Source organism: Miscanthus floridulus, chromosome 16 (genome assembly GCF_019320115.1).
Source record: "Miscanthus floridulus cultivar M001 chromosome 16, ASM1932011v1, whole genome shotgun sequence".
Taxonomy (NCBI): Eukaryota; Viridiplantae; Streptophyta; class Magnoliopsida; order Poales; family Poaceae; genus Miscanthus; species Miscanthus floridulus.
The window spans coordinates 13,646,341-13,718,429 of NC_089595.1; the positions used below are offsets into that span (position 1 = coordinate 13,646,341).

General features: G+C 45.1%; 3 protein-coding genes across 3 annotated transcripts; all 3 read left to right on the forward strand.

Moving 5' to 3' along the window:
• The first annotated feature begins 5,912 nt into the window (after positions 1-5,912).
• On the forward strand, positions 5,913-16,327 carry LOC136510008 (protein ACCELERATED CELL DEATH 6-like). Its single transcript, XM_066504582.1, has 3 exons — positions 5,913-6,570; positions 14,935-15,470; positions 15,552-16,327. Exons 1-3 carry the CDS (start codon positions 5,949-5,951, stop codon positions 16,281-16,283), a joined length of 1,890 nt encoding a protein of 629 aa, XP_066360679.1. The 5' UTR covers positions 5,913-5,948; the 3' UTR covers positions 16,284-16,327.
• Positions 16,328-20,206: 3,879 nt separating this feature from the next.
• LOC136510305 (uncharacterized) lies at positions 20,207-21,715 on the forward strand. Its single transcript, XM_066504806.1, has one exon. It carries the CDS (start codon positions 20,207-20,209, stop codon positions 21,713-21,715), a length of 1,509 nt encoding a protein of 502 aa, XP_066360903.1.
• A 20,914-nt stretch (positions 21,716-42,629) lies between these two features.
• LOC136514330 (protein ACCELERATED CELL DEATH 6-like) lies at positions 42,630-45,403 on the forward strand. The gene is made up of 3 exons (XM_066508315.1): positions 42,630-43,287; positions 43,820-44,355; positions 44,437-45,403. The coding sequence occupies exons 1-3, from the start codon at positions 42,666-42,668 to the stop codon at positions 45,178-45,180; spliced, it is 1,902 nt and encodes a 633-aa protein (XP_066364412.1). The 5' UTR covers positions 42,630-42,665; the 3' UTR covers positions 45,181-45,403.
• The last annotated feature ends 26,686 nt before the right edge of the window (positions 45,404-72,089 follow it).

Genomic DNA, 72,089 nt, shown 5'->3' on the forward strand with positions numbered 1-72,089 from the left:
CGAAAGGCATTGGAATGAACCGGCTATAGAGGGAAAAGATTTTATTTTTCATAAAAAAACTCTAGAGACACAAGCTATGGACATTGTGCATTGGGATAATTGTTTCTTTGCATGTGTTTCTTGAATTTTCTATATGTCCTGTAGGAATTTAAGCAAATTCTGTACATCATTCAGAGTGAGCAAGCAAAGCAAGCACGCTCAACTCAGTAGCGGATTTCGGCCTTGGGCTGCTGGCGCTACAGCCCAAGTCCTAAAGAAAAAACAAAACCAATGTATCCAAGTGCCTGCACTATCAGAATCAGGAATTGCCTTGGCGGCCTAAAACCGCCAAGGAATATAGGTTTACCGCCAAGGTAATTGTTCTTGGCGGCCGACCGCCAAGCCTAGAGAGCCAAGGAAAAACGATATCCTTGGCAGCTGACTGCCAAGAATTGTTTCCTTGGCTGTTTGGCTGCCAAGGTAATTAGGACGCTGATAAAACTTTTAATGCGCCAAGGAAAGGGTACATCCGCCAAGGAAATTTATTTGCTTGGCTGCCGTCGACTGCCAAGTAAACTCTTTTCGTTGGCTGCCTTCAACTGCCAAGTAAACTCTTTCCCTTGGCTGCCTTCGACAGCCAAGAAAAATTCTTTGCTTGGCTACCATCGACAGCCAAGAAAATTGCTTTACTTGGCGGCTTTGGACAGCCAAGAAAATACCTTTCCTTGACAGCTTACAACAGCCAAGTAAATTTCTTTCCTTGGCAGCAGCATCCGCTAATTTAAACTATTTGCTTGGCCGTCCAAAACAACCAAGTTAATACATTTCCTTGGCAGCCTTCATCAGCCAAGGAAAACAGAATACATTGGCCTAAGACAATTCTAATTTTCTTGACAGCTTACTCTGCCAAGTTAATACAAACAAACTCAATATTTTGGTAGCCACAAATCTGATAGCAACAACAATATAAATCATATGTCCAACATCCACTTGCTCAGTACCAGTACGTACTGTCCACTTTATATAGGGCAAACATGTCAGTAGCACATGCATCCCACCTACATATAATCTAGATGGCAGTATCTTATCTTGCCTACATGTCATCATCACACATTCACAAAAGACTTTGCAAAAGCTCAGCCACACATCATATGTTAGCTGTACCAAAATAGACCAAAAGAAGTCAGCATGACACGGCAGGTACTAGTAGTTGCTGGCATTAGTTGGTCCTATGCCAAATCAATTTGCTTCCTGCAGGTCACTGTCGACAATGCAACTGTCATCAACGATCGCCTTCGAAGGCTTCCTCATCAGCCTCCCTTTCTTGGTCAGGATCGCCATCACCATTTCCTTCAGAGTCGGAATCATCACCATCTTCACCATCACCATCTTCATCGTCTTCATGGAAGTTGTTTCCATCATCATCTCTTTCATCAATGTTCTCACCGTTGCGCCTGTCATCAACTGAGTGGGAGCAACCATGTGGGGGAAGCATCAGTCTGCAAAATCAGTAAAATCTCCATGATGATGTGCAAACCATGTGCACCTACATAGTTACTACCCAGCCAAGAAAGCAAAGGGGCAGCAACAGAAGGGTTACATAGTCCATAATATGAAGAACAGAAGGATTACTTTTTGTCAACTCAACATAGCAGTACTATGAGCTGTTAAGAAATATGAAGATGGACCTAGCAGAGCATAGTTTTACTTGATCTTTGAATACAGTACTTGATGCTTAAGGAGCCGACCAAATGAACTAAAGGGTATTTGCCAAGCAAAACTGAGGGGAATCAGACAAGTCAAACTAATCTTGGCTACCTTACCATGAACTTAAATCTAATGTTGCCATTACTAATCAGCAAGAAGCCACCTTTTCACTGCTGCAACTCAAATTGACATTCTGGCAGCAAACAATATTAATTCTCTAGATGAAATGTCCTCCAGACACAAAACATTAATTGTACAAGCATTCAGTAAAATTTGTAACCTGTTGACGACGCGCATCAATACTTTCTAGACGCCGCAACAGCTCTACAGGTGGTTCTCTTCCAAAATCAGAATACATTGTCTGTAATTAAAAAGGCACATGAGTATTACATTCAGATGCATGCATAGGAGCATTACCCAAATCAGAACGGGCTTGGACAGGACCTCCTAGTCTAGCCTCATAAGGAAGATGAACAATCAGATGTTGCATAGGATTGAAGAAACCTGGAGGAAATATCTTCTCCATTTTGCAAATAAGAACAACAACTTGCTGTTCCAGTGAGCATATGGTGACATGGTTCAGCTCTTTGGCGCACAACTGCCTATAGAAAAAGCTTAGCTCCGCCAAACACATCCATATATTTTCTGGAAGGAAACAACGGAATGCAACAGGAAGTAAGCGTTCCATGAAAATGTGATAATCATGGCTTTTTAGCCCAAAGATCTTCCTTGAAGTCAAGTTCACACCTCTTCTAATGTTAGCTGCATAGCCATCAGGAAACTTGAGTTCTTGAAACCACTTAAGGATTATTGGCTTGTCGTTCTTATTAATGCAAAATGGGGACCTGGGCTTATCCCATTTTCCATTTGGCTTTAACTTCAAATGTAGTGAGGGACGGTTGCAAATTTGAGCTAGATCTCTCCGAGCCTTAGCATTATCTTTAGTCTTCTCAGGTACATCAAAGCATGTATTCCATATAGCTTCACCCATGTTTTTCTCATTTTGCATCACATCAATGTTGTTCCGTAGCAACAATTTATGAAAGTATGGAAGTTGCCAAAAAGCAATTAAGATGTGTCCAATTGTGCAATATACCAAAGTTATCTGTATCAACCACCGATATGTTAATTTGGGCTAGGACTTCCTCCCCTGACAAATGTCTTGGAGGCTCATCATGCACCACTGTGTTCTTTCTAAATGCATTAGCTTGAGATCTGAATTCATGGTCTATAGGTAAGAAGCACCTATGGCAATCAAACCAGCATGCTTTGCGACCATTATGTCACATACCAACTAAAAAATTTGTCACATACCAACTAAAAAATTTGAAATAGCAGTAAGATTCTTTTCTGCCAAATTAAGGATTGAGTATGCATCTTAACAAACAAGTGCATTGTAGCCAATGTCTAAAACACTACTGCTATTCAATCAAAATGCATTAGTCAACTGATACTTACTGCTATTCAATCGGAAAGGTTTGCAATTCATGGGAGAGGGAAGCAGTGCCTTCTTCAATTGCCCTCAAATCTGATCAGCAAGGTCCCTAGTGTACAGTGTGGTGTCACTTGTTCCTCTCCTCAATCCAGTTAGTGTTGATGCACGACAGAGCGAACAGATGATTGGCTCCTCATACGCGGGGACCCTTGAAAAAATTGTGAGCGAGGAAATCAGATTTAAACATCTCTAGTTCACCCTTTTGCTTACCCAGCTACTCGAGGATTCAAACCTATTTTTGGAATAAAAAACTAATCCAGCCTTTATCAACAGAAATCAATCAAGAATCTATCTCATGTGGACTTCATTTTTTCTCACTGTAGGGAGCAAGATGAATAAACTGATTCAAGAAAAAGAAGTGTACGTACCAAACGGATTTGGAGGAGTCTGGTCGAGTTGGTGCCGGTAGGGAAGGGAGGGGGCGTCGGCGCCGGGAGTGTGGGCGGCGGGAGTGTGGCAGGGGGAGGGCGCCGCTAGGGTTTCTTCTTATCCAAGCGGGAGCTAGGGAAGGAGAAGTGTGGGCGGCGGTGCCAGGAGGGAGGGGAGGGGGCGACGGCGGGAGTGTGGGCGGCGGCGGCAGGGAGGGGAGGGGGCGGCAGCGCTGGGAGGGATGGGAGGGGGCGGCGGCAGGAGTGTGGGAGGGGGAGGGGCGGCAGGAGTGTGGGATGGGGAGGGCGCCGAGAGTGTGGGTTGGACCTTATCCAGACGGGTACGCGCATGGGACTGAATTTTTGGCGCCCTGGGTGGGAGTGCGACGCGGTATGCTCGCTCGTGGGGGCGTTGCAGTTTTGGGCGATGGAAAATTTGCTCGTGGCAGCGTTTCGGCGTTGACAAGGAAGAGAGTAGAACAAGAAGCTTGGACGATCAGGATCTCAACCTGCTTGTACGTGCCACCAAAGTGTTTAGAGTTAAACTAGAACAAATTCCATTCATACATGTTGTCATACACAGTCTGTTTATGTATAGTTTAAACAGTCTGTATCGGTAGGGATGCAGCACATGAGAAACATGTTACAAACGATAGGCAATATAAATGACGAAGAACAGCAGATCAAATGCCGGGGATTTACAACTTTTTTGACTTATCCCAAAACGGTGGTTTACAGGAGGTATATAAAAAGATGGAAACCCTAATAGGTGACGATCCGTCAGAAGTTAGCCTTTATATTGTATATAACTGAATTTGGATGACAACTCAACAAAACACGCACCCAAACAAATTAAACTATAAAACAGTATTTGCATGTGGCCTAGCAAGATTGAGTTTATGTATTAGAGAATAATTCATTATCTTCTCACTGGTGTGTTTGTTTCTTTAATTGTATGATTCAAATTCAACCCATTAGTGGTCCAAACAGGTGATATTGTGCATCCTTTATATGTGGTTGCTCCATCATGTAGTCATCTTTCGATGTCCGGATGCAATAGACTATCATTAGTGATTACGTCAGTCGTGTCGCAAATCTCACCATTGTTCCCTTCAGGAGTGTCGTGTGCCCCTCGATGAGGGCACAAACAGCTTCCTAGCACTAGGCGACTGCACGTACGGTGAGGTGCCATGCCAACTGCACATAAGTGGATGACCGTATGCGCAAAGATGTGTGCCGATGGGCAAGGAATCGGAGGGTGGAGAAGTGGAGGACATGCACACAATTTGAGGTCGTCGAGCAACAACAGAGGGTAGTGGATGTATATGTTACATTGAGTCATGGTGTATATACTTATGAGGCAATGACCTCGAAGCTATTAAGCAAGATCGCCACCTAAGAGTTTAAGACAAACTTGTCATACTAACATACAAATGCATGTATCATAAGAAATATCCCACCAATACAATGGGCAATCAGCTTGTTGGCTTAAAATACATATATGAAAATATTAAATTTACTTGGTGGCTCAATAGAAACCGCCAAGAAAATGAATTATTAATTTGGCGGCTCATTAAAGAATGGCCAAGGAAATACCTTGTTTACTTGGCAGCTGATGACAACAGCCAAGTAAATGCATGCTTTTCTTGGCGGTTCCTAAAAACAGCCAAGGAAACCCATCATTTTCTTGGCGGTTCGTGGAAACAGCCAAGAAAGGCATTTTTTTCTTGGCGGTTCGTCAAAACAGTCAAGTTAATCCATCCTTTGCTTGGCGGCTTGCATAAACAGCCAAGGAAACCCACGTTTTCCTTGGCGGTTTATAATAACAGCCAAGGAATTACATTCTCTTGGCGGTTTTCTGCCACTGCCAAGGAAACATTATATTCCTTGGCGGCTCAATTTTAGCCGCCAAGTAAAATCTTGGTGTAGTGCTGGGACAACAATGTAATACAACCAATTAGTACCATTGAAAGCACAACTCACAAGAGACAATTCACAATTTTTTCTATAGAGAAACAATGACAATATTACCTCTTACCAGAACAACCACAAAAAATCAGGCACCTGAAATATAGGAGAAGTTCTTAAACATTGTGAAAATGAAAGATTATCAAAAGATTACAGCTAGTTTGACTGAATCAACCCCCGCCTGCAACTGAGCACACTAGACAATTTTTAGCATAACTTTGTTATCCGCCCCGACCAATGTAAATCAGGTGCAGGTGGTTATTAAATGCTTCGTTCTAGTATACTACCAAAGTAAGAAGTTGCTAGGAAGATGGGCCCTCCTCTTTGTATACATATACAAATATAAACCACTGGACCTATCCTTCGCTGTGTACATGTACTTGGCTGTGCCTACTACCCAGTTTAGGCCGGCCGCAAACAACATAGCATCGATGCACAAGCCACACACAATGAACCCCCAATTGCTCAAAGCTGTCTCCAATGGCGACGCAGACCTCTTAGCACAAATCCTATCCACGACAACAATATCTGAGGAGAGCCGCTGCGCATGCCTAGGAGGCGTCACAGCGGAGGGCAGCTCTGCGCTCCATATCGCAGCCCGCCATGGGTACCTGAAGCTCGTCGAGATGATCTGTGATCAGGACATATCGCTCATCAAGGCAAGGAACAACCTGCTCGACACGCCTCTGATCTGCGCGTCAAGATCTGGGCATGTGGATGTGGTTGATTACCTCATCCAGCTTGCTTCCACGCAGCGAGATACTGAGTATGTATTGAGGGCATGGAACTCCAGTGGGGCGACGGCGGTCCATGAGGCTGTTAGGAACGGCCATGCATCGGTCTTGGGGAAACTCGTGTCGAGGGACGCAAGGCTTGCTGCGGCGGTTGATGGGCAAGGTGTCTCCCCACTCTACATGGCGGTTGTGTCCGGCCGGGCTGACATGGTTGACATCTTGATAAGTGAATCTCGTGGAGGTAGTGTGAAATTGCCGGCGAGCTATGCTGGACCAGATGGACAAACTGCACTGCATGCTGCGGTTTTTGCTAGAAATGGTACGAGAACATGAATTTTTTCCTACACATTCGCTACATGCCATTTCAGTTTTATATGTACTTTATTTTATATCTTTGATATTTTGTGCTAACATCATATACAAAAATAGATCGAGGTAGTACAAGATTGGCGTGCCCTTTCTCTCTGATCTCTGCTAGGATCGTGAAATACAGGGCGGCCAAAGAGGGGCTGTTCCGGTCCCCACGCTCCGGTTCCGGCGCTCCACGGCGGCCGGCGGCGCATCTCCGCCCCATCCGCTGGGCGTTTCGCGGCGCATCTCCGCCCCATCTGGGCGTTTCGCGGAGGAGCGGTTGGCGGCCCCTTCTTTTGCCCCGAACTTCCGCAGCCTGGCAGCCGGGAGCAGGGCGTCCGACTACTGTCGGCGGACCGGCTGACCTAGAGTTCGCCAGTGGACGCGCTGGCAGGCGCTGGTGTGAGAACAAGGCGAGGAAGGCGCATCTTGTTGCCGCGTGGGAAGCCAAGTCGTGAGCCTTAAGGCGGCATCAGCGGTGGCGGCGGTGATTCCAACGTGGAAGCTGGGTACTTTGGGCGGAGCTGAGGAAGACGGCGAGCTGAGGAGAACCTGCTGCTGATGAGAGCAGTACGAGCACTTCGACGGCACGGCGGAGGCGGGTCGCCATTGCTGAAGTCCGGCACCTGTTCGATAGATTGCGTCAGTACGGGGAATTGATTCCCAGGTACGTCTTGACATAAGTGTTCCATAGTAAAGTAGCGTATAGTAGTAGAAGCTTGGAAGAGAGGAGTAATGTGCTGATATATTGCTTAGAAGCTAAGTCTTCCAAGCATTATATGTTAATGGTGGAGCAATTGGGGTTCAGTAGAGGTTTGGTGGTGTCAGGGAACCTTAAACGGCGACACTCTGCACCATATCTTTCAACCTTAGAACAGCTCGTCGGAGTTGAAAAACCATGGAGGGGATCGAGATTCTGGGCACTTGAAGATGAGGACAATGGTGAGAGCGATGACGAGGTTACCAAAAAGGAGGGGGAAGATCCGGATGAAGAAGCTTATAATTCTGAAAGAGAATTCATCCGTGATGCAACACGAGTCGGGTTTTCGGTAGATGATTTGATAAGAGCTGAGTCTCTGTTAACGGAGAATTTCCATTCTCCAAAATTTGCTTCAGTTGATAGGGGGGCTGGGCATGTTAGCCATCCTCGGCCGCTGGCATCCAGAATTACGGAGGCGGTGGCTGATTTGCGCTTCCAGAAAATCGAGAAATCGTGGAAGGGGCCGCTACCTAAACCACGGTCCCCACAAAATCGGCAGATAGGAGACATCTTGGTCAAAGATCTTAGACAATCCAAATCTCCTAGGATATCATTATCTTTAGGAGATTTGTATACAGAGGGCGTTAATTCTGGCCTAGGAAAAAGGAACGGACGGGGGACAGGATCGGGTGAGAAACAGAGGCGGCTATTGGGCCGTCCAAAGGTGCGTGAGCTGGGTAACCAGGCGGCCAGCAAAGTATTCAAGGTTGGTTCTCACCCAGCATTTAAACCGACGAGGGGTTTATGTCTCCTGTTTAATGCCGGGGGGATGCCGAGGAGTTTGGCGGGGGGTGGGGCGAATTTAAGCGCTTCGTCTCGGGCTCAGAGTGTTTTTGCGAGTCTCGACCAAAAGCGTCCGCCGGGTGGACCAAAGGGCTGTGAGCGCAAAGCAGAGAGATTTGCGAGTTCGGAAAGGATGGTGGGCGACCGTGACGGCCGCGGGCGAGAGGAGAGGATGGGCGCGGGCGCGTATGGCCCTTATCGTCGCGAGCGGGGCGTAGCAGGTGTGGGAAGAACCTGGGGCGGGCGGGAGAGTTGGGCCTGGAGAGGTGGGGCTCAGCGGGGAGAATTCAGACAGGGGCGATCTGGAAGGTTTGGCGATTCTGGTAGGGGACGAGCTGGGCAGTTCCGTATGCCAGGTGGAGCTGGGAAAGGTGGACCTTGGGAGCCGATGTCAGGAAGATGGGTGTGGCAGGAAGATGGGCGACAGGCGCAGGAACAAGGACAAGGTGAAGAGACTGGTGAGTTTTCTGAGGCAAATGGGGGTGCTTCCGAGCTGGGAAAAGGTACTGATGTGGAAATGGCATTGGAAGCTGGAGAGGGCAGGGATGGAGGTGATGCTGGTAAGGGGAGTGGGCGCTGCTCTAGGTGCTCAAAAAAGGGGCACGCAGCGGTGGCGTGCAAGACGGAGGTGTATTGTGTGTTATGCGACTCACATGAACACATGAACCACAAGTGCCCTCTTCTTAAAGCGCAGAGGCCGGTGGCTTATGCGGCGGGTTATGCAGTGATGGGGCTGGGATTCTATCATATCCCGCATCCACCATTGCCAAGGACGAAGAAAGACTCAAAGATGGCCAGAGTCTCGGTGGTGGGTGGTTCTCTGTCCGCTGACCAGCTAGTGATGCAGCTAAGAAGGGTGGTGCCAGTTAAGTGGAATTGGGAGTTGAAGGAGCTTGGGGATGACGGATTTCTTACCCAATTTCCTTCCAAGGCTGAGCTGCTACGTTCAATAGCATATGGGGGGGCGGATGCAAAGGGGGAAGGAGTGCCTGATGGTATTAGAATACAGTTTGAAGAGTGGCAGGAAAAAGAAGAGGGTTTCCTGCTACCCAAGGTGTGGGTGAGGGTGAGATGCATCAGAAAACTGCTTCGTGAGTTTCCTATCTTATGGGCGGTGGGTTCACTGTTAGGTGCAACGCAGACAGTAGACATGGAGACCACGAGGAAGAATCAGTTTGGACGCATTTTAGTTGCAGTGCTGGATCCTAAGCTGATTCCGAGGATGTTAGATGTGGTGATTGGAGATCATTATTTTGACTTGGAGTTTGAAGTGGAGAAGCGGGGTTTTGATGAGAGAGGAGAGGAGGTTGAGGTTGAATGGGATGGAGGGGAAGGTGAGGGAGACGGTGAGGGGAAGAGCCAGGGTCCAAACACTGAAGATGGACTGAATGATGATCAGAAGAAGCAGGAAAATAATAAGCGCTCCAAAGGGAGCGATGGGGAGGATATTAGGAGGGATTCCCGGTCGGAGAATGGTGCCCCTGTTAATGGACATGTTCTCGGTAAGGAGGAATTTGAGGAATTCCTTAGTTGGAAGGCCAGCAAGATACTAGATGTAGTAGTAGATGAGATGTTGGAGGACCTAGCTGATAAAGTGGTCAATGAGCCGGATGAGTTCATGGAGGGGAATAATGATAATCTTGGGTTGGTTGAGGTTAATTCAGAGGAGATGGATGCTGGAGGGGTTCCAATGGAAGTGGAAGGTGATGCTGCAGTTCCAGAGATCACAGGGCTGGGTGAAGATGCAAAAGCTATTACTAATGAAGACAGGAAAAATAGTTGCTCGGTGATTGATGTGGTAGAACCTGCTGGTACGAAGCTGGTAGGAGCTGCATTAATCAAGGAGGTGGTCCATTCTCCGACAAGGGCGAGTCCGAGGCTTGCTGGTATGGTGGCTGAGCACACTCTAGTGCGGGCGGGACGCTTAATGCAGTCCAAAAATCTGGAAGGCAACAAAGGTAACCACCAGGCCGACCACTCTTATTCTATACCCCTTTCAATTGCGATAGACAATTTGAGGGCTTTAGGAGTAGGACCGGGAACTATAAACGGGGATTCGTTTGAGGGGAGTGTTCAGAACTTAGTCCAGGACGCTGTAGCTAGTGAACAGCCAGGTTTGATACTGGGAGAAGGGGAGGAGGATTGCTCGGACATTGAATCTGTCTACTCTGGAAGTTATGAGAAGAAAGCATTAGAGTTTTTATGTGGAGATGTAATGGAAGAAATCTTCGACGAAGATAGTTATCACCTAAGTAGTGATTCCAGGACGGTTCAACGAAAGCCTGGCGCTAAGTCGTCAAGGATTAAGGCTTCAAGGAAATTAAAGTTTAAGATCAATAAGATTAGTAAAAAATGAAAGGGATTTTTTGGAATAGCAGAGGTCTTCGCGACTTGGCTAAAACCAAATTTCTAAGTAATACGACAAGAGAGCAAGGGCTAGACTTCATTGCTCTCTTGGAAACTGGTAAAAAAGATTTTACACAGGCAAAGCTAGATAGGTATTGTGGAGGGAAAAATTTTGTGTGGCATTGGACTGAACCACATGGAAGGTCTGGTGGAATGCTACTAGGGGTAAATTTAGATGCCTGTGATATTGGAAGTATAGAGGAGGGGGAATTTTTTATAAAGTTCCACCTTAGGAACAGGAGTGATGACTTTCATTGGTGCTTAGTAGCAGTCTATGGAGCTGCTCAACCTGAATTTAAGGAACAATTCCTAACGGAATTGGTTCAGGCTTGCAGAAAAGTCTCTCTTCCTTTGTTGGTGGGGGGAGATTTCAACATAATAAGAAACCCAAGTGAGAAAAACAATGATAGATATGATGATCGATGGCCCTTCTTGTTTAATGCTATTATAGATAGTCTGAACCTAAGGGAAATAGAAATGTCTGGAAGGAAATTTACTTGGGCTAACTCCAAAAGAATACCAACTTATGAAAAGTTGGACAGGGTGTTGGCTAGCACGGAATGGGAGCAAAGATTTCCTCTAGTCACGGTAGATGCACTGAACAGGGAAATCTCTGATCACACTCCATTACTTCTTTGCACCGGTGACAGGGTATTTAGGAGAAACCAGCCTGAGTTCAAATTCGAACTTAGTTGGCTACTCAAAAAGGATTTTTTCGAAGCGGTTGCGAGAGTATGGAGGAGTGTTGATTATGGAGATACCCCAATGAAGAAATGGCAGAACAAGATTAGAAGGTTAAGACAGTTTTTGAGAGGTTGGGCGAAGAATGAGAATGGGAATTTAAATAAAGAGAAAGAGGAATTGTTCTGGCTGGCTAAGGAACTGGACTTAGTGGCTGAGTCCCAGGTTTTAAGCCAAAAAGAGCTGGACTTGAAACAAAAGGTGAATGAAAAAATCACACAGTTACTTCGGGAAGAGGAAGTAAAATGGTTCCAACGAGCAAAAACAAAAAATCTGCTACAAGGGGATAATAATACCAAATACTTTCATATGGTGGCTAATGGAAAAAGAAGGAAAACAAGAATCTTTGAACTAGAACAAGAAGGGGAACTAATCAAGGGGCAGGAAAACTTAAAAGTTTTTATAACAAATTATTATAAAAACCTGTTTGGATCATCACAGAGAAATAATTTCTCGCTGGATGAATCAAAAATAAATGATATACCCCAGATAACTGAGGAAGAAAATGAGCTGCTCACTGAAATGTTCACAGAGAAAGAAGTAAGAGAAGCTATTTTTCAAATGAAGCATAATAAGGCATCTGGTCCTGATGGGTTTCCGGCAGAATTTTACCAGATATTCTGGTCTCTCATAAAAGATGATCTAATGGCCATGTTTAGAGAGTTCCATGTTGGTAAATTACCTCTTTTTAACCTTAATTTCGGGACAATCACTCTTATACCAAAACAAAAAGAAGTCAAACAAGTTCATCAATACAGGCCGATTTGCATGCTCAATGTAAGCTTCAAGATCTTTACTAAGGTCTTGGCTAACAGGCTTATGGCGGTGACTGATAAAGTAGTGAGACAATCGCAAACTGCATTCATGACAGGAAGGAACATCTTAGAAGGAGTAGTAATACTTCATGAAACTATTCATGAGCTGCACAGGAAGAAAATGAGCGGGGTAGTCCTGAAATTGGATTTCGAAAAAGCCTATGATAAAGTTAATTGGGTATTTGTACAGCAGACTCTTAGGATGAAGGGTTTCTCGCCTATGTGGTGTAAATGGATTGAAGAGGTAGTGAGTCGAGGAAACGTGGGGGTTAAAGTGAATGAGGAAATAGGTCATAACTTTCAGACTAGAAAAGGACTTAGGCAGGGAGATCCCCTCTCACCTATTCTCTTTAATCTGGTTGCAGACATGTTGGCTATCCTAGTGTCGAGAGCAAAAAACTGCGGACAATTTAGGGGGTTGGTACCAAATCTAGTCGATGAGGGGCTTTCCATTTTACAGTACGCTGATGATACGGTGCTGTTTATGGAAGATGATTTGGACGAGGCCAAAAATTTAAAACTGGTGCTGGTAGCTTATGAAAAATTGTCGGGCTTAAAAATCAATTTCCATAAGAGTGAGTTGTTTTGTTTTGGAGCGGCTAAGAGCCATGCTTTGGAATATAAGAGAATCTTTGGCTGTGTAGAGGGAAGCTTTCCCTTTAGATATTTAGGAATACCAATGCATTATCGAAAGCTTTCAAATAAACATTGGTGCTCGATTGAAGAACGCTTTCAGAAAAAAACTAAGTAGCTGGAAAGGGAAGCTTCTTTCTTCAGGAGGCAGACTGGTGTTGATCAACTCGGTTTTGTCAAGCCTGCCGATGTTCATGATGTCATTCTTTGCCATCCCAAAAGGGGTAAGGAAAAGGTTGGATTATTACCGATCCAGGTTTTTCTGGCAATGTGATGAACACAAGAGGAAATACAGGCTGGCTAAATGGAGTATCCTGTGTAAACCGAGATGTATGGGGGGAATGGGGATTTTAGACTTGGAAACTCAGAATCATTGCTTACTTAGTAAGTGGTTATTCAGACTTTTTAATGAGGAGGGTCGGTGGCAAGATGTACTTAAAAGGAAGTATGTCAAGAACAAGTGTCTTTCACAGTTAGGAAAACGTCCAGGGGACTCTCCTTTTTGGTCTGGGCTGATGGGGGTAAAAGATTTGTTGTTACAATATGGTAAGTTCAAAGTTAACAATGGTCAACAAACAAGATTTTGGGAGGATGTGTGGATTGATCAAAAACCGCTAATGCAAAGATTTCCAGAATTATACAGAATTGTAAGTAAAAGAGGGGTATTAGTTGCTAGTGTCTTAAATTCAACACCGCTGAATGTCTCGTTTAGGCGGGGATTAGTAGGTGACAGACTAAATGAGTGGCTAAAGCTAGTCTCTTTAGTTCTTCTGGTGAGCCTAACTAATGATAAGGACAGCTTCATTTGGCAAATAAAAAAGAATGGAGTTTTCTCCACACGGTCACTATATAGGGAATTAATGAAAAGAGAGAGAATTTCAGAGAATAATGTGTTCTGGAAAGCAAAAATACCTTTGAAAATTAAAGTTTTCCTTTGGTACTTGAAGAAAGGGGTGATTTTAACAAAGGATAACTTGATTAAGAGAAGATGGAAAGGAGATACTAGGTGTAACTTCTGTGGGTTAGAAGAAAATATCCAACATCTTTTCTTTGATTGCCGAATAGCTAGATCGGTTTGGAATACATTGTTTATCACCTTTAACTTTCAACCTCCTAAGAGCATTACTCACATGTTTGGATCTTGGATAAGGAGATTTGCTCCTAGACTAAGAAACCAAGTAATAGTGGGGATTGCAGCAATGTGTTGGGTATTATGGTTGAATAGAAATGAGGCAGTATTCCAAAATCGAGTTACTAATTCTTGCTTGCAGGTACTGTTCAGGGGGACTTTTTGGATCAGGCAATGGTCCATGTTGTCTAAAGAGGAAGAGGGAAGAAAGCTGAAGGAGGGCTGCAGGCGTCTAGAAGGCTTGTCACTGCAATTTTTTGGATCCAGTGGGTGGAGGAATAAAAAAAGAATAGAACAGTAATTCTCGGGGAGATGTACTGGAAGGTTATATGGTCGGTAATCTTCAGAAGTTCTGAGTGGTAGCGACAAAAGAGTTTAGAGATCTAGCTTCTTTTGTTGTATACTGAGTGCTAGTGATTTGTCATTATGTGTGTTGCCGGTTTTGCTTCAGTTAGGAGTTGGGTTTAGCTGTTTACCAGTCTTGGTTGGGCTGCAACTCTGGACAATGTTTAGACTATGCAAGGGCTGTCTGGTTATCAGTAGTATGGAGTTGGGGTGTGTCTGCTTAGCAGTCTTTGGTCTTAGACCATGGTTTTGTATTGGTTCAATTTGGTTGTATCCATTCGACTGTGAATGTGGGAGACCGGAATACAATTGTTCCTTCATCTAAAAAAAAAAGTACAAGATTGGCGTGGTATTTTCTTATAGAAATAGAAAATGCATCTCTAGACTTGGTAGTGTTTGGTAATAAATAAGGGCATGTTTGGTAGACCTCTTTTTGTTCCTGATTCTTTGTGTGATTATGTGGCTACAAGTGGTTCTCTAGAATAAACTATACGTAAGAAGTGATTCTGCCTCTAGAATAAACTATACGTAAGAAGTGGATTCTGCGCGGCAGGTAAATCAGGAGAAGTTAGTTTTTTTTCCAGCTCCCAGCCCTATATTATTTGAGAGAATCAGCATAGAATCATTTGTCTATAGTATACTCTAAGAGCTCTACCAACAGGCCTCAAATGTTAAGTGTTCTCTTTTACTGTAGTGGTAATCTTTTCTTTTCTTTTTTAGCTGAAGAAATGTGCGAGTCCCTGCAACGCTGGGAGCCAACGCTTGCGCAAAAGGCTGACAGCTCTGGAAGAACTGCCCTTCACTATGCAGCGTCATCTGGGAAGACCGGAGTGGTCAAACTTTTACTGGTCAACAGCTTGCTTGCTTATATTCCAGATGATGATGGTCTGTATCCTGTGCACTATGCTGCTATAGCCGGCAACTCTGAAGTTATCCACGAGATCATGGAGATATGCCCGAGCTGCGATGAGTTGGTTGACAAGAAACAGAGAAGTATTTTGCATTGCGCCGTCGAATCTGGGAGAACTAAGGTGGTGCGGTACATCTGCAGGAACCCAATGTTTGCGAGCATAATGAATGCGGGCGATGATGAAGGAAACACACCACCACATCTGGCCGTAAAGCATGGGAACGTATTCAGCTTCGGCCTTCTTATGATGGATCTTAGGGTGAATCTTGGCATTATTAACCATAAGGGATTAACACCATTAGATGTTGCCAGGAATGGGTGTAACAATAAATATTCATTCTCAACGGTACGACCCTACATCATGCACTTTCAACTTTTCTTTTCTTTTTTCCTTTTTGGTCTCATAATATTATTTCCTTTTATGCAGCTCTTTGATGCTTACATCTGCTTTTCCTTATTCCTCTGTGAAGCTTATTCCAGTCCATTTGACTTGGAAGATGAGAAGGAATCCAGCAGATACTATGATATGTCCCATAGCATTTTATGCCTCTCAGTGCTTATTGCAGCCGGTTCATTCGCTGCTGCTTTCACTCCACCTGGCGACTACATTACAGATGGCGAGGGTGCGGGCATGCCACTGTTTGAGGGGGAGTCTTATTTCTTTAATTACGTTGCGGCAAATAGCATGTCATTTTATCTGTCCACAATTGCGACATGCCTGCTTATGCATGCTAGTCTAGCAACTACACCCGGAAGAGATCGCCACAATTACCTCGTAACCTCTGTTTCACTGGTCTCAGGAGCAATTGTTTTTATGTTTCTGACATTTACGAATGTCGTACGACTAGCATTGGACCCTCAAAATAGCTGGAGGGAATGCCTTCTCTTTTACTTCATCTCCGTGGTGGAACTACTGGTCTTTTACTTCATTTGTTTGCCGGTGTCAGTGTTAACAATCCATGCATGTTTCCGGACGAGCAAACATCCCTGGCATTGGACCCTCAAAGTACTAGCTATAGCTGCAGCTGGTATTCCTACTTCTGTGCTCTGTGGTTTTATCACTGAGGTGATATCTGTCGTTAAAAGAATCCAGCCTGGTAAACAAGAGTCCTGTAGCTGGCCTGGGTGTCATGATGCAATTTTCCTACACCCTACTTGAGGTTCTTGATAATCCCTGTATGTTCTGAAACTGGCAGTGTTGTATGACATTGCTTTTCTCAGCTAATGTTGTTCTGTGCATCAAGAGATTCTGTTCATGAGCTGTAATCCTATCTCGGTCGCCTTGCTCTTGTGCTGCCGGGCACTTGTAAAGGATTTAGTTTGATCTTTGTAACAGATTTCATTTTCCATGTACTACCAATGTTAATTGCTGGTTTAATGAATACAAGATTGTGTACTTTTTTATAGCAACAAGATTGAGGCAAACTTTAATTGATGATCTGTGCATACTGAATCTCAAGCAGTTTTTAACAGCGAAAGTTTTTTAAAAGGCATGATAAAAAATGACTTGGCATACCCAGCTTGGGGACGATGTTTATGTGTTGAGGGCCAATGTCTTTGACTCCATTTTCTGTGACTATTAGCCGGAAGGCTTTGTGTGGTAGTGTTACCATCTTGGCTGCTTATTTCTGTTTCCTTTTAGATGAACCTTGCAATTGCATTTTGCTCCATATTTCAGTTATAGATTTGGTGCGAAAAAGGCATAATTTAACTTATTATTAGTTCAACTAGGTTGAACGCAATTGTTCGAATTCTTCGCGTGCAGATGCTTTTGATGCACAAAAACATATCACTACCGAAAACAGGCCCGTTGCCAAGAGCCAGCGTCTTTGCTGAGAGCCAAATGTCGGGCTCTCGGCAAAGAAAGGTTTGCCGAGAGTCGGCCCTCGGCAACGGTAGGCCGTCGGCAAAACCATATTTGCCGAAGGCCAGGCCGTCGGCAAAGAATTCCTCTCGGCAACCGGGCCCTTTGCCGAGGGTCCGGCCGTCGGCAAAGAAAGGCCGTTGGCAAAAGTTTATCTTTGCCGAGGTCCGGCTCTCGGCAAAACATGGCCGTCGGTAAACCTGTGACGGCAGGCAAACGACCTTCACCTGCCGTCTGTTTTGCCGAGGGTCAGAATTTGGCCCTCGGCAAAGAATTACTTTGCCGAGTGTCGTTTCTGTGCCCTCGACAAAATATTTTTTTTGCTTTTTTTTCTTCCAAATTTTTTCCATGTGTTTACTGTTGTACCTTAAAGTACATATTAAAATTTGGAGCTTTTTTTTATTTTATTAGCTATATTTAATAAGTTTCTTTCATTTACTTGAATTCTTCCCGGTAATTCAAATTTGAACTGCAGGTGCATCGAATATTGGAATTGAGTGATTCAAAAAATCATATTCATGGTATTGCATGTGGTGTGAGATCATATCCAGTGACAGATGCCAAATTTGGCACATCGTTTTCACGGAACACGGCGAGGAACTTGCGTGTAAAGTATTTTTAAATTATATAAAATGGAAACGAAGTCCGAAATTCACGAAACTTGTCGAGGTGTCATTTCATCGCATGTATAGGCTGTGATAAAAAATTGAGTGGGTTTCGAGCAAGTTGCGACGTCCGATGCCTAAAACCATGCGGAGATGTCTGGGTTTAAGACATCGGACGTCGCAACTTGCTCGAAACCCACTCAATTTTTTATCACAGCCTATACATGCGATGAAATGACACCTCGACAAGTTTCGTGAATTTCGAACTTTGTTTCCATTTTATATAATTTAAAAATACTTTACACGCAAGTTCCTCGCCGTGTTCCGTGAAAACGATGCGCCAAATTTGGCATCTGTCACTGGATACGGTCTCACACCACATGCAATACCATGAATATGATTTTTGGAATCACTCAATTCCAATATTCGATGCAGCTGCAGTTCAAATTTGAATTACCGGGAAGAATTCAAGTAAATGAAATAAACTTATTAAATATAGCTAATAAAATAAAAAAAGCTCCAAATTTTAAATATGTCTTTTAAATATTATTGTTAGCCTCTAGAAAAAATTTGGGAAAAAAAACAATTTTTTTTTTGTATTTGCCGAGAGCCTCAAAGGGCTCTCGGCAAAGAGTTTAAAAAAAAAAATAAAAAAAAACTTTGCCGAGAGCCCGGATCTGGGCCCTCGGCAAAGGAGCAGTCCACATAGACCAGCCCTAACGGTCCACTCAGCCCTTCCTCTCGCCCGCGCGCCCCGCATCCCCTTCCTCTCACCGCCGCATCCCGCCGCCGCCGCCGGTCCCCCACGCCGCCGCAGCCTCTCCCCCGCCCCCACCCTATCCCCGCGTCGCCGGAGGCGACCCCCGCCCCGTCCCCGCACCGCCGGAGCAGCAGCCCAGCCCGCCGAGCGCCGTCGTCGTCGGGGCCGCGTCGTGCCCCGCCTCGCCCGGTGGTCGGGCACCGCCGCCTCCCCCCGGCCACGCCCGCCGGTGGCCCACCCCCACGGCCAGCGCGTCCCCGGCCGGCCCCGCGCCCCCCCGGCCGGCCCCGTGCGCCCCTGCCGGCCGTGCAGAGAGCATTTGGAGGAGGAAGGGAGAAGAGAGGAGAAGGAGAAGGGGAGAAGAAGAGGAGCAGGGGAGAAGGGAGGAGGAGGGGAGAAGAGGAGGAGAAGGAGAGGGAGAGGAGAAGGAGAGCAGGGGAGAAGAGGAAGGGAGAAGAGAGGAGGGGAGAAGGAGAGGCCGACGACCGTCACGCCCCCGCGTCGTCGCGTCACGCCGAGCGGCCGTCGCCGTTTTCCCCGCGTCTAGCCGAAGACGAGGGTGATCCCGACTCCGCGTCGCCCGACTACACTGCCACCCAAGGTAAAGCCCCCCTCCCGCCTGTTGCTGGCCTTCGTGCCATTTCTGGATTAGTGGGCCTTCGTGCCTTTTGTGGATGTGTTGGCCATCGTGCCATATGTCGCTATGTCGGCCATCGTGCCAAAATTGTGGATGTCGGCCATCGTGCCGTCTTTTTCCTTACAGGTTTTGGAAGCCTCCCCATACAGGGGAGGTTCTGCCGAAATTTTGAACTTATAAATTGTGTTTCTTGTTTTGCAGAGAAGAGCCCGACGGAGGGGACCCGGAGTACCCCGAGCGTCTTCCTTCGGGTCTCCTGCACCGCGTCACCTCTCCACTCCACCGCCACCCTAGGTATAAGCCCTTTGTCCGTAACCCTAGCTAGATCATGTAAACCAGTTAGGCGTCTCCCGTCCGAAAGAGATATGGTCGTAGATATGCGGATCTCTGCATATCTGCGACCGTATCTGTTTCGGATTGTCCACGTTATTTGGATAGCCCGCGATGCGTAGATGGTTTAGTTTGTATGGTCCGGTCCGGTCTGAGATGGGGTTTCGGCAGCACCTCCCTGTTGTTCTCCGGATACACACTCTCCCTTCCAGGACGTGTATCGGGAGAACAGCGGGGATGTGCTGCCGAAATTCTATCTCGGATTAGAACGGAGCATGGAAACTAACCTCATCTACGCATCCGCGGGTGGGATTAGGACCTATCCCTACCTATTAGATAGTAGGCAAGCGGTGCATATGCTATTGATGGTTATATTACTCTGTTATATATATGGTAGATGATGGATAACCGTGATTGGATGTACACGGGCTGCCGTAGTCAGAATCAGGTCACTCGTGAATGGATACAGAAGACTGAGGATTTCTTGGACAAAGCATTTGGTGTGGGTGCTCAAGTAGCGACAGAGGTGTGGTGTCCCTGCAGCGAATGTGCAAACAGGAATAGGAAAACCAGGAAGGTCATTGAGGAACATCTTTGCAAGTTTGGGTTTACGCCAGACTATACCCGGTGGGTGTGCCATGGTTAAGGCCATCGTATTAGAGATGAGGCATTGAGGCCACGCTTGGAGGAGTTTGATAGTGATGGCGGGGTACCAGACATGATGGATGACTTCCACCAAGCACACTTCGGTGAACGATGTACGGACGAAACCGAGGAGCAGGAGCCAGAGGAAACCGCAAGGGCATTCTATCGCATGATGGAGTCGGCTAAGAGGCCCCTTCATGACAAGACAAATGTTTCTCAACTCGATGCCATTGGACGCTTAATGGGGTTAAAGTCCATGCATAACATGAGTCAAGACTGCTTCGATAGTATGCTGGCAGTTTTTGGGACCCTACTTTCGGCAGATCACGCGCTGTCGAAGAACATGTACGAGTCAGTGAAGCTCCTCAAAGCTCTTAAGATGCCGTATGAGCAGATACACACTTGTGAGAACGGGTGCGTCCTCTTTAGGAAAGAACACGCGGAAGCAAAGTACTGTCTAAAGTGTAAGTCCTCTAGGTATGTGGAGGTAGAATCTAGTGATGGGCAGAAGAAGCAGCTTGGAATCCCCATGAAAGTCCTACGGTACCTTCCGTTCATACCGAGACTCCAACGGCTATTCATGAGCGAGGAGTCCGCGAAACAGATGACATGGCACAAAAATGGCATCCGATACAATTCTGACAAGATGGTACATCCATCAGATGGTGAAGCATGGCAAACATTTGATGGCATTTATGTTGACAAAGATCTAGAGGCTTGTAATGTGCGTGTTGTGTTTGCAACAGATGGGTTCAATCCTTTTGGAACGATGGCGGCCCCATACACTTGTTGGCCAATCTTCGTTATCCCCCTCAATCTCCCCCCCAGCGTCCTTCTTCAACGTCAGAACATATTCTTGTCGCTGATAATTCCTGGTCACCCGGGGAAACATATGGGTGTGTTCATGGAGCCTTTGATTGATGAGTTGATCAGTGCATGGGATCACGGGGTACTGACATACGACCGTGCTACAAAGAGGAACTTCACAATGCACGTTTGGTACCACTACTCGATGCATGACTTTCTGGCGTATGGTCTATTCAGCGCCTGGTGTGTCCACGGGAAGTTCCCATGCTCGGTATGCAAGGCAGCTCTGCAGTTCATTAGGTTGAAGTATGGTGGCAAGTTTTCCTCGTTCAACAAGCATCGACAATTCCTCCCTCTTGACCATGCATTCAGACGAGACATTAAGAACTTTACGAAAGGTGTCGTAGTGACAGACCCTGAACCGCAGAACATGACTGGCGCCGAGGTTCTTGCTCAGATAGATGGTCTTGTCGCCAAGGAAGATGGAGTTGGTTTCATGGGGTATGGTGTTCAACATATGTGGACTCATAAGTCGGGCTTGGAGAGGCTTCCCTATTTTAAGCACCTGGCCCTGCCACATAACATTGATGTAATGCACACTGAGAAGAATGTCGCCGAAGCTCTTAGGGCAACACTCATGGACACTGACAAGTCAAAGGACAACCCTAAGGCTAGAGTGGACCTAGCAAGGCTATGCGATAGACCACACCTAGAGATGCGACCACCAAGAGCCGGCAAGACATGGAGAAGGCCTAGGGGCAATTACGTCTTGGAAAAGAAGCACATGACGGTTGTAGTCCAATGGATCAAGGACTTAATGTTTCCTGATGGGTTTGCAGCGAATCTTAAGAGGGGGGCCAACCTATCTACTGGCCGAGTCTTAGGGATGAAGAGTCACGACTTCCACATATGGATTGAGCGCCTTCTTCCGTCGATGGTTTGAGGCTTCGTCCCTGAGCATGTCTGGGTCGTGCTGGCAGAGTTGAGCTATTTCTTCCGCCAGCTTTGTGCCAAGGAGTTATCTCGAAACGTGGTGGCTGACTTGGAAAAAAGAGCCCCTGAGTTGATCTGTAAGTTGGAGAAGATATTTCCACCTGGCTTCTTCCTGTCGATGAGGCATTTGATTGTGCACCTCCCGTATGAGGCACGAATGGGGGGCCCGTGTAGAACCGCTGGTGCTATCCAATCGAGAGATGTCTAAAGACTATTCACAAGAAATATGGAAATAAAGCCAGAATTGAGGCTTCCATGGCAGAGGCATTCATTAACGAGGAGGTGTCAAACTTCACAACAACATACTATAAGGGCAACCTTCCTAGCGTGCATAATCGACTGGCTCGTTACAATGAGGACGAAAATAAATCTACCCTCAGCCTTTTGAAAGGGTCACTCGGAAGAGCGAGTGCATTGAGCCCAAAGACCTTGAGCAATGAAGAGTGGCGCAGTATCATGCTATATTTGTTGGCCAACCTAGATGAAGTGGCGCCGTATATCGAGTAAGTTCTCAACGAACTTGTTACTTACACCGTCACTATTCTGCATCCAACCCCGTCATGTTTCTTGTCTACATAGGGTGGTCGTGGTGGTGGTGTCGCATGGTTGGTGGTGGTGTGGTCGTGGTGGTAAAAAGTACATGTAGTGCTTGGTTATCTATTTATGTTGTCTAACACGTTATGCATCTTCTTTGTTTGTGTAGCGTCAGTCGGCGGCGTCGAATGACCCTAACCTTCTCCTCGTCAACTCCCCAGGATCTCACGTGGCGCCTTCTCAGCCCAGACCATCGCCGTGACCAGTTTGGCGCCTCCTATGCCTCTTGTTTATGTTGCTTGTCGAACTTTACACTTGTGGTTGTCTATGTGTCGAGATTTGTTTGTGACTTCGAACTTTGAGACTTCTATGTGATGTGGATGTGAATTATGTGATGTGGATGTGGTTATTGATATGTGGATGTGCTTATTGTGATGTGGATGTCATATATATGTCATATATATGTTTATTTGTTGACTGGAAATGCAAAAAACAAAAATAAAATTAAAACTGGGTGTGGCTTTGTCGAGGGCTATGGTCATGCCCTCGGCAAAGCTAGGAATTCTGGAACACACAGAATCCCAGCTTTGCCGAGCGCATGACCATAGCGCTCGGCAAAGACGAAGCCTTTGCCGAGAGCTGAGCCATAGCTCTCGGCAAAAAAATGTCTAAAAAAATTGTCAATATTCTTTGCCGAGAGCTCTTCTGACAGACGCTCGGCAAAGTTTTTTGGAAAAAAAATTCAGAAATTCTTTGCCGAGAGCTTGCTAAGGCTCTCGGCAAAGACCAACTTTACCGTGACCTCTCGCCGTCACGGCGAAAATTTTTGCCGACGGCCGGCTAACCCTCGGCAAATCCTTTGCCGAGAGCCCGAGATGCGGCTCTCGGCAAAGTAGCCTTTGCCGTGAGGTACTGTGCCGACCGGCCTTTGCCGAGAGCAACTCAACTCTCGGCAAAGCCTTTGCCGAGGGCAAAGGCTTCTTTGCCGAGCATATCCGGCCCTCGGCAAAGAACCTCGTTCCAGTTGTGTATGTAATGCTTTGTTCGACAGCTGAACCTTATCAACCTGTAAATGTTCCTATATATGATTTGAAGAACCACCAATGGTGTTCTGAAAGCTTTAGGAAGGTAGTGGTTGATTCCAAACTTGTCAGCTTGAAAAAGTTCTACATGGTTTGTGATTTGGAGGTCATGTCTTTGACTTTTGAATAATGGCGTAAAATTTTTCTCTCCCAACAAATTAGCCGTACAAATTAGCACAAGCGGCTTATAGACCAGCGGAACATGGTCTATAAGCCGCTTGTGCTGATTTGTACGGCTGATCTGGGAGAGAAAAATATTGTACCATGACTGATAAGCCGGCTTATAATGGCAGCCGAACAGAGCAATTGTACAGCTGGTTGTTAATGAGTTTGGCCTCAGAAGGTAGCGGCCGGTTGATTCTAACCATACCGGATGGGGCACGTTAGTGACGTGAACGTGGCGAACGGCATTGCCAGCCATGTGGTCCTATTGTTGGCTCAACGTGGGGTCATCATAGATGGACACGTGGTGGCATGGCATGGGACTGACAGGATTGAATTTTTTATTTTTCAGCATTTTTTGAAAAATATTCACAAATAGACCCCTAGTGGTTTGATTTTCGTTTAGGGACCCTAACCTCGGCGCCATGGCTTTTGGCGCCGAGGAAACACGTCTCGGCGTCATGGTCAATGGCGGTGACAAGGCCTCGGCTCCATAGATCTTGGCGCCGAGCTCGGTGCCATAGATCTTGGTGCCAAGACCTCGGCAGGGGCTGAGCCAGGTCACCGCCACGTCTGACACCTCGCCAAGACCTCGGCGTCATTGGCTATGGCGCCGAGACATGTTTCCTCGGCGCCAAAAGCCATGGGTAAGACGGTAAATCCATGCTGTCCTCAATTTTTTTTAACCTTGAACCATGCCTCAAGTTTTCAAACAAGGAAGAAGGAATGGGTTATGTTTGAACTTATCAGTCATGATACAGTATTTTTCTCTCACAATAAATCAGCTTCAGCCAACTTATCAGCCGCATAAATCATCAGCCGAACAACACTAATATTTTCTATGATCATACACCAACCATGTCATCCATGAATAGGGTCCGTAAGATCCCATAGAGTATAAATGGGACGAGTCATGTGATATGATCTTATTCTATATTTATTACACTTATTTTTTTTATTGTAGTATGGAAATACATTCACCGTCTTTGTATCGATTTTGATCCGCAATACTACCGGAGTAAAAGAAAGGACCTAAGGAAGAACACATGTGAAACTTTATGATTTTTTATTAGTAACAAGTAAATACTTTTTGTGGACCTAAGAAACTTGCGATATCGATGGGGTATATAAACACCAATTAATAAAGAGAATCGACAAATCAATTGATCACGATCAAATTTGTAAGCCTATTTGGACATTGAGCATTCAAGCATAAGAATAAGATTCTTTACAATGAGTAGTTAGAGGCACAACTTTAGAAAAGATAATTTGATAAAGCTTCAAGGTGACTGATACTGCATCTCTCGTGCTAATAATCTCTCGATTAGCTTTTGGCTGGCGCTCCTGCACCTTGGGCCCTGCGTTTCATTATGTATTTGAAGCAGCCGAAGATGGCACCCAAGACTGCTGCCAACACAGACAATGCTCCGGCCACCACACCCCAGGCAGGGAACTGGTTGCCGCCGGTGTTGGCAACAACGGTGACGTCGACGTGCGGCTGGTCCCCCGGCGGTGGTGGCTGCGAATTCGGGCCGGACGACTTGGCACCACTGCGGTCAACAAAATCGCAAAAACAAAAAGGTTAGTTATTAACTACACAGCACAAAAAGGTCATATAAGCTTAATGTTAACTTTTTTGTGAGATCGTTCTACGTCTCTAATAATCATGGATTACCGGGGTTAAATTTGTGGTAAGGTGATCACTTTTACTTCCTCTTAATAATGAAACACATTCGCAAAAAAAAAGGCGAAGAACATTTTCGTTGTGCCCTTTTGAATTTGTGGTCACCGTATAAAGCAAGCTACGAGCAGAGAGTCACCACCGGAAACGTCAAATTTGCTGAGTGTTTTTATGTTTGCCGAGTGTATTCCCTCGGGCACTCGGCGAATAAGTTCTTTGCCGAGTGCTGCGCTAAAAACTCTCGGCAAAGAGGGGGTTTGCCGAGTGTAAAAAAAAACACTCGGCAAAGAGAGTGTTTGCTGAGTGTTTTCTTTTTTGCACTCGGCAAAGAAATAAAATCTTTTTTCTGGGAAAGGAGAAGAAAAAAAAACTTTACCGAGTGCCTAGATCTAGGACACTCGGCAAAGGACAAAATCCTACTTAATTAACGGGCACCAGCGCTCCTCCCGAGCACCCCGCCCTTCTTCTTCCCCAGCGCCCCTCCCCTCCTGGCCCCAGTGCCCCTCCTCTCCCTGCCACCGCTGCCGGCGCCCCGCCCCTCCCCCTCCCCCCTTCTTCTTCCCCAGCAGGCGCCCCTCCCCTCCACCTTCTTCTTCCTCGGCGGGCGCCCCTCCCCTCCTGGCCCCAGCGCCCCTCCTCTCCCTGCTGCCGCCACCGGCGCCCCGCCCCTCCCCCCCCCCCTTCTTCTTCCCCGGCGGGCGCCCCTCCCCACCCTTCTTCCCCCGCCGGCGCCCCTCCCCTCCCCCTTCTTCCCCCATGGGCGCCCTCCCCTTCTTCTTCACTCGGCCGGATCCGGTCCTCCCTCTCTCGAGTCCGGTCGGTGGCGGGCATATCTGGCGGCGGGCCCTCCCCTCCCCTTCTTCTTCTCCCGGTCGGATCCGGCTGGTGGCGGCCGGATCTAGCGGCAAGCGGCATGGTGTGGTGGTGGCGGCGACAGCTTTGGTGGTGGTGGCCGGCGGCGAGGCGTGGTGGTGGCGGCAACGACTTTGGTGGTGGTGGCCGGCGGTTGTGGTGGTGGTGGCAGCGGCGGGGGGGTGTGGTTGTGGCGGTGGCGGCTTTGGCTGGTGGTGGCCGGCGGCTGTGGTGGCGGCGGTGACTTGTTTTTTTCCCCAAAAAATGTTTGTCGAGTGTTTTTGGCACTCGGCGTTTGGTAGAAAAAATCGGTTTTCTGGAAACTACCTTACAGGCCATTTCTGAGTGTACACCACTGTCTTGATCCCATGCACATCACTAAAAATGTATGCGCTAACACTCTTAACACCTTGATGGACACCGGGGGGACATCGAAGGATTCACAAGCCACACGCCTGGACATGCAACACTTGGGAATCAGGAAGGAGCTGCATCCCGTGGAGCTAGAGAATGGCCAGTTCGAACTTCCGATTGCGTCATGGACATTGAAGAAGGAAGAAAAGCGTGCGCTTATTTCTTTCTTCAATGAACTCAAAGTCCCGACGGGCTACTGTGCGAACCCGAAGAGGCTAGTGAACATGAGAGAACTCAAATTCAACTATGGCCCTATGAAGGCCCATGACTGTCATGTCATTATGACTCAGCTGCTCCCTATTGCCCTGTGTGGTATCCTCCCCCTAAAGGTCCGCGCCCCAATCATAAAACTTTGCTCATTCTTCATCGTGATCTCAAAAAAGGTCATTGATGTGTCCACGCTAGAGCAGCTTCAACGGGACATAGCCAAAACTCTCATTAGGTTTGAGATGCATTTCCTGCCAACTTACTTTGATATCTCATTGCATCTGCTCATTCATCTTGTTGACCAAATTAGAGCCCTTGGCCCAATGTACCTGCATCGTATGTTCCCTTTCGAAAGGTTGATGAAAGTTTTCAGGAGGTATGTTAGTAACAGATTCAGGCTAGAAGGGGGCATGGTTGAAGGATGGTCAATGGAGGAGGCCATTGAGTTCTGCACATATTATCTAGACATTAAAAGGGTCGAAGTTCCAGAATCTCGTCACAAGGGAAGACTACGTGGCAAAGGAATGATCGGGGAGAAATCTATTACAGTAGATGACCCTGTTTCTTTCAGACAGGCACAGTTCGCTATTCTCTAGCAAGCCGAGGGTGTGATGCCATACATTGACGAGCACAGGCAATCGCTGCAAACTCTGTATCTGAGCAGGTCACAGGCTTGGCTGGATAAAAAAACATAAGGAGAAATTTATCAACTGGAAGCGACGTCGCTTGCTTGGAATAAAGTTGGGTAATCAACTGGATACCTTAGCCAAGGGACCTTCGAGTATATATCTTAAGTACCAAGGGTATGAGATCAATGGATTCACATTTTACACAAAAAGCAAGATGGAAAGAGCACATACCAAAATTGTGGTGTTCGTTTTGATGCTCACGACGAAAATGGCAACGTGCAGGCGACATACTATGGTTTCATAGAGGAGATATGGGAGCTAGCCTACGATCCGCTGAAGGCAGCTCTTTTTCACTGCCAGTGGGTCTGGCTCGAGGAAATCAACACTGACAGCGAATGGTTCACTACTGTTGATCTCACTAAGACCGCATACAGAGACGACCCCTTTGTCCTTGCAAGAGATGTTATGCAAGTCTTCTATGCAAGGGACAACAAGACAAAGTAGTCCTAGAAGGGAAAAGGAAGATTGTCGGTGTCGATGGAGTGACGGACGAAGAAGACTACAGGGGCTATCAGGAAATGACTCCATTCAGGGCGAACGTTCCCCTACCTATCCTTCAAGAGGGCGATGAACCTGCTTACGTATGGCTTGATCACAATGAGACCCTCATTGTTGATGCACCTAAAGATAGTTAGATTATTGTTAACCATGTAATCATTATGCAGACGTTGTATCAGTAATTCGCACTAAATATCTAATTTATATTTTGTGTGCATCTCTATAATTTAATTATTAACTATGTAATCAAATATTGAGATGATATTCACATGCACTATTATTTGATAATTATAGACCATTAATTAATAATCATAGAATTAAATAATCAAGACAAAAAAATTTGTGTTATTTTAGAATATAAACTAACTGCATTATTTCTATTAATAAATAAATAAAGAAAAGCAAACTAACCGAACGCCCTATCCTAGCTCAGCGGTTAAGGCCGTGCACTCTGTACTCTGAGACCCGCGCTCGAATCCTAGGCGGGCCAAACTTTTTTGATTTTGCATTTATTATTTAGTAGTGCAATACGACGGGATAAAAGAAAAAATAAAACCAATCTAACCGAACTCTCTATCCTAGCTCAGCGGTTAAGGCCGCGCACTCTCGACCCCATGACCCGCGCTCGAATCTTAGGCGGACCAAACTTTTTTTATTTTTCATTTATTATGTAGTAGTAGTGCGTTACGACGGGATAAAAAAAAGAACAACTAATTCTAACGTAATCCCTATTCTAGCGTAGTGGTTAAGGCTCCAAACTAAGAACCCTGAGACCTGGGTTCGAATCCTAGGCTCGGGAATTTTTTTTTATTTTTTTTATAAAAGGCTGCGATGGCAGGCAGCCCAGCTGCTGGGTGTCAGCATGGCAGGGCCCATCACTGTCGATTTTAGTTTAAAAATCGACAGTGATAGAATCTATCACTGTCGGTTCCTAGAACCGGCACAGAAGGCAACCTTCACTGTCGGTTTTTAAACTAAAACGATGTCTAGGTGCTCCTCACATGCCAACAGTACTTCCACTGATCACCACAGCAGGAGCATTGCTCCCACCTACTGCGATAGCTAGCCTATAAAATGGCGCCCTGCTAGGGAGCCTCTCCATGCATGTTGGTTTCATCTAGGGCTTATCAGCCATGATACAGTGTTTTTCTCTCACAACAAACGATAGATATCGTTATGCGTCATAGTCCACCAAAATGGTGCACACAAGAGGTACTAGAAGAATGCTACTGAAGATAGAGCAACGCCGAAGATTGAAGATGGCACGAGGTTCACAGAGCCATCCGCTGCGGTGCGCATCTGGAAAAAGGCCATGTATAGACAAGACAGATTCATCGATGCCACCTTGTCATCTCCAACCGGTATAGCTCGTAGACCACCTCGGTGCTGCTGTTTGATCCTAGTTGATGCTAGAAGAATGCTATTGAGGTGGTTACATTATAATGTGTTGATACACATTGATTGTAACATTGATATGTATGCAAATAGGTCTTTGTTATCGTATATGGAATTTTAGTGTAAGGTCTTTGTTATGGTATATGTAATTTATTTCTAATATTTTTGTTATTTTTTGATGTATTTCATTACTATCTAAATAAATATATCGTTGTTGTTAAAACCTTCCCACTGTACTATCTAAATAAATATATCCTTTACATATATGCACCTACACTGTCGGTTCTACTTACAAACCGGTAGTGATATTAACTCACTGTCGGTTCTATTTAAAAACCGGTAGTGATATTAACTTTCACTGTCGGTTCTACTTAAAAACTGGCAGTGATGTCCATGCCCCCCTATATAAAACAAACCGCCGGTCACATACATCGATCCCACCCACCCACGAACTCTCACAGTCTCATTTCTCACGTTTCACTCTCACTTCTCAAGAAATCTACTCTCTATCTACGTGATTTGGTCATGGCTCCTGCATTTTTCAATAGTATTGATATGTTGTCTTCTCCAATATTCTATCTATATTTATTTGATCTATATTTATATTCATGTTTCTTTGCATTCTACATTTATATATATTCTTATTCCTTGCATTCGATCTATATTTAATTATGTTGCCACATTTTACTTGGAAGAATTTTTTGTGCATATATTTTATGTTCATATTTTTTTTTGCATTTTATCGATCAGGTGGTATGAACAACGGACCTCCCCCACCACAAGAACCAGGTTTCCACCCTGGCGATGAGCCATTCGCTCTTAATGTGACCATTCCACGGTTCCCTGTTCCAGCTATTGTATGAAATATTTTCCAACATCTTTTGTTTTTTTATGCTAACAAATAAGTGTAATTAGTTTAATATCATTGTTGCATACATATATATCGCAGACTATATCCCCAATAGATTGGTTGTGAACAGCATTTAGCTGGTTTTTTATCTCAGACAGACTTACAACCGGCAGTGATGAACCATTTCCCAAAGTTATTTAATAATTTATAAAATTGAACCAAAAAATTTAGGCCACCTGGGACTCGAACATGGGTCTCGGGGGCTAAATTGCGAGGTCTTAACCGTTGAGCCAGTCGGAGGAATTCGAAGGATAGGGAAAAGATATCCTTCTTAACCCCTAACTGCTACACCTCCATCACTGCCGGTTGGAGGAATGGCCCGGTAGTGATGTTTCCTCATCACTGTCGATTTATAATTTGAACCGGCAGTGATGAACCATTGGTATAAAAGTGCGGGTTGAAATTTTCCAAATTCATTTCAACCCCGCGCCAACCCCTCCCCCCGCGCTGCCGGAGCACCACCCTGCGCCGACGGGCACCACCAGTCCCCGTGCACCCGTCCACCACCCCCCGCGCCACCATTCCCAGCCCCGCGCTCCTCTTCTTCGACGCCGACGCCCGTGCACCACCCCACGCCGGAGCACCGTCCCACGCCATCCATCGCCCCACGCCGGAGCACCGCGTCGTTCGTGCCCTCATTCCTCGTCCACGACGCCGGCCGTGCCCCTCCTCCTCCACGCCTGCACTGCCACCGCCGAGCCCTTCAGGAGCGCATGGACACCTGCTTTCCCACCCCCACAGTGAGTGTGTGGCTCACTGCCCGCTATGTGTTCAATGAAATGCCCCACTGTGAGTGCAAGGGCCCTAGTTAATTGCATTCGCTCCTGACTAAGTGTTACTTTTTTTTAGGAAAACAGGAGGGTGTAGGCCCCTACTGTGCTTTTATTATAAGACTCAAAGTTACTTGAATAGATGTTCCTGAGCCCTGGCCTGTGGTTTTCATTGAAAAATTGTGAATCATGACCCTTGTTTTCCATAGAAAAGCTATGAATCGTGACATGTGTTTTCCATAGAAAAGCTGTGAATCAGTAGAGGTGTTGTTGCTTACTTGAATTAGTATGCATGGTTTATATGGAGATGTGGATATATCATAATCCATGGTATAAAGTTTTTTTTAGAACAAAAGGACGATTGTCAGAGGAAAAGTTATTTTTTCTCCAATAGTTTTTAGCAAGTAAGCAGCCGGCCTAATTCTAGTGCATGTACATTTATGATTTATTAGGTTGTTGTCTTCCCAGTAGAGCCGATTCCTATTCGATTAAGTTACAGGCTGCTTGGCTAAATTATAAGACTTAGTTTGCTTTTGCAAACCTGCAAGCACACATGTACAGGCAGCTTGGCCAAATTATGTCATATATGCTTCTACATGTTTGGTGTGTGTAGTCTGAACATTTGAACAGAGTATAAATTCTTGTTTATCGAGATGCACTGAATATATGTCTCACACATCATCTAATACAATAAGTTTAGACAAGTGCTTGCTAAATCTCTCCGACTAATAAGGTCATAGCTGGCTAAGCTTTTCAGTACAAGTGATCCATTGAGAGAATACAAAGCTTCAAAATGACACATAGCTTCAAAATGGGATTTTCTTTAAATTAATTCACCATGAAATGATATTGACTGTTGAGTCACATCATGTGTTTTTGTTCAAGGTCAACTATACCAAAAATCGGTAGGTGTGTAAATCCTACCTGTTCTGTGTGCTATATAACCATGGCTATCAAAATCCTAGCTGTATGTGAACTTAATATTCTGATACATCATGTTTAAATGACAACCTAATTTACTTAAATGTATAGGCAACCATGACATGGTATGTAGTGCATGTTGGTCACATGCCTGAGATTTATCGAACCTGGGAAGATTGCTATGCTCAAGTCAATCGCTACCCTGGTAATTTGCACAAAAAATACAACACAGAAGCTGAAGCTTTGAGGGCCTACTATAGTCATCCGGCCTACCTTGCAAACCATGGGCAACCAGCCTACTATGGTCCAATGAATTGCAAACCATGGCCATCCGCTAGCACTGGAGATGGAAGAGAAGCCACCCGCCGGAGATGTGAAGATTAGGAGAATTGCTCCTTGGTCTTAGAAAGATGTTATGCTTTTATTTATGGCTATGGTCATTGCTTTTCTTATTTGGAAGTTGATGTAGGCTTAGTTTCGTAGAACAGTAGGTGGACTTTATTGTATGTGGTCAATGAAACAATGAATTTGTTCTGAGTGAACATATGCTATTATTTGACTTTGTTGTATGTGGACTTATTATTAGACTTTGCATTAAACATATTATATATATATATATAATATGAACATATGCTATTAGCAGTTGTCCGTAGCCAAAACTAACTAGGATCGTGTCATAGCCATGACTCGTCATCGCCTGTTACCCCGTCGCCGAAGAATAGATCGGCAACAAGAAGCAGCTGATATCGCTGGGACAGGAGAGCCGCATGATCCGACAAATGGTGACAGTGTCAATCAGGATGGTGAGAACAAGCAGCCATGGACCCCGTCTGGCCTGCTCGAGCTGGGTCAAAATGACCAAGATGGCCAGGTAACTTTGGTATCATGTGACTATGTAGCCACACAAGCTAATCAATTGAGAGGGTCATAGCATACTTGGTGTCTCCAGCAGGAGCCTCCACCGGCTGAGGAGCCAGAGGGTTCGGGTAGCAGGAAGGCCAGATCCAAGGGAGGCATGTCAAAGATTCCTATTGGTAGGAATGCACACTGGCACATCACTGAGTTCGATGAATTCAGTGATCCACTCTCGCCGCCTATAGCTTTGACCAAATACAAGACTATCCTCGGGTTACTTGTAAGGGACTTCATCCCGATTAGGTACAGGAAGTGGAATGGGAAAGATAATGACCCATGGAGGGTTCCCGAAAGTGAGAAGGATTACATATGGGATATCAAGATCCCAGAGTATTTCACTTTCCCAACGGAGTATGACAAGTAGGTAGTCAAGAAAAAAGCAAAAGAAATCATGGGGACATGCTTCAAGAATTTCAAGGGGACATTGTACAAGAATTTTGTCCTCCAAAATAAAGAGCCAGATTTCGATGGTGGATAGTTTAGCAAGCAGAAAGACTTCTGGCAGGATTTCAAGGAATATAGGTTATCCGAGGAGTACTTAGAACTGAGCAGGAAGAATAAGGAGAACTCGTAGAAAGCGACGAATCCTCATCATCTCGGCTCTCGTGGCTACGCCAAAAAGATGCCAGAATTTGAAGCACAACTTGAAAAGATGGATCGCCTTGCTGAGGAAGGCATTCAGGTTGAGAACGCCCATTGGGAGCCAAGATTGGTATTAACTGTATGGGGAGGAATGTACGCCACGCCGAGGACGGGACCTTAGCTTCACAAATCCACCCATGAGCGAACTCATCCAAAGGATCTCCGAGGTAACTGAGGAGGTGAGGCAAGGGACTCGCACTTCTAATAGGGAGAAAGACGTGCTCACCCAAGCACTCGAAACCAAGGAGCACCCTGGTCACACTAGAGGAACCGGTGTTGTTCCTTGGAAACTAGCATTCTCCGAAGAATCTCACACTTACTAGAGCCGCTCGAGGGATAGAGTGGATCAGGAGGCAGAGTGTTTAAGGCGACTAAAAGAGATGAAAGACAGAATGGACGCACGGATTGAGGCGACTGTTGAAGCACGAGTCCAGCAAATTTTGCTGTCCAAGGGGTCAGGAGTACCACAAAACCCTACTTCTACTGCCTTTAGCCCACAGTTTAGGGATCGTAGCAGCTGTGGATAGACCTCGCTCGACGAAGAAGATGCGAATGTGCCTCATCCGGTCGACGGCATCACTGAACCCATCAATGTTAAGTTGTACATCCGTCAGGAATGGACAAAGGACAAGGTGGCACTCGGCCAGGCCTGGCCTACGGGAGACGAGACCATTAATAATGGCCGTTCAATTCCATAGGGGTACGCTCGCGTCACTATTGACAGAATACTTGATAAGAAGTATAACAAGATACACATTGAGTACCCCGCAGCAGAAGATAGGCTGAAACTTGGTCATAACAATGCGCTTCATTAAGCTTGACCACCAACTGTCCTCTGATGATGAGGACAACTGCGAGTCTTTGCCCACCCGCGATGATCACGCACCATCTCTCAACAGAGATCACTCCCCTCCTCATCCCTTGCCATCACCCCCGAGAAGATAGAGGTCTCCTTCTATTCCTCCTCGTTCGACTCCATCTTCATCAGCCCCGAGAAAAGAGAAGACTCCTCCTCCTCCAACTTTATCAGCCCCGGGAAAACAGAATTCTCGTCGTCATCCTCCTCCTCCTCCTTCACCTCAGCCCAAAACAAGATCAAAGGCATCCTCGTAGTCCCAGAAAAGATCCTTGGATTTGGTCGCTAATGCTCCCAAAGTGGACCAACAAAAAAGAAAAAGGTCGTTCAGTGGCAGCGTTACAAACTTGATGGGAGGACAATTTACAGCACACATCTTGAAGGAAGATTGTGTTAGTTTCTTCAATCTATGTACCTCATTGCCTCCGTGTTTGTTGAAGTTCGAATTCGAAAGGCAAACACAGAATCAGTACGCTACAATAAGAGCCGATGAAATACAGAACAAAGATTTAAGGAAGATACAAAAGTACGTCGAAGACAACCCCGAATTAACCATGGAAGAGGCCGTGAACATCTATTATGATGTACAAGGGACGGGAACACCAGCAATGAAGTATGAAAGGGGCAATCTTTTGGTTCTCGATGATGAGTATAAAAATTTGACAACAGATATGCGCCAGTTGCATGAATATTACATGGCTCAAGCAACCGAGACGGAGGACTTTAGTTTTGAGGTTATTATCCATTCGCCACATGTTTTTCATTATCCTAAAGAAGAGAAGTTCGATATCGAGTGAGAGTGCTTGTTCCAGGTATACCAGAAACACTCTCTCGGTTCACAAATGTTGACGATGTGGATTATGTAAGTACCATACACGCATGATATTATAATTAACTACTCTCTCAAGACACAAATTGTTAACTTTTGACCAATTCCTATGATTTTATGTAGGTGTATAGCAAAATTTTGCATACTAAAAAGCAAATGGGATAACATAGGCTTCTTGGACCCCTTGCGAGTCAATAAGAAGACATATTTAGGCCTCCATGGATGTGACGTGGAAGACTTGAAAGAGAGATTGATTGCTGTTTTCGATGAATTCAAGATAAAGAACAAAACCCACATACTTCTAGCCTACAACTGCGAGTATGTGTTCTCGGCTTTTAATTTTATGCTTCTTTTTTCGTTATGATTATTTGATAATTATGATTCTATGATTGCAGCAACCATTTCGTCTTTATTTGTGTCAATCTTGTTAAAAATCTGATCGAGGTGTGGGACTCGAAGAAAAAACCATTTCATCATCTGGATGCATTGGTGGTAGTGTTGAATTAGTAAGTGATTCTAATAACATATTATTTTTTAGTCACACATACCGTTTTCTAATGTTTCTTCTTTTAATGTTGCACAGTGTCCGAAGAAGACATATCGGTGGGACGCAGGTCCCATTTAAGGTTGTCAAAATGGAGGGGAAGTACCTAAAACAGCCGGCGGGAAACAATGAATGCGGGTTTTATGTAATGTGGGCAATGCTTCGCTACATCGGCGGAAAATCGGAAGAAGCAGATAAGTTGGTGTGTATAATCTCCATTTCATTTATGTCTATTAATAATTCAACAAAATGATTTACTGATTCCTCTTTGGATATCATCTTTTTTGAACGACAACGCAAGAAATATAACCACGAAAGGCTGTTAGACATGGAGATCGTCGCACTGCAATCGGAGCTGGCAAAATTCGTCTTAGCCGAGGTATTGAAAAAAGATGAAGTATTTTTCATTGCACAATCCGTGAAGTTCAAGGACCAGTATGGCCCAGAGCAGCTCGCTAGATTATTGTAAGAAGTCCGAGAAGCATGCTTCATCTTATCAAATAATTTCTTTTTTATTCTGAGAGATCGAGATCTTGATAACAACATTTGAACTGTAACCGTAACATTTGTAATGTTTAATATTGATAGACCTGTTGTCTACGTAGCGTATATAAAGCAAAACCCGATTCCACGAAAAACTATAAATTAAAATAAATTATAAAACAATAAAATGCGAACGGACCATCACTGTCGGTTAGAGACAAACCGACAGTGGTGTCGTAACCATCACTGCCGGTTAGAAATAAACCGACAGTTTTGGCTTGCTCAACACTGTCGGCTTGTACCATGAACCGACAGTGATGATTACAATAACATTGTCAGTTTGATCCATGAACCGACAGTGTAGGCTTGCTCAACACTGCTGGCTTGAGCCAAGAACCGACACTCTTGAAGCAACCTTCACTGTCGGTTGGGACTACAAACCGACAGTGTTGTTCAACTGGACACTGCCAGGTGGAGCCAGGAACCGACACTGTTGCCTGTAGATCAGTGTCGGTTTTTAAGGACCGACAGTGATGTCAATTTTCCATCACTGCCGGTATGCCACTGTCAGTTCAAAATCCGACAGTGAAGAGGGTTTTTGAACCGACAGTGATGTTCAGATCTGGGGTAGTGAGTAGCAACCAACACAACAAAGACGATCAGAGCGTTCTTGCTAATGGCGACAAAACAACACATGTTTAGAGCAGAACAATTCCAAGGGCAAAATTAACTTTTAGCATGATTCCACCTATCTCTATTAGCTCTTGAATCCAAACAACATATGGCAAATTTGAGCTAGCTAAATTAACTCAACGCATCATTAGCCTGCCGATCCAAATGGCCGTAGCTAGTACTAGCAGCATATAGCAATGGGCACAGATTATGGAAAGCAACAACGCTATGGCTACCAACAACTTGGCAACTTTGCTATGTTAAATTGTTAAATACTTATGGGTCTCCTTGGAAGAATACCTAAGTATATGTGGCTATCATGCATGTATGTATGTGTGGCATGTGCATGGCCTGATAACAGCGTAGCACATAAAGGGACCTTCTCATCTGCTGTTGCTCTCCTTCCCCACTTATGAGAATTTATTTATTTATTTATTTATTGATGATGATGACCATGGACCATATATTATATATGCATGCAGCAGCAATTATACTAGACTGCTGTTCGATCAATCAGTCTGATTGCAGTCTATCAGTCTGTTAGCTTGTTGGTTTTAACCAGATCTTATCAGTCAGCCAACAATATTTTTCTCTCATAACAAACCAGCATCAGCCGGACTTATCAGCCCAGAAACCTACCAGCGAACAGACTGTATGTATGTACAAGCATGGTCGCCGTCGTCACTGTGTCATTATTCTGAAATGGTCTGTAATAAGGACCACGCCTGGTTAACTAATAATAATCTTTGTCAACACTAATAGTAGCTTCCCAACAAGGACTTTTTAACACCCGGTTGCCGTCGTTAGTTTTCCCCTGCGACAGTGACAGGGAGTACGTTACGTTTGCAGATACGACCAAACTGTTGGATGGAGTTTGGTGCGGAATTTCTTCGTCCCATCACCTGCAAAAAGATCTTCAGTACATACAAGCCGACGAGCGTGCAGTGCAGATAGAACATTTGCAATGCAATGCAACGCAACGCTGATGAAAAAAAATTAAATTAAATTAAAATACAGCATGTATGGCCGTGTGTGCGTGTTTAATTAATTAGCACTCGCTCGCTCGACAGCGTGGACAGCACACCAAACTTCAATTATATTTGTTAATTAATTGAGTGCCGATTTATTTGTTGTAACAAACTCCATGTTGTTCATTTCATTACTCATTAGCATGCGAGGCTGACACGTTTGCCACGTACGAGAATGCACGCGCCCCTGGTGTGCTCGTTCACCGGCCGGCTTTGTTATTATTATTATGATGATGATATGGGTATATTATTCTTTGGATTAACGCGAAGCATATATATTGATCGAATCCGTCCACTTCTGCCTGCACTAACAGTTACGTACGTGATTATTACACCTTGCCTAAAATAAAAGCTAAAAAATGTACATACTCAGTGCAGTTGCAAATATATACAGAGCTTCCCAACAGTTGGGTTTAATTTAACTGAATTTGGCTTCTTTTCATGTATTTTTGTGTACTTGATAACTCCATTTCAGTACACAGAAAAGAACTACTAGTATGGTATGTTGTTGGCGTTGCCGTTTCACAAAATATGCAACTGCTGAGGAATTACTATCCGTAGTACGTCCTTTAGTTGAAGCACGTTCTGAACCAAGTTAGGCTTTGTTCGTTTGTTCTTCGAATCAAAGGGGATTGGAGAGGGTTGAGCAGTATTTTGACTTGCAGCGGATCTAATCCTCCTCAATCCCTCCCAATCCCCTTGCTTATGGGATCAAACGAACAGGCCCTTGGAGACATCATTGATACTTGGGACATGTTTAAATTTGGGACATTTTCATTGCCTTTTGGCATATTTCTATAGTTTATTTTGTTTTGTTGAATTTTTCCCGAAAATGTAAGTTTGAACTGCAGGTGCATCGAATAATGGATTACATTCGTTCAAAAAATGTTATCCTTGTTTCTTAGTGTAAATTTAGGCTAAATCCAGGAACTGTCTGGCACTCGGCAAAGCCGCCCTTATCCCTTCACCCGCACCCGGCCGGCGCTCTCTCTCTCTCTCTCTCTCTCTCTCTCTCATTTCTCTCTCCCTCTCACCTCTCTCTCCCTCAGCCGCCGCCGCCGCACATCACCGGCCCTCGCCTCCGCCCCGGCCACCGCGCCTCCCTGCGCGGGCCCCCGCGGCGCCCGTCCCCGTCCGCCTCCCCGCGCCGGCGCCTCGGGCGGCGGCCCGTCCCCATCCGCCTCCCCGCGCCAGGTCCTCGCGCGGCCGCCGCCCCTGCCCGGCCTCCACCGCCCGCGCCGGCCCCCTTGGCGGCCACCTCCCCCGCCTGCGCGCCCCCCTCGACGGCCACCTCCCCCATCGGCGGCCACTGCAGAAGAGAGGAGGAGGAGGCAGGGGAGAAGAGAGGAGGAGGGGAGAAGAGAGGAGGAGAAGGAGAAGGAGAAGGAGAGGAGAAGGAAGGTGCCAGCCTAGGCCCATCGACCCTCACGCCGCTGCGGTCGTCCCCGCCGTCGTCGCCGACCCTCGTTGTTGCCATTCTCGTCGCGAAGGTATGCCCTACACCTGTATTAGTTAGTAGTAGTACTTAGTAGTGTTAGTAGTAGTTAGTAAGTAGTAGTAGTTAGTAGTTAGTAGTGTTAGTAGTATTGTTAGTAGTAAGTAGTGATAGTAGTAGTGTTAGTAGTAGTAGTGTTAGTGTTAGTGGTAGTTGTAGTGGTAGTACTTGTTGTTGTACTACTTCGATACTTTCATCTGCATGGAAAGAGAACTAAAGTACATGGCTCGTCTTGGTATATATATGTTTGTTGGCCTTCGTGCCTATGTTTGGTATATATGTGGTTGTTGGCCATCGCGCTTACGTTTCTTGCAGGTTTTGGAAACCTCCCCGTGCAGGGGAGGTGCTGCCGCAATTTTCAATGGATTCTAACCTATTGCCTTTTTATGTAGGAGAAGGACCCGTGGGAGGGACTCAGCGACCCCAATCGTCTTCGTCGGCGCTGCTGGTCTGTGTGCACCGCATCGCCTCGCCACTGCACCGACACGCCACTGCCCTGCTAGCCTGACTCCACCGCCACCCTAGGTATAACCCCCTCCTCCTTTGCATGCATGTTTTATATGGTCACCTACACCTCGGTGACTTCGCCGCCCTAGACGTGGGACCACTTCTACGTCGCCGAGGACAGCGAGTTCGGCACCGTTGCGGCGTGGATCAAGGCCGAGTTCTGGGTGAGTCTTCATCGCACTAAATTGGTCAATACTACGCATTCATTGGTTGTTCTTGAAATAATGAAACGATACATGATGTCTGTATGCAGGACTTCTTCAGGTGCGACGAAGGGTTTCAGGACCGGGTGGCACGAGTGCAGGACAAGGTCTGTAGGTCCCGACTCTCGGACCTGTACCACGAGACGCGGCTCCAGTGCATCATCAACTACAGCGCCGACATCCTTGGTCAGGTGGTGAGGAAGGCCGATGCCAGGACCAGGACGCTCACCAAGGAGCAGTACCTCTCGGTAAGTACGAAACATTAATACTGACTCCTTCCATGAAGAATAGGTAGGCTTCATTTCATCTTCTGACATATCAATAACTTGATGGCATGCAGCAATGTCCTGATTGGTGCGCCAGGCACCGCCTCTGCTGGGAGGCCATTGTGGACAAGTGGCTCTCGGAGGAGTGGGCGGAGAAGCACAACATCCGCCGGGACTTCCGCCTGCAGATGGGTGGGGCACCACACCACCAAGGCAACCGGAGCCTCAGCGCGTACGCCCAGACATGGGTAATCTTCTTTGTGTTTTCATCTTTATTTATTTATTCTAACGCTCAATTCTCATTAATTGTAATCATCTTTGTGTTTTCCTCGCAGTCCCAGGCGCACCAAGGCCAGGAATGCAACGAGTTCATGGCGTACGCCCTGGCACACAACGGCAAGGCGACGGCCCCGGAAGTCACCTACAAGCCGGCGGATGGGCCCGAGGCGTACACCAACGCGAGCGTCCACAGCAAGCTTAGCGAGTACACCTCGGCGGCCTACGAGCGCCATGGGGAGGACTTCGATCCGGCCACCCAGCCCCTGGACACAGATCTCTTGATGAGGCTGGGAGGAGGGAAGCAGCATGGCCGGTACTGGATGGCGGACAGCACAGTCGACTCCGCCTCTGTTCCCATCCTCGCCGAGATTCGAGCAAGGAGCACGAGCTCCTCCCTCCCCATACGCTCTCGGCAGCAGAGCTCACAGCAACAGATGGCGGAACTCCAGGTTAGTACTGTTTTATTCGTCGTTCATTGCTTTTACACATCTACCTTGCCTTTGCACTGTTTAAACATTGCGGGTGGAATGTTGCAGGCCGACTTGCGAAGGTTGGCGGCCTAGGCAGAGGCCCATCGGCTGGAAATGGAGGTTGTACAAGCCCAGAGGGCGGCCGAGGCGCAGAGGCTGCAGGACATGTTCAGCTTCATGGCGAGCCTTCAGGCCTTGCCAGGTGTGGTCGTGCCCCAGTCGCTGCTCGCTCTAGTTGTGGCTCCTCCTCCTCCTGTAGGGACTCCGGTGAGTATATATGGTTGTTTATTCCTTTAGGTTATGTGGCCCTCCTGTAGATACTCATGAATTCGCTTCTCCTTTGTGCAGCCACAGTCGGTGGGTTCGAACCCGACTCCTCAAGGTGGCCCTTCTCCACAGGCTGGGTGGCCAACTGGCCCTCCTCAAGGTGGCAGTTCACACTCCGGGTGGGGAGGCCGGCAGTAGGTACCGTTTATTTGTTTCTTTTCATGTTGCATGGACTTGTGTTAGACTTAGCCTTATGTTGGACTACTACTAGAGACATATATATATATTGTGATGGATATTGTCATAGATGATGCGAATGTATGTGATGGATTATGGACAATGGATTTGTATGTGATGTATTATGGATGGTGGATGTGTATGTGATGGGTTATGGATGTGTATGTGATGGAATATGGATGTGTATGTGATATATCCTGTGATGTGTGTTGATATATATGTGATTTCTTTGTTTGTGCTGATGGAAAGCAAAAAACAAAAAAAATAGCATTTTCCCCCTCTTTGCCAAGTGCCACACTCGGCAAAGAGGGCTTTGCCGAGTGCCGTGACCATGGCACTCGGCAAAGCTGGGAAGCAGAGACCCAATTTCCCAGCTTTGCCGAGTGCCAGAGCCATGGCACTCGGCAAAGATTTTTTTTATAAAAAAGAAAAAATTTCTTTGCCGAGTGCAAGAGTATGGCACTCGGCAAAGAATTTTTTTTAAAAAAAAGAAAAAATTCTTTGCCGAGTGCCGCTGAGGTGGCACTCGGCAAAGAGGCCGTCAGAGTTGACGTCGGATTTTTTTTTGCCGAGTGCTGACGTGACACTCGGCAAAGGCTTTACCGAGTGCCCGATATGTGGCACTCGGCAAAGAAACCTTTGCCGACGGGTTTTTTGCCGACTACTCTTTGCCGAGTGCGACACTCGGCAAAGCCTTTGCCGAGTGCAATAGGGGCTTTGCCGAGTGCCCTAAGCACTCGGCAAAGAGCCCGTCTGCAGTAGTGACAGGAGAAGTTCTTAAACATTGTGAAAATGAAAGATTATCAAAAGATTACAGCTAGTTTGACTGAATCAACCCCCGCCTGCAACTGAGCACACTAGACAATTTTTAGCATAACTTTGTTATCCGCCCCGACCAATGTAAATCAGGTGCAGGTGGTTATTAAATGCTTCGTTCTAGTATACTACCAAAGTAAGAAGTTGCTAGGAAGATGGGCCCTCCTCTTTGTATACATATACAAATATAAACCACTGGACCTATCCTTCGCTGTGTACATGTACTTGGCTGTGCCTACTACCCAGTTTAGGCCGGCCGCAAACAACATAGCATCGATGCACAAGCCACACACAATGAACCCCCAATTGCTCAAAGCTGTCTCCAATGGCGACGCAGACCTCTTAGCACAAATCCTATCCACGACAACAATATCTGAGGAGAGCCGCTGCGCATGCCTAGGAGGCGTCACAGCGGAGGGCAGCTCTGCGCTCCATATCGCAGCCCGCCATGGGTACCTGAAGCTCGTCGAGATGATCTGTGATCAGGACATATCGCTCATCAAGGCAAGGAACAACCTGCTCGACACGCCTCTGATCTGCGCGTCAAGATCTGGGCATGTGGATGTGGTTGATTACCTCATCCAGCTTGCTTCCACGCAGCGAGATACTGAGTATGTATTGAGGGCATGGAACTCCAGTGGGGCGACGGCGGTCCATGAGGCTGTTAGGAACGGCCATGCATCGGTCTTGGGGAAACTCGTGTCGAGGGACGCAAGGCTTGCTGCGGCGGTTGATGGGCAAGGTGTCTCCCCACTCTACATGGCGGTTGTGTCCGGCCGGGCTGACATGGTTGACATCTTGATAAGTGAATCTCGTGGAGCTAGTGTGAAATTGCCGGCGAGGTATGCTGGACCAGATGGACAAACTGCACTGCATGCTGCGGTTTTTGCTAGACATGGTACGAGAACATGAATTTTTTCCTACACATTCGCTACATGCCATTTCAGTTTTATATGTACTTTATTTTATATCTTTGATATTTTGTGCTAACATCATATACAAAAATAGATCGAGGTAGTACAAGATTGGCGTGGTATTTTCTTATAGAAATAGAAAATGCATCTGTAGACTTGGTAGTGTTTGGTAATAAGGGCATGTTTGGTAGACCTCTTTTTGTTCGTGATTCTCTGTGTGATTATGTGGCTAAAAGTGGTTCTCTTGAATAAACTACACGTAAGAAGTGATTCTGCCTCTAGAATAAACTATACGTAAGAAGTGGATTCTGCGCGGCAGGTAAATCAGGAGAAGTTAGTTTTTTTTCCAACTCCCAGCCCTATATTATTTGAGAGAATCAGCATAGAATTATTTGTCTATAGTATACTGTTTGTCAGAGCTTTTCCTGGATTCAACTCTAAGAGCTCTACCAAACAGGCCTCAAATGTTAAGTGTTCTCTTTTACTGTAGTGGTAATCTTTTCTTTTCTTTTTTAGCTCAAGAAATGTGCGAGTCCCTGCAACGCTGGGAGCCAACGCTTGCGCAAAAGGCTGACAGCTCTGGAAGAACTGCCCTTCACTATGCAGCGTCATCTGGGAAGACCGGAGTGGTCAAACTTTTACTGGTCAACAGCTTGCTTGCTTATATTCCAGATGATGATGGTCTGTATCCTGTGCACTATGCTGCTATAGCCGGCAACTCTGAAGTTATCCACGAGATCATGGAGATATGCTCGAGCTGCGATGAGTTGGTTGACAAGAAACATAGAAGTATTTTGCATTGCGCCGTCGAATCTGGGAGGACTAAGGTGGTGCGGTACATCTGCAGGAACCCAATGTTTGCGAGCATAATGAATGCGGGCGATGATGAAGGAAACACACCACTACATCTGGCCGTAAAACATGGGAACGTATTCAGCTTCGGCCTTCTTATGAGGGATCTTAGGGTGAATCTTGGCATTATTAACCATAAGGGATTAACACCATTAGATGTTGCCAGGAATGGGTGTACCAATAAATATTCATTCTCAATTGTACGACCCTACATCATGCACTTTCAACTTTTCTTTTCTTTTTTCCTTTTTGGTCTCATAATATTATTTCCTTTTATGCAGTTCTTTGATGCTTACATCCGCTTATCCTTACTCCTCTGTGAAGCTTATTCCAGTCCATTTGACTTGGAAGATGAGACGGAATCCAGCAGATACTATGATATGTCCCAGAGCATTTTATGTCTCTCAGTGCTTATTGCAGCCGGTTCATTCGCTGCTGCTTTCACTCCACCTGGCGACTACATTACAGATGGCGAGGGTGCGGGCATGCCACTGTTTCAGGGGAAGTTTTATTTCTTTAATTACGTTGTGGCAAATAGCATGTCATTTTATCTGTCCACAATTGCGACATGCCTGCTTATGCATGCCAGTCTAGCAAGTACACCCAGAAGAGATCGCCACAATTACCTCGTAACCTCTGTTTCACTGGTCTTAGGAGCAATTTTTTTTATGTTTCTGACATTTACGAATGTCGTACAACTAGCATTGGACCCTCAAAATAGCTGGAGGGAATGCCTTCTCTTTTACTTCATCTTCGTGGTGGAACATGCCTTCGCCATTTGTTTTGTTTTGCCGGTGTCAGAGTTAGCAATCCCAGCATGTGTCCGGGTTTCAATGAGACCACGGACGAGCAAATATCCCTGGCGGGACATGCTTAGAGTACTAGCTGCAGCTAGTATTCCTATTTCTGTGCTCTGTGCTTTTATCCCTGAGGTGATATCTGTCGTTAAAAGAATCCAGCCTGGTAAACAAGAGTCCTGTAGCTGGCCTGGGTGTCATGATGCAATTTTCCTGCACCCTACTTGAGGTTCTTGATAATCCCTGTATGTTCTGAAACTGGTAGTGTTGTATGACATTGCTTTTCTCAGCTAATGTTGTTCTGTGCATCAAGAGATTCTGTTCATGAGCTGTAATTCTATCTCGGCCGCCTTGCTCTTGTGCTGCCGGGCACTTGTAAAGGATTTAGTTTGATCTTTGTAACAGATTTTATTTTCCATGTACTACCAATGTTAATTGCTGGTTTAATGAATACAAGATTGTGTGCTTTTTTATAGCAACAAGATTGAGGCAAACTTTAATTGATGATCTGTGCATACTGAATCTCAAGCAGTTTTTAACAGCGAAAGGTTTTTAAAAGGCATGATCGAAAATGACTTGGCATACCCAGCTTGGGGACGATGTTTATGTGTTGAGGGCCAATGTCTTTGACTCCATTTTCTGTGACTATTAGCTGGAAGGCTTTGTGTGGTAGTGTTACCATCTTGGCCGCTTATTTCTGTTTCCTTTTAGATGAACCTTGCAATTGCATTTTGCTCCATATTTCAGTTATAGATTTGGTGCGAAAAAGGCATAATTTTACTTATTATTAGTTCAACTAGGTTGAACGCAATTGTTCGAATTCTTCGCGTGCAGATGCTTTTGATGCACAAAAACATCTGTAATGCTTTGTTGGACAGCTGAACCTTATCAACCTGTAAATGTTCCTATATATGATTTGAAGAACCACCAATGGTGTTCTGAAAGCTTTAGGAAGGTAGCGGTTGATTCCAAACTTGTCAGCTTGAAAAAGTTCCACATGGTTTGTGATTTGGAGGTCATGTCTTTGACTTTTGAATAATGGCGTAGAATTTTTCTCTCCCAACAAATCAGTCATATAAATCAGCACAAGCCGCCTATAGACCAGCCGAACATTGTTCGGCTGGTCTATAAGCCGCTTATACTAATTTGTACGGCTAATCTGGAAGAGAAAAATATTGTACCATGGCTGATAAGCCGGCTTATAATGGCAGCCGAACAGAGCAATTGCACAGCTGGTGGTTAATGAGCTTGGCCTCAGAGATAAACTAGGTCGAAATTGGTCCTCGGAGATCTGGTACCGGCCGGTTGATTCTAACCATACCGGACGCGGCACATTAGTGACGTGAACGTGGCGAACGGCACTGCCTGCCATGTGGTCCTATTGTTGGCTCAACGTGGGGTCATCATAGATGGACAAGTGGTGGCACGCCATGGGACCTGTAGGATCAAAAAAAATTTTATTTTTCAGCCTTTTTTTAAAAAATATTCACAAATAAACCCCTGGTGGTTTGATTTTCGTTTATGGACCCTAAACTCGGCGCCATGGCTTTTGACGCCGAGGAAATACGTCTCGGCGCCGAGGTCTTGGCGAGGCGTCGGACGTGACGGTGACCTGGCGCCGACGTAGACAAGGCCTTTACGCCATAGATCTACCCTATAGCTCTTGGCGTTTGAAATAAACCAAGTATAATTGTTCTAAGGAACATGCAACAACCACATTGCGGTTCAGTTGGTTAGGACACGCGCGTCTTAGCCCAAGGGCTTGTGTTCAAACCCCAGATTTTTATAATAAATAATAGAATAAGAAAAATTATTTCGAGAAACACGCAATTATCCCATTGTGGTCCAGTTGGTTTGGACACACGATTTGTCCACAGACCTGGGCTCGAACCCAAGCAGCAAATATTTTTTTGTTAAATTTTTATTTTTATAAGCAATTACAATAATATATGTTATTCCTTTATTATTAGCGGATTGGGTTTCACCATACACTGTATATTATTGTTCTATTGTTCCATCGTGCACTGTATATTTAATTTGTTTTTTATTTGCTTTTGAAACATTCGCACCTTGATCAAGTTGAGTTGAGTAACGTGTTTATATATATCTTATTTCTTGGCCGTCCTTTTACTTACATGCATATGACTTTTGTCATCATATATAAGTTGAAGGCTTTCGAGACAAGAGTAAATAAATAAAAGAATTTATTTTACATTAAGTAAGTGTAATTTTCTTTGCCTCCCTATTTCAGTGTTGAGCTCTTTAATTTGCATACCTCCCTATTTTACATGAAATAGAATTAACAAGAAGAATGGGCTTAGGGCCTGTTTGGAATGCGGGATTTTTCCCCATTTTCTGCATTTTCCCTGTGAAATTGAACTGATTCCTGTGAAATTCCTGTGTGATTCCTGTGAAACGGGCCCTTAATGTATTAACTAAGAGCTTCATATTATCATCATTTAGACTATTCAACTAAGTTTGGTGAGAAACGGAGGAGGATCTCCCCCTCATAAAAAAGCACTACTACTGAGGTATATAAACTTATAAATAAATAAATACATCCATGATTATGATAATATAAGGAGGATTTTGGATTTAGATAATATATAAATAAATGCACCTTGAGATGTATCCTTCATCCAAAACAAATTACAAATTAGTGAATAGTGTTCTCTAATGTTAATAATAACAAAGTTTGGTGGAACCCAGGACGCTAGTAATAACTAAGTAAGCAAAAAAAAATGATTAATAAATGCAACAAACAAAATTTGTCTACTGGATTTGAACCTAGGTCCCGCTAGATTTGAACCTAGGTCTCATGTTAGAGCCAAACATCCTAACCAACTAGACTACAACTGAGATATAGCATGTTTCTCAAAATAATTTTTCTTGTTCTATTGCTTATAAAAATATAGCAAAAAAAGATTCAATGCTGGGGTTTGAACCCAGGCCTTTACTTTAAGCTAAGTCGCACACGTCCTAACCAACTGAACCGCAATAGCATTCTTGCATGTTCCTCAGACCAATTATACTTGTTTCATTTCAAACGCCAAGAGCTATAGGGTAACAGCTTGGTGTCAAGATCTACGGCGCCGAGCTCGGCGCCAAGATCTATGACGCCGAGGCTTTGTCCACGTCAGCGCCAGGTCACCGCCACGTTCGACGCCTCGCCAAGACCTCGGCGTCATTGGCCATGGTGCCGAGACATGTTTCCTCGGCGCCAAAAGCCATGGCGCCGAGTTCAGGGTCCATAAACAAAAATCAAACCATCAGGGGTCTATTTGTGAATATTTTTAAAAAAAATAGCTAAAAATAAAAAAAATCGGCCTGCAGAAGCCGATAAGGCATCCGCGTCAGGCCGTCAGCTAACGATGAGATGTGTATAGAATCAGCTGGAGAAATGTGAATGGAGTGAAGGGTAAGACGATAAAGCCATGCTGTCCTCAATTTTTTTAACCTTGAACCATGCCTCAAGTTTTGAAACAAGGAAGAAGGAATGGTCTATGTTTGAACTTATCAGCCATGGTACAATTTTTTTCTCTCACAACAAATCAGCTTCAGCTGACTTATCAGCCGCATAAACCATCAGCCGAGCAACACTAATATTTTTTATGATCATACACCAACCGTGTCATCCATGAATAGGGTCCGTAGGATCCCATAGAGTATAAATGGGACAAGTCATGTGATATGATCTTATTCTATATTTATTACACTTATTTTTTTATTGTAGTATGGAAATACATTCACTGTCTTTGCATCGATTTTGATCCGCAATACTGCCGGAGTAAAAGAAAGGACCTAAGGAAGAACACATGTGAAACTTTATGATTTTTTATTAGTAACAAGTAAATACTTTTTGTGGACATAAGAAACTTGCGATATCGATGGGGGTATATAAACACCAATTAATCAAGAGAATCGACAAATCAATTGATCAGAATCAAATTTGTAAGCCTATTTGGACATTGAGCATTCAAGCATAAGAATATAAGATTCTTTACAATGAGTAGTTAGAGGCACAACTTTAGAAAAGATAATTTGATAAAGCTTCAAGGTGACTGATACTGCATCTCTCGTGCTAATAATCTCTCGATTAGCTTTCGGCTGGCGCTACTGCACCTTGGGCCCTGCGTTTCATTATGTATTTGAAGCAGCCGAAGATGGCACCCAAAACTGCTGCCAGCACAGACAATGCTCCTGCCACCACACCCCAGGCAGGAACTGGTTGCCGCCGGTGTTGGCAACAACGGTGACGTCGACGTGCGGCTGGTCCCCCGGCGGTGGTGGCTGCGAATTCGGGCCGGACGACTTGGCACCACTGCGGTCAACAAAATCGCAAAAACAAAAAGGTTAGTTATTAACTACACAGCACAAAAAGGTCATATAAGCTTAATGTTAACTTTTTTGTGAGATCGTTCTACGTCTCTAATAATCATGGATTACCGGGGTCAAATTTGTGGTAAGGTGATCACTTTTACTTCCTCTTAATAATGAAACACATTCGCAAAAAAAAAAGTCGAAGAACATTTTCCTTGTGCCCTTTTGAATTTGTGGTCACCGTATAAAGCCAGCTACGAGCTGAGAGTCACTACCGGAAACGTTAAATTTGCTTAGTGTTTTTATGTTTGCTGAATGTATTTCCTCGGGCACTCGGCGAATAAGTTCTTTGCCGAGTGCTACGTTAAAAACACTTGGCAAAGAGGGGTTTGCCGAGTGTAAAAAAAACACTCGGCAAAGAGGGTGTTTGCTGAGTGTTTTCTTTTTTGCACTCGGCACAGAAATAAAATCTTTTTTCTGGGAAAGAAGGAGAAGAAAAAAAATGAAAAAAAAACTTTGTCGAGTGTCCAGATCTAGGACACTCGGCAAAAGACAAAATCCTACTTAGTTAACCAGCCCCAGCGCCCCACCCGACCACCCCGCCCTTCTTCTTCCCCAGCGCCCCTCCCCTCCCCCTTCTTCTTCCCCGACAGGCGCCCCTCCCCCTTCTTCTTCCCCGGCGGGTGCCCCTCCCCTCCCTTCTTCCCCAGCACCCCTCCTCTCCCTGCCGCCACCACCGGCGCCCTGGCCCTCCCCCTCGCCCTTCTTCTTCCCCGGCAGGCGCCCCTCCCCTCCCCCTTCTTCTTCCCCCGCCGGCGCCCCTCCCTTCCCCTTCTTCTTCCCCCACGGGAGCCCTCCCCTCCCCTTCTTCTTCACTCGGCCAGATCCGGCCCTCCCTCTCCCGGATCCGGCCGGTGGCGACCGGATCTGGCGGCGGGCCCTCCCCTTCCCTTCTCCTTCTCCCAGTCGGATCCGGCCCTTCCTCTCCCGGATCCGACCGGTGGTGGCAGGATCTGGCAGCGGGCGGCGTGGTGTGGTGGTGGCGGCGACAGCTTTGGTGGTGGTGGCCGGCGGCGGGGCGTGGTGGTGGCGGCGGCGGCTTTGGTGGTGGTGGTGGTGGCGGCGGCGGCGTGGTGGTGCCACTGGCGACTTGTTTTTTCCCCGAAAAATATTTGCCGAGTGTTTTTTTTGGCACTCGCCGTTTGAAAGAAAAAAATCGGTTTTCTGGAAACTACCTTACTGGCCATTTCTGAGTGTACACCACTGTCTTGATCCCATGCACATCACTAAAAACATGTGCGCTAACACTCTTAACACCTTGATGGACACCGGGGGGACATCGATGGATTCTCTAGCCACACGCCTAGACATGCAACACTTGGGAATTAGGAAGGAGCTGCATCCCGTGGAGCTAGAGAATGGCCAGTTCGAACTTCCAGTTGCGTCATGAACATTGAAGAAGGAAGAAAAGCGTGCACTTATTTCTTTCTTCAATGAACTCAAAGTCCTGACGGGGTACTGTGCGAACCCGAACAAGCTAGTGAACATGAGAGAACTCAAGTTCAACTATGGCCCTATGAAGGCCCATGACTGTCATGTCATTATGACTCAGCTACTCCCTATTGCTCTGCGTGGTATCCTCCCCCCAAAGGTCCGTGCCCCAATCATAAAGCTTTGCTCGTTCTTCAACGCGATCTCAAAAAAGGTCATTGATGTATCCACGCTAGAGCAGCTACAGCGGGACATAGCCGAAACTCTCGTTAGGCTTGAGATGCATTTCCCACCGACTTACTTTGATATCTCATTGCATCTGCTCATTCATCTTGTTGACCAAATTAGAGCCCTTGGCCCAATGTACCTGCATCATATGTTCCCTTTTGAAAGATTGATGAAAGTTTTCAGGAGGTATGTTAGGAACATATTTAGGCCAGAAGGGGCATGGTTGAAGGATGGTCAACGGAGAAGGCCATTGAGTTCTGCACATATTATCTAGACATCAAAAGGGTTGGAGTTACAGAATCTCGTCACGAGGGAAGACTACGTGGCAAAGGAACGATCGGGGAGAAATCTGTTATAGTAGACGACTCTGTTTCTTTTAGACAGGCATAGTTCGTTGTTCTCCAGCAAGCCGAGGGTGTGATGCCATACATTGATGAGCACAGGCAATCGATGCAAACTCTGTATCTGAGCAGGTCACAGGCTTGGCTGGATAAAAAACATAAGGAGGAATTTATCAATTGGTTGCGACGTCGCTTGCTTGAAATAAAGTTGGGTAATCAACTGGATGCCTTAGCCAAGGGACCTTCGAGTACAAATCTTAAGTACCAAGGGTATGAGATCAATGGATTCACATTTTTGCTGAAGGCAGCTCTTTTTCGCTGTCAGTGGGTCCGGCTCGAGGAAATCAACACTGACAGCAAAGGATTCACTACAGTTGATCTCACTAAGACCGCATACAAAGACGACCCCTTCGTCCTTGCAAGAGATGTTATGCAAGTCTTCTATGCAAGGGACAACAAGACAAAAGGATGGCTAAAAGTAGTCCTAGAAGGGAAAAAGAAGATTGTCGGTGTTGATGGAGTGACGGACGAAGAAGACTACAGGGGCTATCAGGAAATGACTCCATTCAGGGCGAACGTACCCCTACCTATCCTTCAAGAGGGTGACGAACCTGCTTACGTACGGCTTGATCACAATGAGGCCCTCATTGTTGATGCACCTAAAGATAGTTAGATTATTGTTAACTACATAATCATTATGCAGACGTTGTATCAGTAATTTACACTAAATATCTAATTTATATTTTATGCGCATCTCTATAATTTAATTATTGACTATGTAATCAAATATTGAGATGATGTTGACAAACCCTATTATTTGATAATTATAGACCATTAATTAATTATCATAGAATTAAATAATAAGACACAAATTTTTGTGTTATTTTAGAATATAAACTAACTGCATTATTTCTATTAACAAATAAATAAAGAAAAGCAAACTAACCGAACTCCCTATCCTAGCTTAGCGGTTAAGGCCGCGCACTCTGTACTCTGAGACTCGCGCTCGAATCCTAGGCGGGCCAAACTTTTTTGATTTTGCATTTATTATTTAGTATTGCAATACGATAGGATAAAAGAAAAAATAAAACCAATCTAACCGAACTCCCTATCCTAGCTCAGCGGTTAAGACCCCGTGACCCGTGCTCGAATCTTAGGCGGGCCAAACTTTTTTGATTTTTCATTTATTATGTAGTAGTAGTGCGTTACAACGGGATAAAAGAAAAAGAACAACTAATTCTAACGTAATCCCTATTCTAGCGTAGTGGTTAAGACTCCAAACTAAGAACCCTGAGACCTAGGTTCGAATCCTAGGCTCGGGATTTTTTTTATACTTTCTATAAAAGGCTACGATGGCTGGCAGCCCAGCTGCTAGGTGTCAGCATGGCAGGGCCCATCACTGTCGGTTTTAATTTAAAAACCAGTTCCCAGAACCGGCATAGACGGCAACCTTCACTGTCAGTTTTTAAACTAAAACCGACATTGATGTCTAGGTGCTCCTCACATGCCAACAGTGCTCCCACTGATCACCACAGCAGGAGCACTGCTCCCACCTACCGTGATAGCTAGCCTATAAAATGGCGCCCTGCTAGGGAGCCTCTCCATGCATGTTGGTTTCATCTAGAGCTTATCAGCCATGATACTGTGTTTTCCTCTTACAACAAACCATAGATATCGTTATGCGTCGTAGTCCATCAAAATGGTGCACACAAGAGGTACTAGAAGAATGCTACTGAAGATAGAGCAACGCCAAAGATTGGAGATGCCACGAGGTTCACAGAGCCATCTGCTGTGGTGCGCATCTGGAAAAAGGCCATGTACAGACAAGGCGGATTCATCGATGCCATCTTGTCATCTCCAACCGGTATAGCTTGTAGACCACCTCGATGCTGCTGTTTGACCCTAGTTGGTGCTAGAAGAATGCTATTGAGGTGGTTACATTATAATGTGTTGATACACATTGATTGTAACATTGACCTATACGCAAATAGGTCTTTGTTATCGTATATGAAATTTTAGTGTAAGGTCTTTGTTATCGTATATGTAATTTATTTCTAATATTTTTGTTATTTTTTGATGTATTTCATTACTATCTAAATAAATATATCGTTGTTGTTAAAACTTTCCCACTATACTATCTAAATAAATATGTCCTTTACATATATGTACCTTTACTGTCGGTTCTACTTACAAACCGGCAGTGATATTAACTTTCACTGTCGGTTCTATTTAAAAACCAGCAGTAATATTAACTTTCACTGTCCGTTCTACTTAAAAACCGACAGTGATGTCCATGCCGCTATATAAAACAAACCGTCGGCCACATACATCGATCCCACCCACCCACGAACTCTCACAGTCTCATTTCTCACGTTTCACTCTCACTTCTCAAGAAATCCACTCTCTCTCTACGTAATTTGGTCATGGCTCCTGCATTTTCAATGGTATTGATATGTTGTCTTCTCCAATATTCTATCTATATTCATTTGATCTATATTTATATTCATGTTTCTTTGCATTCTACATTTATATATATTCTTATTCCTTGCATTCGATCTATATTTAATTATGTTGCCATATTTTACTTGAAAGAATTTTTTATGCATATATTTTATGTTCATTTTTTTTGCATTTTATCGATCAGGTGGTATGAACAACGGACCTCCCCCACCACAAGAACCAGGTTTCCACCCTGGCGATGAGTCATTTGCTCCTAATGTGGCCATTTCACGGTTCCCTGTTTCAGCTATTATATGAAATATTTTCCAACATCTTTTGTTTTTTTATGCTAACAAATAAGTGTAATTAGTTTAATATCATTGTTGCAAACATATATGTCGTAGACTATATCCTCAATAGATTGGCTGCGAACAGCACTTAGCTGGTTCTTTATCTCGGACAGATTTATAACCGGCAGTGATGAACCATTTCCAAAGTCATTTAATAATTTATAAAATTGAACCAAAAAATTAGGGCCGCCTGGGACTCGAACACGGGTCTCGAGGGCTAAATTATGGGGGTCTTAACCGTTGAGCCAGTCGGAGGAATTCGAAGGATAGGGAAAAGATATCCTACTTAACCCCTAACTGCTACACCCCCATCACTGCTGGTTGGAGGAATGGCCCGGCAGTGATGTTTCCTCATCACTGTCGGTTTATAATTAGAACCAACAGTGATGAACCATTGGTATAAAAGCGCGGGTTGAAATTTTCCAAATTCATTTCAACCCCACGCAAACCCCTCCCCCCGCGCCGCCGGAGCACCACCCCGCGTCGACGGGCACCACCGTTCCCCGTGCACCCGTCCACCACCCCCCACACCATCATTCCCAGCCCCACGCTCCTCTTCTTCGACGCCGACGCCCATGCACTGCCCCACGCCGGAGCACCGCGCCGTCCGTGCCGTCATTCCTCATCCACGACGCCGGCCGTGCCCCTCCTCCTCCACGCCTGCACTCCCACTGCCGAGCCCTTTAGGAGCACACGGACAACTACTTTCCCACCCCCACGGTGAGTGCGTGGCTCACTGCCCGCTATGTGTTCGATGAAATGCCCCACGGTGAGTGCAAGGGCCCTAGTTAATTGCATTCACTCCTGACTCAGAGTTACTTTTTTTGAGGAAAACAGGAGGGTGCAGGCCCCTACTGTGCTTTTATTATAAGACTCAGAGTTACTTGAATAGATGTTCCTGAGCCCTGACCTGTGGTTTTCATTGAAAAACTGTGAATCATGACACTTGTTTTCCATAGAAAAGCTATGAATCATTACATGTGTTTTCCATAGAAAAGCTGTGAATCAGTAGAGGTGTTGTTGCTTACTTGAATTAGTATGCATGGTTTATATGGAGATGTGGATATATCAGAATCCATGGTTCAAAGTTTTTTGGAACAAAAGGACCATTGTCAGAGGAAAAGTTATTTTTTCTCCAATAGTTTTTAGCAAGTAAGCAGCCGGCCTAATTCTAGTGCATGTATATTTATGATTTAAGATTTATTAGGTTGTTGTCTTCCCAGTAGAGCCGATTCCTATTCGATTGAGTTACAGGCTGCTTGGCTAAATTATAAGACTTAGTTTGCTTTTGGAAACCTGCAAGCACACATGTACAGGCAGCTTGGCCAAATTATGTCATATATGCTTCTACATGTTTGGTGTGTGTAGTCTGAACATTTGAACAGAGTATAAATTCTTGTTTATCGAGATGCACTGAATATATGTCTCACACATGATCTAGCACAATAAGTTCAGACAAGTGCTTGCTAAATCTCTCCAACTAATAAGGTCATAGCTGGCTAAGCTTTTCAGTACAAGTGATCCATGGAGAGAATACAAAGCTTCAAAATGACACATAGCTTCAAAATGGGATTTTCTTTAAATTAATTCACCATGAAATGATATTGACTATTGAGTCACATCGTGTGTTTTTGTTCAAGGTCAACTATACCAAAAATCGGTAGGTGTGTAAATCCTACCTGTTCTGTGTGCTATATAACCATGGCTATGAAAATCCTAGCTGTATGTGAACTTAATATTATGATACATCATGTTTGAATGACAACCTAATTTACTTAAATGTATAGGCAACCATGGCATGTTATATAGTGCATGTTGGTCACATGCTTGGGATTTATCGAACCTGGAAAGATTGCTATGCTCAAGTCAATCGCTACTCTGGTAATTTGCATAAAAAATACAACACAGAAGCTAAAGTTTTGAGAGCCTACTATAGTCATCCGGCCTACCTTGCAAACCATGGGCAACCGGACTACTATGGTCCAATGAATTGCAAACCATGGCCATCCGCTGGCATTGGAGATGGAAGAGAAGCCATCCGCCGGAGATGTGAAGATTAGGAGAATTGCTCCTTGGTCTTAGAAAGATGTCATACTTTTATTTATGGCTATGGTCATTGCTTTTCTTATTTAGAAGTTGATGTAGGCTTAGTTTCGTAGAACAGTAGGTGGACTTTGTTGTATGTGGTCAATCAAACAATGAATTTGTTCTAGGTGAACATATGCTATTATTTGACTTTGTATGTGGACTTATTATTAGACTTTGCATTAAACATATTATATATATAATATGAACATATGCTATTAGTAGTTGTCCATAGCCAAAACTAACCATGATCGTGTCACAGCCATGACTCATCGTCGCCTGTTACCCCATCGCCGAAGAACAGATCGGCAACAAGAAGCGGCTGATATCGCTGGGACGGGAGAGCTGCATGATCCGACAAACGGTGATGGTGTCAATCAGGACGGTGAGAACGAGCAACCATGGACCCCGTCCGGCCTGCTCGAGCTGGGTCAAAATGACCAAGATGGCTAGGTAACTTTGGTATCATGTGACTATGTAGCCACACAAGCTAATCAATTGAGAGGGTCATAGCTTACTTGGTGTCTCTAGCAGGAGCCTCCGTCGGCCGAGGAGCCAGAGGGTTCGGGTAGCAGGAAGGCCAGATCCAAGCAAGGCGTGTCAAAGATTCCTATTGGTAGGAATGCACACTGGCACATCACTGAGTTCGATGAATTCAGGGATCCACTCTAGCCACCTATAGCTTTGACCAAATACAAGACTATCCTCGAGTTACTTGTAAGGGTCTTCATCCCGATTAGGTACAGGAAGTGGAATGGGAAAGATAATGACCCGTGGAGGGCTCCCGAAAGTGAAAAGGATTACATATGGGATATCAAGATCCTAGAGTATTTCACTTTTCCAATGGAGTATGACAAGTAGGTAGTCAAGAAAAAAGCAAAAGAAATTATGGGGACATGCTTCAAGAATTTCAAGGGGATATTATACAAGAATTTTGTCCTCCAAAATAAAGAGCCGAATTTCGATGGTGGACAGTTTAGCAAGCAGAAGGACTTCTGACAGGATTTCAAGGAATACAGGTTATCCGAGGAGTACTTAGAACTGAGCAGGAAGAATAAGGAGAACTCGCAGAAAGCGACGAATCTTCATCATCTCGGCTCTCGTGGCTACGCCAAAAAGATGCCAGAATTTAAAGCAGAACTTGAAAAGATGGATCGCCTTGCTGAGGAAGGCGTTTAGGTTGAGACCGCCCATTGAGAGCCAAGATCGATATTATTCTGTATGGGGAGGAATGTATGCCACGCTGAGGACGAGAGCTTTAGCTCCACAAATCCACCCATGAGCGAACTCATCTAGAGGATCTCCCAGGTAACTGAGGAGGTGAGGCAAGGGACTCGCACTTCTAATAGGGAGAAAGACGTGCTCACCCAAGCACTCAGAACTAAGGAGCACCCTAGTCGCACTAGAGGAACCGGTGTTGTTCCTTGGAAACTAGCATTCTCCGAAGAATCTCACACTTACCGGAGCCGCTCGAGGGGTAGAGCGGATCAGGAGGCAGAGTGTTTAAGGCGACTAAAAGAGATGAAAGACAGAATGGACGCACAGATTGAGGCAACTGTTGAAGCACGAGTCCAGCAAATTTTGCTATCCAAGGAGTCAGGAGTACCACAAAACCCTACTCCTACTGTCTTTTGCCCACAATTTAGGGGTCGCAGCAGCTGCGGATCGACCCCGCTCGACGAAGAAGATGCGAATGTGCCTCATCCGGTCGATGACATCACTGAACCCGTCAATGTCAAGTTGTACATCTATCAGGAATGGACAAAGGACAAGGTGGCGCTCGGCCAGGCCTGGCCTACGGAAGACGAGACCATTAATGGCCGCCCATTCCACAGGGGTACGCTCGCGTCACCAATGACAGAATACTTGATAAGAAGTATAACAAGATACACATTGAGTACCCTACAGCGGAAGATAGGCTAAAACTTGGTCATAACAAGGCTCTCAGGTGGCATGGCGCAAGCGCTTCATTAACCTTGACCACCAACTGTCCTCTGATGATGAGGACGACTGCGAGTCTTCGCCCACCCGCGATGATCACTCACCATCTCCCAACAGAGATCACTCCCCTCCTCATCCCTTGCCATCACCCTCGAGAAGATAGAGGTCTCCTTCTATTCCTCCTCGTTCGACTCCATCTTCATCAGCCCCGAGAAAAGAGAAGACTCCTCCTCCTCCTCCTCCTCCATCTTCATCAGCCCCGGGAAAATAGAATTCTCGTCATCATCCTCCTCCTCCTCCACCTCAGCCCAAAATAAGATCAAAGGCATCCTCGTAGTCGCAGAAAAGGTCCTTGCATTTGGTCGCTAATGCTCCCAAAGTGGACCAACAAAAAAGAAAAAGGTCATTCAGTGGCAGCGTTACAAACTTGATGGAAGGAAAATTTACAGCACACATCTCGAAGGAAGATTGTGTTAGTTTCTTCAATCTCTGTGCCTCACTGCCTCCGTGTTTGTTGAAGTCCAAATTCAAAAGGCAAACACATAATCAGTACGCTACAATAAGAGCCGATAAAATACACAATGAAGATTTAAGGTAGATACAGAAGTACGTCGAAGACAACCCCAAATTAACCATGAAAGAGGCCGCGAACATCTATTATGATGTACAAGGGACGGGAACACCGGCAATGAAGTATGAAAGGGGCAATCTTTTGGTTCCCGATGACGAGTATAAAAATTTGACAACATATATGCGCCAGTTGCATGAATATTATATGGCTCAAGCAACAAAGACGGAGGACTTTGGTTTTAAGGTTATTATCCGTTCGTCATATGTTTTTCATTATCGTGAAGAAGAGAAATTCGATGTCGAGTGAGACTGCTTGTTCCAGCTATACCAGAAACGCTCTCTCGATTCACAAATGTTGAGGCTGTAGACTATGTAAGTACCTTATACGCACGATATTATAATTAACTACTCTCTCAAGACACAAATTATTAACTTTTAACCAATTCCCATAATTTTATGTAGGTGTATAGCAAAATTTTGTATACTAAAAAGCAAATGGAATAACATAGGCTTCTTGGACCCCTTACGAGTCAATGAGAAGACATGTTTAGGCCTCCATGGATGTGACGTGGAAGACTTGAAAGAGAGATTGATTGCTGTTTTCGATGAATTCAAGATGGAGAACAAAACCCACATACTTCTAGCCTACAACTACGAGTATGTGTTCTCAGCTTTTAATTTTATGCTTCTTTTTTCGTTAGGATTATTCGATAATTAGGATTCTGTGATTGCAGCAACCATTTCGTCTTTATTTGTGTCAATCTTGCTAAAAATCTAACCGAGGTGTGGGACTCGAAGAAAAAATCATTTCATCATCTGGATACACTAGGGGTAGTGCTAAATTAGTAAGCGATCCTAATAACATATTATTTTCTAGTCACACATATCGCTTTCTAATGTTTCTCCTTTTAATGTTGCACAGTGTCCGAAGAAGACATATCGGTGAGACGCAGGTCCCATTCAAGGTTGTCGAAATAGAGGGGAAGTACCTAAAACAACCGGTGGGAAACAATAAATGCGGATTTTATGTAATGTGGGCAATGCTTCGCTACATCGGCGGGAAATCAGAAGAAGCAGATAAGTTGGTGTGTATAATCCCCATTTCATTTATGTCTGTTAATAATTCAACAAAATGATTTACTGATTCCTCTTTGGATATCATTTTTTTAACGACAGCGCAAGAAATATAACCATGAAAGACTGTTAGACATAAAGATCGTCGCACTACAATCGGAGCTGGCAAAATTCATCTTAGCCGAGGTATTAGAAAAAGATGGAGTATTTTTCATTGCACAATCCGTGAAGTTCAAGGACTAGTATGGCCCAGAGCGGCTCGCTAGATTATTGTAAGAAGTCCGAGAAGCATGCTTCATCTTATCGAATAATTTCTTTTTTATTTTGATGGATCGAGATCTTGATAAGAACAATTGAACTATAACCGTAACATTTGTAATGTTTAATATTGATGGACCTGTCGTCTACATAGCATATATAAAGCGAAACCCGATTTCACGAAAAAATATAAATTAAAATAAATTATAAAACAATAAAATGCAAACGGACCATCTCTGCCGGTTAGCAACAAACCGGCATTGTTGTCGTAACCATCACTGCCAGTTAGAGACAAACCGACAGTGTTGTCGTAACCATCACTACCGGTTAGAAACAAACCGACAGTGTTGGCTTGCTCAACACCACCGGATTGAACCATGAACCGACAGTGATGATTACGATAACACTGTCGGTTTGATCCATGAACCGACAGTGTAGGCTTACTTAACACTGCTGGCTTGAGCCAATAACCGACACTCTTGAAGCAACCTTCACTGTCGGTTGGGACTACAAACCGGCAGTGTTGTTCAACTGGACACTGCTGGGTGGAGCCAGAAATCGACACTGTTGCCTGTAGATCAGTGTCGGTTTTGAAGGACCGACAGTGATGTCAACTCCCTATCACTGCTAGTATGCCACTGTCGGTTCAAAATCCGACAGTAAAGGGGTTTTTTTGAACCGATAGTGATGTTCAGATCTAGGGTAGTGAGTAGCAACCAACGCAACAAAGACGATCAAAGCGCTCTTGCTAATGGCGACATAACAACACATGTTTAGAGCAGAACAATTCCAAGGGCAAAATTAAATTTTAGCATGATTCCACCTGTCTCTCTTAGCTCTTGAATCCAAACAACATACGGCTAATTTGAGCTAGCTAAATTAACTCAACGCATCATTAGCCTGCCGATCCAAATGGCCGTAGCTACTAGCAGCATATAGCAATGGACACAGATTATGGAAAGCAACAACGCTATGGCTACTAACAACTTGGCAACTTTGCTATGTTAAATTGTTAATTACTTATGGGTCTCCTTGGAAGAATACCTAAGTATGTGTGGCTATCATGCATGTATGTATGTGTGGCATGTGCATGGCCTGATAACAGCGTAGCACATAAAGGGACCCTCGCATCTGCTGTTGCTCTCCTTCCCCACTTATGAGAATTTATTTATTTATTTATTCATGATGATGACCATGGACCATATATTATATATGCATGCAGCAGCAATTATACTAGACTGCTGTTCGATCAATCAGTCTGATTGCAGTCTATCAGTCTGTTAGCTTGTTGGTTTCAGTAAGCCAACAGTGTTTTCCTCTCCCAACAAATTAGTATCAGTCGGGCTTATCAGCTCAGAAACCAACCAGCGAACAGGCTATATGTATGTACAAGCATGGTCGCCGTCGTCACTGTGTCATTATTCTGAAATGGTCTGTAATAAGGACCACGCCTGGTTAATTAATAATAATCTTTGTCAACACTAATAGTAGCTTCCCAACAAGGACTTTTTAACACCCGGTTGCCGTCGTTAGTTTTCCCCTGCGACAGTGACAGGGAGTACGTTACGTTTGCAGATACGACCAAACTGTTGGATGGAGTTTGGTGCGGAATTTCTTCGTCACATCACCTGCAAAAATATCTTCAGTACATACAAGCCGACGAGCGTCCAGTGCAGATAGAACATTTGCAATGCAATATAATGCAACGCAACGCTGATGAAAAAATTAAATTAAATTAAAATACAGCATGTATGGCCGTGTGTGCGTGTTTAATTAATTAGCACTCGCTCGCTCGACAGCGTTGACAGCACACCAAACTTCAATTATATTTGTTAATTAATTGAGTGCCGATTTATTTGTTGTAACAAACTCCATGTTGTTCATTTCATTACTCATTAGCATGCGAGGCTGACACGTTTGCCACGTACGAGAATGCACGCGCCCCTGGTGTGGTCGTTCACCGGCCGGCTTTGTTGTAACAGTTGGGCTTAATTTAACTGAATTTGGCTTCTTTTCATGTATTTTTGTGCACTTGATAAGTCCATTTCAGTACATAGAATAGAACTACTAGTATGGTATGTTGTTGGCGTTGCCGTTTCACAAAATAGACAACTGCTGAGGAATTACTATCCGTAGTACGTCCTTTAGTTGAAGCACGTTCTGAACCAAGTTAGGCTTTGTTCGTTTGTTCTTCAACTCAAAGGGGATTGGAGAGGGTTGAGCAGTATTTTGACTTGCAGGGGATCTAATCCTCCTCAATCCCTCCCAACCCCCTTGGTTATGGGATCCAACGAACAGGCCCTTAGAGAGATCATTGATACTTGAGTGTGGGCGTGAGAAAGAGACCGTTTCCTTTGAACGGCAGGGCACCAGGGGAAATTCGGCCCCGGCTAGCCTTGCTAATGGGTGAGATCGCAACCCATTTCCAACCCATTCCAAATGTAGTTAGCTATTTTTCAACTCTCCACCCCACCCCATTCTAAATTAACGTAGACCCAACCCAACCCAACCCACTGTATCTTGGATTGCCGTAGGCTGCCATGGGTTTTGCATGCAGCATACTTAGAATACTACATATCATAGCATGCGACTCCGTAGCATACTTGGAATAATACAGAATAATTTAAAAGGAACAATTTTCACGAGATATTTAAGCGCACAACAAACAAGCTCAAGTCTTTTCCTGCAGTCAGTAGCTGAGAGAAAGCACAAAACTGCATGCTAGAGAATCATGCAGGAAAACTGCATGCCTAGCCTTGCAGGTGAAACACCGACACCTGCAAGAACCGCAATAGCCTGCTCGCCAAAGCGAGCCTTTCACGTCGCGGCCTCATCAGGCTGCGCGGCAGCGGCAAGAGCGGCACGGCGGACAGGACGAGCGGCGGCGCGGCAGCGAGCCAGAGCTCGATGCATCACGCGTGGAAGCCATGGCCGCAGGCCGGCACGACGCGCACGGCGTCCCCGTCCGCGAACTCGGCGAGGCAGATACGCACTCCACCGCGGCGCCCACCACCGCGACGATCTCCGCGGCTGCGACCGAGGAGTTCGCGGCGTAGCGCACAGCGGCGTCGAACACCAGGAATAACCCATTCCAATCCCAACCCGATTTGCTAGCAAACCCAGCCCATTTGACCTCTAAACCCATTACCACCCGTCCAAACAGTTCCATAATACAAACCAACCCAAAAACCCGAATTATTACCCGATCCATTAGCAGGCCTAGCCCCAGCCCATGAAATTTGTATGGCCCAGTTCCACCCAATTCATGCCCATCGTGCCGCCGGCTGTATGCCCACAGGCCACAGCCCACTTCTCCTTCTCGTCCTTTCTTTTTTCTTGCTTGCTAGGATTGCTAGGATTCTGAGTCAGACGGCAATGGCGGCGGCGGCGACTCCCATGCCAGATTGTCTTGCGGCCGGCGAGCCTGACGACGACCCGCACCGTATCTACCTCATCCTTGTTATTCCGTCGACGCTGAACCTGGCTTCCTTGTTCCCATTTTGGCGAGATGGGTCTCAGGAGCAGCGCCGGCGAGAAGCAACAAGGACAGCACCACCGCCCCCCTGCTTCCGTCGACTTGGCCGCCTCTCCTTCACCCCCCTTCGCTAGGTGATTCAAATGGATACATCTGTGTATGTATGACAGTTCGAATTAGCTTCAGAAAAAGGCTTTGAAATGTATTGTGTTTCTGTGCATTTTTCTTCGGCTCAACGCACCCGTACCTCGCAGTGGCATTGACCCTGAGATTTACTCTCATTGCATCACCTCTGTCCTTGTGGGCTATTCAGTGAAAGGGACAGCATAAATCTCCCAATTAAATGAGCGACGTGCTATTATATTTGAGGCCTCATTATATTTGCATTTGCAACTCTTAGATAAATGGCCAGAAATCCATTGACTGTGTAGCGGTCTATAGTCTTCTAGGATTATTAGGCAGCCATCCTTTGATAGATCCTTCGGGTTATCAGAACAAAAAATAGCAATGTGGCCTCACGAAAGGCACTGGAATGAACCGGCTCTAGAGGGAAAAGATTTTATTTTTCATAAAAAAACTCTAGAGACACAAGCTATGGACATTGTGCATTGGGATATATAATTGTTTCTTTGCATGTGTTTCTTGAATTTTCTATATATCCTGTAGGAATTTAAGCAAATTCTGTGCATCATTAGAGTGAGCAAGCAAAGCAAGCACGCTCAACTCAGTAGCGGATTTCGGCCTTGGGCTGCTGGCGCTGCAGCCCAAGTCCTAAAGAAAAAACAAAACCAATGTTTTCAGGTGCCTGGGACAACAATCTAATACAACCAATTAGTACCATTGAAAGCACAACTCACAGGAGACAATTCACAATTTTTTCTATAGTCAAACAATGACAATATTACCTCTTACCAGAACAACCACAAAAAATCAGGCACCTGAAATATAGGAGAAGTTCTTAAACATTGTGAAAATGAAAGATTATCAAAAGATTACAGCTAGTTTGACTGAATCAACCCCAGCCTGCAACTGAGCACACTAGACTATTTTTAGCATAACTTTGTTATCCGCCCCGACCAATGTAAATCAGGTGCAGGTGGTTATTAAATGCTTCGTTCTAGTATACTACCAAAGTACGAAGTTGCTAGGAAGATGGGCCCTCCTCTTTGTATACATATACAAAATATAAACCACTGGACCTATCCTTCGCTGTGTACATGTACTTGGCTGTGCCTACTACCCAGTTTAGGCCGGCCGCAAACAACATAGCATCGATGCACAAGCCACACACAATGAACCCCCAATTGCTCAAAGCTGTCTCCAATGGCGACGCAGACCTCTTAGCACAAATCCTATCCACGACAACAATAGCTGAGGAGAGCCGCTGCGCGTGCCTAGGAGGCGTCACAGCGTAGGGCAGCTCTGCGCTCCATATCGCAGCCCGCCATGGGTACCTGAAGCTCATCGAGATGATCTGTGATCAGGACATATCACTCATCAAGGCAAGGAACAATCTGCTCGACACGCCTCTGATCTGCGCGGCATGGGCTGGTCATGTGGATGTGGTGGATTACCTAATCCAGCTTGCTTCCACGCAGCGAGATACTGAGTATGTACTGAGGGCATGGAACTCCGGTGGCGCGACGGCGGTTCATGAGGCTGTTAGGAATGGCCATGCATCCGTCTTGGGGAAGCTCATGTCGAGGGATGCAAGGCTTGCAGTGGTGGTTGATGGACAAGGTGTGTCCCCGCTCTATATGGCGGTTGTGTCCAACCGGGCTGACATGGTTGACATCTTGGTAGCTGAATCTCGTGAAGGTAGTGTGAGATCGCCGGCGAGCTACGCACTACTACAGAATTTAACTGTAGGGGCGGCTCTAGAACCTCTGTAGGGGTGGCTACGCCAGCCGCCCTTTCCAGGGTGTTCCTACAGAGGGTGCCTCTGTAGGGGCGGTTTCCTGACCGCTCCTGCAGTTCCTCTGTAGGGGCGGCTGGTGTTTTCAGCCGCCCCTGCAGTGCCTCTGTAGGGGCGGCTGGTGTTTTCAGCCGCCCCTGCAGTGCCTCTGTAGGGGCGGCTTGTGTTTTCAACCGCCCCTACAGTGACCTCTGTAGGGGCGGCTGGTAATATCAGCCGCCCCTGTAGTGGACTTCTGTAAGGGCGGCTGTATCACCAGCCGCCCCTGCTGTGTGTATTTGTAAGGGCGGTTCAATCAAGAACCGCCCCTACAGTGGATTTTCAGGCAAAAAAAAATAATTCAAATTCAAATCTGACCATATATATATATAATTTAAATTCGAATCTGGCCGCCACAAATATACATATATACATCCACAAACACAAGACCATTAATTAGAACATCATCACAAGTCATAATTCACAAAAGTCCATCATTACAACATAGTCCATTATAAAGTCAATCATTATAACATAGTCCATTAAGAAATCCATAAGTCCACGTGCAAAATAAAGTCCAAACCGTTCCAAAGTCTGATCCAAACCATACCATAAGTCCACATTGTCATCAACGGCCTAGGGCTAGCCTATCAGTCTCACGAAGGTGTTGGTATAGAGGATTACTACCTAAGTCGGAAAGAAGATGATGGTAAGTGCCTTTATGGTACACAATCTGGTCCATTATAAAGTTGCAAAGGTTGCCGACCATCTCTAAGAGCTCGTCATCCTTGTATGGATTCTTTCTCGTGTCTTTATCTTTCTCCAACTACAAGAGAACAAGTTTAGGTTTACTATATCACAACATATGCGAATTTTTCATACTACGAGCGAAGAGGTTCAAACTTACCAGATTGGGATTTCTGTTGTAGCCACCGATGGTACTCATCATAATACATGTGTAGTATCCACAATGTAGACTCCCAGGCTTCTGCTTGGGGCACTGTGTGTTTTGCATATGGAGACGTTAAGTAATGCTATTGACAGATACGTAATATATGGAGTACCAAAGTAAATGACACTTACCGCACATAGAGTTTTGACATACAACTTTTCCTTCCTATTTGGATGATGCCTCCCCTTATGTTCCTGGACATAGTGCCTGAATGCCCTGTTCCAATGGTTTTAGCAAATGCAACTTGTTAGTATCCCACATTGAACCTTACAAGTATGTATACAAACATAGTAGCTAAAATAAGGATTGTCGATATGTATACGTCTTGACAATCGCTATGAAGTCTTTGTATGTCTCGACTGGGGAATCCGCTGAATCAAAGACCCATGCCATGCTATGTGAGAGCCAGACGCCTATGCAAATCCAGTGATCACTGCATGAATTTAGTCATAGAAAGAACACATAAGCTCTTTTGCATCGAACAAAGTATATTGAACAAAGCTAAGTATACAGTCGAACTTACTTGAAGTGGTATGGTATCCATATATTATCGTGTTGTTGGAGATTTTTAAAACATAGGGCAATGTATGCCGCAACCTTGAGGGACTCTTCCAATATTTTCTTGTTCCTGATATCCTCTTTTTCCTTAAGTGTCTTTCCACCTCCTAGTTCTTTGCAATCTAGTTTCCACTCTTTAGGGTAATTAAAATTTGTTGATGCTATAGGTGAAGGGTCTATATACCCGTGTTTCAGAGCTGGCCTCTTTCTCACAAAGTCTGCTTGCATTCTATAAATCACGACACGAGTTAGTTACAACAAAATCAAAAGATTACATTCATATCATATAGAGAGGGCAAGGACTTACAGGCACCACATGCGAATTAGATTCATTTCCATTCGTCCAAGGTGGAAGCATGCCTGGATATCCTTAAACTCAACGGCAATTTGCCCACCTGGGGCTCCAAATGTGCCAGCAGGGATCCATGCTTGTAAGATTTCTAATTCTGTTATCTGAGCACGCAAGTACCAATCGTAGAACTTTCTCATTCCACGTGGCAAGCACTGTATGACTCAGTTTGGTAGGAAGTTCTTGCCTTTTTCATATTTATCTGGGCAATCATTTGACCATTTGAGGTTATCAACAGCTGGATACTTTTTAAACCCTTTGTGCAGTTTGCTAGTGGTGCCCTCCTCAGAAGCTGGTGCTCTGAATTCTTTTACTTGGTTCTTAGTCTTGAACTGGTCATGGGCCATCCACTTGTGCACCGACGAGACGTCATTAATGCCCACATACGATGGCCTTATCTTGATTGGGATTTTGTTTTGAGCTTCCCATTCGGGCACGTCCTTGTCAACTTGTGCATCACCTGCTCCAGGGGCCACTTGTTCTTCACGTATCGGCTGTTCACGAGGCAATTGTTGTTCATGAGACACTTGTTGTTCATGTATCGGCTGCGCTTGTTGAGAAGGATGTTGCATCTCATCATGCCTTTGCTCGGTATGAGCTGGAGAAGGACGTGGCATGTCATCATGCCCATGCTCGGTACGAGGTGGAGAAGGATGTGGCATGTCATCACGCCCTTGATCGGTACGAGGTGGAGAAGTATCTAGCGTGTGGTGGTCATGGTCATGGGTCGGTGAGTATACCTCCTCGTCCTCGATGGGTCGCTCCAGAGGATGAACTTCAGTCGGAGTTGGTGAAGACTCGGTCAATACAATGTCTCGTCTATGCCAGAGGATGAACTGGTTCATGACGTCTCCGAGTTACACGAGCCCCTCGGGAGTAGGGTGTTCTATCTTCCAAGTCATGAACTCGGGCTTCACGGTATGCACCTCGACCCGAGTGTAGTCCTACGGGATGTCCCTATTGTGCCACGTGCCGCCTGGAGGATGTGCCACGCCCGTTGCCACCTCAATGATCACGTTTTGCCTGCCCATCGGAACCACCAATTTGCAACTGGTTGGTGCCCGTATGCGATCAACGGGGGTTCCGGTTGCATTGGAACCTTGACTGCTGGGAACATCCGGAGGGCTGCCAACTACCGCCAGTTCTCCGGGCGGCCCCATTAGTGTCTGTGGCTCCATCGTAGACAGTCCTTTCTCCACCAACATCTTTTCAAATAGAGCCTTCACTTGGCGCTCAAGATTAGACTCTCGGTCTCTGCCATGTTTCTTGTACATGTGCCTCTCCTCTACGAATCCGTGCTTCCAGGACATCCTCTTCCCTAGCCCCCTGGTGTGTCCTGTGTGCTCGGGGTTTCCCAAGGCAACGGTGAGCTCGTCCCTCTCTCTGGAAGGGTTGAATGCGTCCTTCTCCTTGTCTTCAGCAAGTTTCAGTATCTTTGATACCACCTCTCCGGTCTCCGGCTTAGCAAACTGGAGGCTACTACCGGATGAATCCACACTCCTCGCGTATATCCACTGTTTGAGGCGTGGCTTCAACTTCGGCACTTCCGTATTCCCGGTAGCTTCGGCCTCTGCGTCCATCTTCCTAAAGACCTCTTGCTTGCCAGCGTAGCCACCGGGGCCTAGACGAGGGTAGTGTTGGTTCTTCTTCGCCTGCTCGCTGTTACGGGCACTGAGGGCCAATGATGCCTCTGAAGTCTTCTCAGCCACGAGCTCCTCCCATTGACTAGGAGTTATGTTGCCATACTCGTGGAAAGGAGTTAACTTCTGTTGGATAAAGTTCTTGTTCAGATCCGACCGCCAACGTTGGAAGCTCTGCCCCATTATCTTAAAAGCATTTTCTTGTACCAACTCGTGCGTTCCCTCCGGAAACCTAAAGTTCTGCTTCAGCTTCTCCCATAGGTCTACCTTTTGGCTCATAGGTACAAGATTCTAGCCACGGATAGCTGGGTTCAACTTATCTCTAACTACAAACCCGATGTGATTACGGAATTTCGCCCTGTATGTATATGGCTCAAGGATCTGTCCGTCTGGCCCGACCTCCGTTATCACATAGCATGCCTTGTCATGATATTGGTTTGGCTTTCTAATCCCCCCTCGTTTCCTCTTTTGGCTGGGCAGTCTCAGTCGTGGTTGTGTCCTGAGGTTGTGGAGCGGAGGCCTCATTGTGAGTATCTGTGGCTCCTTCCTCTGATCTCCTTTGCCCCGCTACGTATTGTCCGGCAAGATGAGCCGGAGGCCGACGTCGTCTTTTCTGAGGTTGAGTAGGGACGACCTGTGTTTACGGCAGGTCAAAAGTGTTAGCAGAGGTAACATATAGCCATAGCATTAGCCAAATTTACAAGCTTGTAAGGCTTTATCCGTACCTCATCGTTCGGATCAAAATCCTTGTCCAACTCGTCCTCCGTTGGCCTCCGTCTGGGTTCTAGTGGGAAAGGATCCTCGGGACTTACATATCCCCCTGATGAGGTGTCATCATCCTCATCATCATCCCCTTCTTCGCGTTGGGCATCCTCTCCGCCTTCTCTTCCCTGGGCTCCCCCCACTAGATCATCATCATCGACAAGGTCCTCCTGAGTAAGCATCACTTCTAGACCCTTTTCTAACTCGTTATCGAACTGCTCCTGAGTAAGCTAGTCATCTAGTTCTTGCTCTCCATGGGATGGCTGCTCATCATTCACGGGGCATCGAGATGCACTCTTTGATGTTCGCGACATTTCGTGCCTTGTTCTAAGAGATGCAAGAAAAAAAAAGTAGTATAAGTAGTAGAAGTAGTAGTACTAGTGGTACAAGTAGTGGTACTAGTACTAGTAGTAGTAGTACTTGTAGTAGTACTGGTAGTAATAGTAGTACTTGTAGTAGTAGTAGTTGAAAGCACTCTAAAGGAACCCACTGGATTACTTGTAGTAGTAGTACTTGTAGTAGTAGTACTACTAGTACTTGTAGTACTAGTAGTAGTAGTAGTACATGTAAAGTGTATAGTTTTTTTAATGAATCTCAGCACAAATACAGACACTCATATACATATATGTACAGCTTATCCCTATAAGCTGCAGACAGATCTAAGATTGACAGTCACCATAAACAACCCCTACTGTCAATACGTGTAGATGTCCGAAAAAAGAATAGAATGATTCTCCTACAGTCCAGGAACTGACAGTACAGGCTCAATGACAGAAGGTCACAGCCATCACCCGGCCAGTTACCAAGCCCATGTTTTCGTTGACTGTACAGATGAATATATACTAAAACTAATTGATAATTGTTGGAACTTGGAATCATCTGCAGGGGCTTAGCCAGTTGTTAAGGCTATAGAGGAGAATCTTTTGCAGCTAGCAGCTGAAATAAACACCACTAGGCTACAGAGGAGGCCTATGCTATTCGGCAGAAATGTAGTGATTAATTATAAAATATACAAAGTGCATTTGTTTGCTAACTGCTATCAATTGACAGAAATGTAGAATCCTTTCTAAAGGAACCAACCACAGTAGGAAGCATTTAACCATCCAGACACATATGAGTAGTTTTAGAAAATTCATCATACATTTCTCAGTAGCAGCAGTTTATTTACATTAATGTGTCCAATCCAATGATAAAAAAAAACATAATGTCACATACCTAAACAGAAAGAGCTCTCTACAAGCCAATCTCTCCATTTTTTTCCAATATATAATGAGCTACTACTATTCAACAGAATTAGATATTTCATTCACAAAAGCCCCAGAATCTAAACTGAAAATGAATGATGATAAACATATATGTTAATCTTTGTAGCTTTTGGGCAAAATCCCTGCAGTTAACCTTGCTATTCACAGGAATACGGTTATTTGTGCTAAATCAAATTAACATATGTCAAATTAACATATATCAAATTCACATGTAAATAAAAAAAACAGGATGACCCAGATTCTTGCTTGACGACTAATGCAGGACCCTACAAACCAAAAGAAGGTTCCACCAGAGTTCACAGCAAGTTCCAACCAAGGTGAATTTTAGTAGCGCGATCACGCTACAAGACAGCATATACTGAAATAGACACCAACCATATTGAAACCTCCGTTATTCAAGTCAACAGATTCAAAGTAGCAAACACAGAGAGGACCCGTATCTACCAACACCAGAAATATACTGAATGTATTTAAACTTCCAGTGTGCGAGTACAAAGAAGCTACAGATCCTATTTGTCAGGTATGTCTCCTCTATAATATTACAGTAAGTTTATTTGTCCCCTCTATTTTGTAGCATCAGGGAAAATATCTAATTCTCGTGAGTGGCTGGGACATGGAGTTTTTGACTCAAATAAGTGTTTTTATCTGATTTAAACAATTGAAAACTGGAGAATAGTGAGGTTTGCAACAAACAGTAGAGTGAACTTTGCAGCAAACGGTAGGAAGGAACACATTCAGTCCTAATTCTACATTCTTTTCTGTAGTATAGTTGTCTATCATGCTGTTAAAAAAAGAGAGATTACATCTATTTCACACAATTTCAGCTCTATTGCCATTTACTGAAATCTAGAAGTACTTGGGATGCTTTATTTGCCTGATAGTGAAGGAATAATGTTGCTTCATTTAACTAATTGGTAAACTTTTTTTCTCTATAACAGTTTGCTAAAGTACAGTGCATGTTTCTATTTGTTAATAGTTAGTGAATTGCACAAGAGGAAGACGAATTATGTAAACAATAAGCTGAATCAGTAGCTGATGAATATTAAGTAGGACAAAGTACAAACTAAGCTACCACTGTACAATCAATTTATTGATTAATCAGGAGGGCATTCATTTTTGCCACCTCTCCTGCAACTTGTTAGAGA

Excerpts from the sequence above, each read along its gene's own strand:
- LOC136510008 (XM_066504582.1), top strand. The coding sequence starts at position 5,949 with ATGCACAAGCCACACACAATGAACCCCCAATTGCTCAAAGCTGTCTCC. Across the intron at positions 6,571-14,934 it reads TGCGGTTTTTGCTAGAAATG|CTGAAGAAATGTGCGAGTCC; the intron begins GTACGAGAACAT and ends TTTCTTTTTTAG. Across the intron at positions 15,471-15,551 it reads ATAAATATTCATTCTCAACG|CTCTTTGATGCTTACATCTG; the intron begins GTACGACCCTAC and ends CCTTTTATGCAG.
- LOC136514330 (XM_066508315.1), top strand. The coding sequence starts at position 42,666 with ATGCACAAGCCACACACAATGAACCCCCAATTGCTCAAAGCTGTCTCC. Across the intron at positions 43,288-43,819 it reads TGCGGTTTTTGCTAGACATG|CTCAAGAAATGTGCGAGTCC; the intron begins GTACGAGAACAT and ends TTTCTTTTTTAG. Across the intron at positions 44,356-44,436 it reads ATAAATATTCATTCTCAATT|TTCTTTGATGCTTACATCCG; the intron begins GTACGACCCTAC and ends CCTTTTATGCAG.
- LOC136510305 (XM_066504806.1), top strand. The coding sequence starts at position 20,207 with ATGGGGTTAAAGTCCATGCATAACATGAGTCAAGACTGCTTCGATAGT.